Here is a 72,089-nt window from a genome sequence, read left to right as displayed (position 1 = left end):
ACAGACGATAAAAATAAAAATGATTTCACAATAGACACAGACGACACAGAAATAATAATGGACAATGATGTCACAATAGACAAAGATGACACAGACGACACAGACATTATAAGTGACGATGATGTAACAACAGGCACAGACAACAAAGACGACAAAGACGACACAGGCTTTATAAATGACAATGATGTCACAATAGACTCAGACACGGAAATTGTAAATGAGTATGATGTCACAATAGACAAAGACCACACAGGATACACAGATATTATAAAAGAAAATGATCTCACAATAGACATAGACGAAACAGAAAACACTGATATTATAAATGAAAATGATGCCAAAATAGACACAGAGGACACAGAAGACACAGACATTATAAATGATAATGATGTCACAATAGACACAGACGACACAGACATAATAAATTACAATGATGTCACAATAGACACAGATGACACAGACATTATAAATGAAAATGATGTCACAATAGACACAGACGAAACAGACGACACAGTTGACAGAGACGACACAGACATTATAAATGACTATGATGTCACAACAGACACAGATGACAGACATAATAAATGAGAATGATGTGACAATATACAGAGATGACACAGATGACACAGACATTATAAAAGATATTGATGTCAGAATAGACACAGACGACAGAGACGACACAGAAGTCAGACAACACAGACGACACAGACATAAAATATGAAAATGATATCAAAATAGACATAGACGAAAAATAAACTTTATAAATTACAAGTATATCACAATAGACACAGATGACACGGACATTATAAATTACATGTCACAATAGACACATATGACAAAGACGACAAAGACATTATAAATTACAATTATTCACAATAGACATAGATGACACAGACATTATAAATGACAATAATGTCACAATAGACACAGATGACAGAGACATTATAAAAGACAATGGTGTCACAATAGATATGACGATACAGAAGACAAAGACATTATAAATGACAGTGATATCACAATAGACACAGAAGACAGACGACACAGATGAAAGAGACATTAAAATGACAATGAAATGACAATAGACACAGACGACACAGACATTATAAATGACAATGTTGTCACAATTGACAGAGAAGATACAGACGTTATTAATGACAATGATTTCACAACAGACAAAGACGACACAGACGACACAGATATTATTAATGAAAATGATGCCACAATAGAGAGGAACGACACAGAAGACACAGACATTATAAATGAAGATAATGTCACCATAGACACAGAAAACAAAGACATGATAAATTAAAATGATATCAGAATAGACACAGATGACACAGACGAAAGACATTATAAATGACAAAGATGTCACAATAGACACAGACAACCAAGAAGACAAAGACATTATAAATGAAAATGATGTCACAATAGACACAGATGACAAAGACGACACAGACATTATAAATGACAATGATGTCACAATAGAAACAGAAGACACAAACATTATAAATCACAGTGATGTCACAATAGACACAGATGACTCAGATGACACATATGAAACAGATATTATTAATGACATTGGTGTCACAATAGACAGAGACGACACAGAGGACAGTCATTATAAATGCAAATGATGGGAAAATAGACACAGACGAGAGAGATGACACAGACATTATAAATGACAATGATGTAACAATTTACACAGACGGCCAGAAGACACAGACTATACAGACATTATAAATGAAAATGATGTAAAAATAGAGACAGACGACTCAGACGTCACGGACATTATAAATGACAAAGGTGTCACAATAGACACAGACGACACAAACGACAAAGACATTATCAACGATAATTATGTCAAAATAGACACAGACGACACAGACATTATAAATGACAATGATGTCACAACAGACACAGATATCAATGACATTATAAATGACTATTTTGTCACGAAAGACAGAGACGAAACAGAAGAAACATACATTATATTTGACAGTCATGTCACCATAGCAACAGATATTATAAATGACAATGCTGTCACAACAGACACAGACTACACAGACAACTCAGACATTATAAATTATGATGTCACAACAGACATAGACCACAATGACATTATAAATGCCAATGAATTCACAATAGACACAGACGACACAGACAATATAAATGACAATGATGTCACAATAGACACAGAAGACACAGACATTATAAATGACAATGATGTCAAAATAGACACAGACGAAACAGACATTATAAATGACAATGATGTCTCAATAGACAGACGACACAGATGACACAGAAGACAAAAACATAAATAACAATGATGTCACAATAGACACAGATGACACAGACGAAACAGACATTAGAAATGACAATTATGTCACAGACGACACAGACATTAGTAACTACAATGATATCACAAGAGACACAGACGACACTGTCGACAGACATTATAAATTACAAAGATGTCAAAATAGACACAGAGGACACAGACGACACAGACATTATATATGACAATGATGTCAAAATAGACAGAGACGATACAGACATTATAAGTTACAACGATGTCAAAATAGACACAGAAGACACAAACACAGACATCATAAATTACTATGATGTCACAATAGACACAGACGACACAGATGACCCTGAGATTATAAATGCCAACGATGTCACAATAGACACAGACGACATAGAATACACCGACGACACAGACGACACAGACACTATAAATGACAATGATGTCACAATAGACTCAGAAGACACAGACATTATAAATTACAATAATGTCACAATAGACACAGATGACACAGACGACAAAGACATTATCAATTATAATGATGTCAAAATAGACACAGACGACCCTGTCTTTAATAAATGACAATGATGTCAAAATAGACACAGAATTCACAGATGACAGAGACATTATAAATGACAATGGTGTCACAATAGACAAAGATGACACAGCAATTATAAATTACAATGATGTCACAACAGACACATGTAGGACAGGACGTGCTGGAGCTTGTCAGTCAGAGACCCTGGGAGGAGTGAGGTAAGGCTTTTGTTTAGAGAGGAATGGAGATTGCTGGCTCCATGACTGCGGATGAGCACGGGCGTCTGTGGTTGCGAGGCAGTGGCCTTGATGAGAGGAGCTGCTGCAGTTGCTGAAAGCGAGTAGATGCTTAAAAAAGGCTCATTTGTATTAACCAATCTGTGATTGCTCAGTGTGTGGTAAGAACCAATTAGTTTGAAACACATTTCTTGTAACCACTATAAATTTGTGTGCTTTAAATGCAATAAATCGGACGCTTTTGCTTGTATCAAGTGATATCCCGTCTCTTAATCGCGGCAGACACAGACGACACAAAAGACACAGACAGTACAAATGACAATGATATAAAAATAGACATATACGAAACCGACATTATAAATGACAATGATGTCACAACAGAGACGACACAGACGACACAGACTTTATAAATGACAATGATGTCACAATACACACAGAAGGCACAGACATTATAAATGACTATGATGTCACCATAGAGACAGATATTATAAATGAAAATGTTGTCTCAATAGACACAGACTACACAGATGACTTAGAGATTATAAATGACAACGATGTCACAACAGACACAGACGACACAGACATTATAAAAGATAATGATGACACAATAGACAGAAACGAAACAGACCACACGGATATTATAAATGACAACGATGTCACAATAGACACAGGTGACACAGACTACACAGACATTATAAATGACTATGTTGTCACCATAGACACATACATTGTAAATACAATAATGTCACAATTTACACAGACTAAGGAGATGAGTCAGACATTATAAATGACAATGATATCACAATAGACACAGATCACAGACATTATAAACTATAATGATGTCACAATAGAAACAGATGACACAGGTGAGAGAGATTTTATAAATGACAATGATGTCACAATACATACAGACGACCCAGACACTATAAATGACATTGATGTCACAATAGACACAGACAACAGAGACGACAGTCATTATAAATGAAAACGATGTCACAATTAAAACTGACGACACAGATATTATAAGTGACAATGATGTCATAATAGACATAGATGACACATATGACACACACACATTAAAATTGAAAATAATGTCAAAACAGACACAGCCGATACAGACGACACAGTCATTATATATGATTATGATGTCAAAATAGACAAAGAGGACACAGATGAACCAGACGACACAGACATTTTAAATGAAAATTATGTCACTATAGACACAGGAGAGACATACGACACAGACATCATAAATGACAATGATGTCACAATAGACATAGACGACACAGACGACACAAACTACACAGAAGATACAGTCATTATAAATGACAATGATGTAAACATAAACACAGACAACACAGACTGCAAAGACATTATAAATGACACTGATGTCACAATAGACGCAGACGACACAGAATGAAATATAAAAGACAATGATGTCAAAATACACACAGAAGACACAGACAGTATAACTGACAATTATGTCCAAATAGACAAAGACAACAGAGACGACACAGAGGATAAAGAAGACACAGACATTTGAAATAAAAATGATGTCACAATAGGCACAGACGAGACAGACAACACAGAAGACAAAGACGACAGACATTATAAATGAAAATGATGTCACAACAGACAAAGGTGAAACAGACTACACAGTCGACACAGACATTATAAAAGTCAATGATGTCACAATAGACACAGAAGTCAAAGACATTATAAATGACAATGATGTCACAATAGAAACAGATGACGGAGACGACAAAGACGACACAGATGACACAGACATTATAAATGTCGTTGATGTCACAACAGATAGAGACAACACAGACATTAGAAATGACAATGATATCACAATAGACACAGATGAATAAGACGACACAGATGACATAGACACAGATATTATAAATTAAATCCATGTCAAAATAGACAGAGATGACACAGACGACACCGCCATTATACGTGACAACGATGTCACAATAGACGCAGAAGACACAGAAGACACAGACATTATGAATGACCATGATGTCACAATAGACACAGACGACACATCCATTATAATTGAAAATGATGCCACAATAGATACAGCCGAAACAGACATTATAAATGACAAAGACGTCACAATAGACACAGACGACACAGACAAACCTGAGATTATAAATGACAATGATGTCACAATATACACAGAAGACAAAGATATTATAAAGTACAATTATGTTTAAATAGACAAAGGTGACAGACGACACAGACGACACAGATCAGAGAGAAGACACAGAAGACAAAGACATTAGAAATGACAATGGTGTCACAATAGACACAGATGATATAGATATTATAAATGACAATGATTTCACAATAGACACAGACAACACAGATGACACAAACATTATAAATGACAAAGATGTCACAATAAACACAGACGACACAGAAGACACAGACACTATAAATCACAAAAATTTCACAATAGACACAGACCACACAGAGGACACAGACGACACAGACATTCTAAATGACAATTATGTCACAAAAGACTCAGACAACACAGACATTAAAATGACAAAGATATCAAAATAGACATAGACGACACAGAAGACAAAGACATTATATATGACCATTATGTCACAATAGACACAGACGACACAGACATTAAAAATGACAACGATGTCACATTAGACACATGCGACACAGACGGCACAAGCAACACAGACATTATACATGAAAATGATGTCACAATAGACACAGATGAAACAGACTTTATAAATGACAATGATGTCACAACAGACGCAGACAACACAGAAGACACTGACATTGTAAATGAAAATTATGTCACAATAGACAGAGATGTCAGATGACACAAACATTATAAATGACAATGATGTCACAAAAGACACTGAGGACACAGACATTATAAATAACAACGATGGTAAAATAGACACAGATGACACATACGAAACAGACATTACAATTGACAATGATGTCACAACAGACACAGACGACACAGACATTATTAATGACAATGATGTCTCAATAGAAACAGACGACAGAGGAATCAGACGACACAAACATTTTAAATGACAATAATGTCACAATACACACAGACAACACATACGAAACAGATTTTATAAATGACAATGAGGTGACAATAGACGCAGACAACACAGAAGACACTGACATTGTAAATGAAAATTATGTCACAATAGACAGAGATGTCAGACAACACAGACATTATAAATGACAATTATGTCCACATAGACAAAGACGACACAGATGACAGACAGGACAGAGAAGACACAGACATTATAAATGACAATTATGTCACAATAGACACAGACAACACATTCGACACAGACATTATAAATGACAATTATGTCACAATAGACACAGACGACATAGACGACATACATTACACGTGACAATGATGTCACAACAGACACAGATGACACAGACATTATAAATTACCATGATGTCAAAATAGACTCAGTCGACACAGACTACACAGACATTATAGATGACAATGGTGGCACAATAGACAGAGACATTATAAATGACAATGGTGGCTCAATAGACAGAGACGACACAGGTGACTCAGACATTATAAATGACAATGATGTTACAATAGAAACGGACGACACAGATGACAAAGATGACACGGACGACACAGACATTTAAAATGACAATGATGTCACAATTGACAGAGATGACACCGATGACACTGACTTTATAAAAGGAAATGATGTCACTATAGACTCAGACAACACAGAAGACAGACATTATAAATGAAAATGATGTCACAAAAGACAAAGAAGACAAAGACATCATAAATGACAATGATGTCACAATAGACACAGATGACAGACATTATAAATGACAATGATGTCACAAAAGACACAGACAACACAAGACACAGACATATAAATGACAACAATTTCACAACAGACACAGACGACGGAGACAAGAAAGATGACACAGACGACACTGACGTTATAAATGACAATGATGTCACAATATACACTGAAGACACAGACAATACAGACATTATAAATTATAATTATGTCCTAATAGAAAAATACGAAACAGACGACACAAACGATAGAGAAGACACAGACGACACAGACATTATAAAAGACAATGATGTCAAAAAAGACACAGACAACACAGACATTAGAAATTACAATTATGTCACAATACACAAAGACATATACGTCACAGACATTAAAATTAATATGATGTCACAATAGACACAGATGACACTGACATTATAAATTACAGTGGTGTAAGAATAGATTCAGATGACACAGACATTATAAATGACAAAGATGCCACAATAGACACAGACGACACAGATGAGTAAGACATTTTCAATGATAATGATGTCAAAAAAGACGAAGACGACACAGAAATTATAAATGACAATGATGTCAAAATACACACAGGTGACAAAAACGACACAGACTTAATAAATTACAATGATGTCACAATAGACACAGACGACACGGACGTTATAAATTACAATGATGTCATAATAGACACGTGAGACAGGCATTTTAAATGACAATGATATAACTACAGACACAGATGACACAGACATTATAAATGAGAACGATATTAAAATAAACACAGAATACACAGACTACACAGACATTACAAATGACAATGATGTCACAATAGACACAGACAACAGACATAAACGACAATGATATCAAAACAGACACAGACGACACAGATGACACAGACACTATAATAGAAAATGATGTCAAAATAGACACAAACGACACAGACATTATAAACGACAATGATGTCACAATAGACACAGAAGACACATACATTAGAAATGAAGACAATGATGTCACAATAGACACAGACGACACAAAAGACACAGATATTAAAATGACAACGATGTCACAACAGACAAAGACGACCCAGACGTCACAGACATTAGAAATGACAATGATGTCGCAATAGACTCAGACAACACAGACGACACAGACATTAGTTACAAAGATATCACAATAGACATAGATGACACAAACATTATAAATGACACTTATGTCACAATAGACACAGACGAAACAGACATTATAAAGGAAAATTATGTCACAATAGACACAAACGAGACAGAAATTATTAATGACAATGATGTCAAAATAGACATAGACGATACAGATATTATAAATGACAAATTTGTCATAAAAGACAGACATTATAAATGAAAAAGATGTCAAAATAGACACAGACGACATACATTATAAATGACAAAAATGTTACAATAGACACAAACATTATAAATGAAAAAGATGTCACAATAGACACCGATGACACAGACATTATAAATGATAATGATGTCACAAAACACAGACGACAAAGAAATTATAAAAGAGAATGATGTCACAATATACACAGAAGAAACAGACATTATAAATCAAAATGATGTCAGAAAAGACACAGACGACACAGACATTATATATGAAAATGAGTTAACAATCTACACAGAAGACACAGACATTATATATTACAATGACATCACAATATACACAGACGACAGAGACATTAAAAATGACAATGATGTCACAATAGACAGAGACGACACAAATGACACAGACATTTATAAATGACATAGATATCACAATAGGCACAGACGACACAGACAACACCGAAATAATAAATGACAAAGATGTCACAATAGAGACCACACAGACAACACTGACATTATAAATGACAATGATGTCACAATAGACACAGACATTATAAAAGACAATGATGTCACAATTGACACAGATGACAGAGACGAGAGAGACGACACAGACATTGTAAATGACAATAATGTAACAATTAACACAGACGACACAGAGACACAGAGAACAAAGACATTATAAACTACAATGATGTCGGAATAGACACAGACGACACAGACATACATGAAAATGATTTCACAATAGGCACAGACGACGCAAACATAAAGGACAACGATGTCACAATAGACACAGATGACGCAGACATTATAAAGCACAATGATGTCACAATAGACGTGGACGTCACAGACATTATAAAGGACAATTATTTCACAATAGACACAGAAGACAGACATTATAAAGGACTGCGACGTCACAATAAACACAGAAGACACAGACACTTTAAATGACAATAATGTCACAATAGACACAGGCGACACAGACGAAACAGACGTTATAAATGACAGTGATGTCACAATATAAACAAACGACACAGACATTATAAACGACAAAGATGTCACAATAGACAAAGACGACTAAGACGACACAGATGACATATATGACAAAGACATTATAAATGAAAACTATGTCAAAATTTACAGAGACGACACAGTCATTATAAACGACAATGATGTCAGAATTGACACAGAAGACACAGACAAAACAGACATTACAAATTATAATGATGTCACAATAGACACAGACGACACAGAAAATGGAGACATTATAAATACAATGATGTCACAACAGACAGACGACAAAGATGACAGACGACACAGACATTATAAATTACAACGATGTAAATATAGACACAGATGACACAGAAGACAAAGACGACACAGATGGCACAGACAATATAAATGACAATGATATCACAATAGACACAGACGACACAGACGACAGACATTATTAATGAAAACTACGTCAAAATAGTCATAGACTACAGATGAAACAGATGACACAGACATTGTAAATTAAAATGATGTCACAATAGACACGACACAGACATTATAAATGAAAATTACGTCACAATAGACAGACGACACTGACGACAGACATTATAAATGACAAAGATGTCACAACAGACACAGACGACACAGACATTATAAATGACAATGATGTCACAATAGACAAAGTGACACAGACTTCACAAATGACACAGACATTATATATGTCACAGATATCACAATAGACACAGAAGACATAGACATTATAAATGACAAAGATGTCAAAATAAACAGAGACCACACAGACGACTCAGACTTTATAAATGACAAAGATATCACAATAGACACAGAAGACATAGGTGACAGATATTATAAATGACGATGATGTCAAAATAAACACAGACGACACAGACATTATAAATTAGAATATCACAATATACAAAGACAACACAGACGACACATATTATTAATTACAATGATGTCAAAATAGATACTGATGACACAGATGAAAAAGACATTATAAATGACAATGATGTCACAATAGACACAGACAACATATACGACAGAAATTATAAGTGACAAATATCTCAAAATAGACATAGACGACACACACAACAAAGACGACACAGATGGCACAGATACTATAAATGACAACGATGTCACAATATACACTGAAGACACAGACAACACAGACATTATAAATGACAATTATGTCCAAAAACCAAATACGACAGAGACGACAGAGACTATACAAATGAAAGAGAAGAGAAAGAAGACACAGACATTAGGAATGACAATGAAGTCGCCATCAACACAGACGACACAGACTAGTGAGAATACACAGATGACACAGAAATTATAAATGACAATGATGTAACAATATACATAGACAATACAGATGACACAGACATTATAAAACACAATGATGTCAAAATAGACAGAGACGACCCAGACATTATAGTCGACAACGATGTCACAATAGACACAGATGACACAAAGGACAAAGACATTATCAATGATAATGATGTCACAATAGACACAGATGACACAGAAGAAACACACATTATAAATGACAATGACGTCACAATAGACACAAAAGACACAGACATTATAAATGACAAAAATTTCAAAACAGACAGAGACGACAGAGACATTATAAATGACAATGATGTCACAATAGACACACACAACACAGACTACAGAGACGACAGAGACATTATAAATGACAATGATGTCACAATAGACACAGATGACTAAGACGGCACAGACGACATTAACGACACAGACATTATAAAGGAAAAATATGTTAAAAGAGACAGAGACAACACAGACAATACCGTCATTATAAATGACAATTATGTCCAAATAGAAAAAGAGGACACAGACGAAACAGACGTCACAAACATTAGAAATGACAATGATGTCACAACAGACACAGACGACACAGACTACAGAGACGACACAGACATCACAGACATTTTAAATGACCATGATGTGACAACAGAGACATACGAGACAGACGACACAGACTACACAGCCACTATAAATGAAAATGATTCCACTATAGACACAGACGACATAGGCACTATAAATGACAATGACGTCACAATAGACATAGACGACACAGATATTACATATGAAAATGATGTATAAATAGACACAGACAACACTGACATTATAAATGACAATGATGTCACAATAGACAGAAACTACACAGAAGAAACAGACAACACAGACATTTTAAATAACAAAGACGTCACAATACACACAGAAGACAAAGACGACACAGACATTATTAATGACAATTATGTCCAAATTGACAAAGACCACACAGAGGACACAGATGACACAGATGACAGAGAAGACACAGATGACACAGCCATTATGAATGACAATGATGTCACAATAGACAGAGACGACACAGATATTAGAAATGAAAATGATGTCACAATAGACACTGACGACAAATACGACAAAGATGAAATAGATGACACAGACATTATAAATGAAAACGATGTCAAAATAGGCACAGACGACACAGACATTATAAATGAGAGTGATGTCACCATAGACAGAGAAGACACAGACATTATAATTGACAATGATGTCACAATAGATACAGATGACACAAACGACAGATATTATATATGAAAATGATGTCACAATAAACACAAATGACACAGAAGACAGACATTACAAATGACAAAAATGTCAAAATAGACACAGACGACAGACATTATAAATGAGCATGATATCACAAAAGAAACAGACAACACAGACGACACAGACATAATTAATTACGATGATGTCAAAATAGATACTGACGACACAGATGAAAAAGACATTATAAATGACAATGATGTCACAGTAGACACAGACAACACAGACATTATAAATGACAACCATGTCAAAATAGACATAGATGACACACACAACAAAGACAACACAGATGGCACAGATATTATAAATGACAATGATGTCACAACAGACACAGACGACTGAGATGACACTGACATTATAAATGAAAATAATGTCACAATAGCACAGACGACACAGACGAACCTAACGACACAGACATTATAAATGACAATGATGTCCAATTATACAAATACGACACAGATGACAGAGACTACACAAATGAAAGAGAAGACAAAGAAGACATAGATATTAGGAATGATAACGATGTCACCATAAACACAGACGACATAGACTAGTGAGAATACACAGACGACACTGGCAACACAGAAATTATAAATGACAATGATGTCACAATATAGATAGACGACACAGATGACACAGAAATTATAAAATAAAATGATGTAAAAATAGACAGAGATGACACAGACATTATAATCAACAATGATGTCAAAATAGACACAGACGACAGACATTATAAACGACAATGATATCACAACAGATTCAGATGACACAGACACTATAAACGACAATGATGCCGCAATAGACAGAGACGACACAAAGGACAAAGACATTATCAATGATAATGATGTCAAAAAAGACACAGACGACACAGACTTAATAAATGACAATGATGTCAAAATAGACACAGAAGTCACAGACAACACAGACATTATAAATGACAATGATGTCACAATAGACACAGAGGAAACTGACATTATACATAACAATGATATCACAATAGACACATGAAACAAAATTTGTAAATGACAATTATGTCACAACAGACACAGACGACACAGACATGATAAATGACAATGATATTACAATAGGCAGAGACAACACAGATGACACAGACATTATAAACGAAAATGATGTCAAAATCAACATAGACAACACAGACTTTATACATGAAAATGATGACACAAAATAGACACATATACATGAAAATACACACAGAAGAGGCAGACATTATAAAGGACAATGATGTCACAACAGACAGAGAAAACAGGGACATTATAATGTACAATGACAAAGACGACACAGACATAATAAATGACAATGATGTCACAATATACACAGACGACACAGACATTATATATGACAATGATTTCAAAATAGACACAGACAATAGAGACATTATAAATGACAACAATGTCACAATAGACAGAGACGACACAGACATTATAAACAACAAAGATGTCACAATAGACAGAGATGAGACAAACATTACAAATTACAAACCTGTCACTATAGACACAGACAACACAAACATTATAAAAGACAATGATGTCACAATAGACACAGACGACACAGACATTATAAATGACAATTTTTTCAAAAGAGATACAGACAACACAGTCTACACAGACATTATAAATGACAATGATGTCACAATAGACACAGAGAACACAGACATAATAAATGACAATGATGTCACAAAAAACACAGACGACAGAGACATTATGAAGGACAATGATGTTACAACAGACACAGTCAACACAGACATTACAAATGACAATGATGTCACAATAGACACAGATGACACGAATGACACAGACCACACAGACATCATAAATGACAATTATGTCACAATATACACAGACGAGACAGACATTAAAAAAGACAATGATTTCAAAATAGACACAGACAACACAGACAACAAGGACATGATAAATGGTAATGATATCACAATTGACAAAGACGACACAGACATTATAAATTACAATGATTTCAAAATATACAGAGACGACACAGACAACACGGATATTATAAATGACAATGATGTCACAATAGACACAGAAGACACAGACATTATAAATGACCCTGTTCCCTCTAGGAGGGCTGAAGGCTCGGCAGCTCAGTCTAAGTGCATTTACACCAATGCACGCAGCATGGGGAACAAGAAGGAAGAGCTGGAAGCTGTCGTAGGGCAAGGAGCCTATGATATCATTGCCATCACGGAAACGTGGTGGGACGACTCATATAACTGGAGTACAGCTATGGTGGGGTATAAGCTTTTCAGATGGGACAGGAAGGGTAGGAGAGGAGGCGGGGTAGCCCTCTTTGTAAGGGAAGACTTGGACTCCATCGAGATGGATAGTGGTGATCAGGAGGTTGAGTGCCTGTGGGTCAAAATCAGAGGAGCCCACCAGAAGATAGATTTTGTGATGGGAGTCTGTTACAGACCACCCAGCCAAGGAGAAGCAGCTGATGAGCTCTTCTATAAACAGCTGGGGTTAATCTCTAGATCAATGCCTCTCATTCTTGTGGGAGACTTCAATCTGCCTGATATCTGCTGGGTGTACAATAGAGCAGAAAGGAAGCAGTCTAGGAGGTTCCTGGAGTGCATGGAAGACAACTTCCTTGCACAGCTGGTGAATGAACCAACAAGGGAGGGTGCCCTCCTGGACCTGCTGTTGGTGAACAGAGAAGGCCTTGTGGGGGATGTGGCAGTAGGTGGACGCCTAGGACTAAGTGACCATGAGATGATAGGTTTTTCTGTTCTAGGTGAAGTGAAGAGGGTGGTTAGCAAGAAGGTAGCATTAAATTTCCAGAGGGCAGACTTTGATCTCTTCAGAAGGCTGGTTGGCGAAGTCTCATGGGAGACAGTACTCAAGGGCAAGGGAGCCCAGGAGGGCTGGGAGCTCTTCAAAAGGGTGGTCCTAGCAGCTCAGGAGAAAGCCATCCCCATGTTCCAGAAAAAAAGCCGGCAGGGGAGAAAGCCAGCTTGGTTGAATAGAGAGATCTTGAATGATATCAAGAAGAAGAGAAATGTTTATGGGCTCTGGAAGAGGGGAAAGGCCTCTTGGGTGGACTACAGGAGGGAAGTGAGATTGTGTAGGGAAAAAATCAGGAGGGCTAAGGCTCAGCTAGAAATCAGATTGGCAAAGTCTGTGAAAGATAACAAAAAAATCCTTCTATAAATATATAAATAATAAATAATCGCTACATCATCGTCATTTGTAATGCCTCTGTCATCTCTGCCTATTGTGACATCATTGTCTTTTAAAATACTTGTGGCTATTGTGACATCATAGTCATTTACAACGCCTGTGGCTTTTGTGACATCATCATCATTTACAATGCCTGTGTCACCTCTACTTATTGTGACATAATCGTAATTTACAATGCCAGCGTCATTTGTGCCTATTGTGATATCATCGTAAATTACAAAGACTGTGCCTATTGCTACATCATCGTCATTTTCAATGCCTATTCCTATTGTGACATCATCGTCATTTACAATGCCTGTGTAGTCTGTGCCGATTGTGCCATCATCGTAATTTTCAATGCCTGTGTCGTCTCTGATTATTGTGACATTATCGTCTTTAAAATACTTGTGCCTTTTGTGACATCCTCGTCATTTACAATGCCTGTGTTGTCTCTGCCTATTGTGACGTCATCGTCATTTACAATAACTGTCGCCTGTCCCTATTTTGACATCATAGTCATTTACAAAGCCTATGCCCTCTTTGCATTTTGTGACATGATCGTCATTTATAATGCATATGCCTATTGAGATATCATCTTCCTTTACAATACCTGTGCCTATTTTGATATCATCTTCGATTACAATGCCTGTGTTTTCTTTGCCTATTGTGACATCATCGTCATTTACAATGTCTGTGCCTATTATGACATCACCGTCATTTACAATGCCTCTGCCTATTGTGACATCATCGTTATTTACAATGACTATGCCTCTTGTGTCATCATCGTCATTTACAATGCCTGTGTCGTCTTTGCATATTGAGACATCATTGTCTTTTGCAATGCCTGTGTTTTCTTTGCCTATTCTGACATCATCGTCATTTACAATGCCTGTGCTTATTGTGCCATCACCGTCATTTAAAATGCCTGTGCCTATTGTGAGATCATCATCATTTTCAATGCCTGTGTCGTCTCTGCCTATTTAGAAATCTTCGACATTTACAATGCCTGTGCTTATGTGACATCATCATCATTTACAATTCCTGTGGCTATTGCGACATCATTGTCATTTACAATGCCTGTGCCTCCTCTCCCTATTGTGATATCAACGTCATTAGCAATGCCTGTGTCATCTGTGCCTATTGTGACATCATCATAATTTACAATGCCTGTGCCTATTGTGACAGCATAGTCATTTAAATGCCTGTGTCTTCTGTACCTATTGTGACATCATCGTCATTTAAAATGCCTTTGTGGTCTTTTCCCATTGTAACATCATCGTCATTTACACTGCCTGTCTTGTCTGTGCGTATTCTTACATCGTAGTCATTTACTATTATTGTGCCTATTGTGACATCATCGTCATTTAAAGTACCTGTGCCTATTATGATATCATCGTCATTTATAATGCCTGTGCTTACTCTTACATCATAGTCATTAACAACGCCTGTGGCTATTGTGACATCATCGTCTTTTAGAATAACTATGTCACCTGTCCCTATTGTGACATCATCGTCATTTACAATGGCTGTGCCTATTGTGACATCATCATTATTTACAAATCACATGCCCTTTGTGACATCACCATCATTAACAAAGCCTTTGTCATATGTGCCTTTAGTGAACATCATTGACATTTCCAATGCCTGTGGCTAACGTGACATCATCGTCATTTCCAATGCCTGTGTCACCTCTCCCTATTGTGACATCAACGCCATTAACAATGTCTATGTCATCTGTGCCAATTTGACGTCATCGTAATTTACAATGCCTCTGCCTATTGTGACATCATCGTCATTTACAAAGCCTTTGACTTCTGTGCCTTTAGTGACTTCATTGTCATTTACGATGCCTTTGCCTATTGTGACATCATAGTCATTTACAATGACTTTGTCGCCTGTTCCTAACGTGACATCCTCCTTGTTTACAATGCCTGTTTGGTCTGTGCCAATTGTGACATTGTCTTTTAGAATGCCTGTGTCTTCTGTGGCTATTTTGACATCATCGTCATTTACAATATCTATTCCTAATGTGATAACATCTTCATTTACAATGCCTGCGTTGTCTGTGCCTATTGTGACATCATCATCATTTACAATGCCTGTGCCTATTGTGACATCATCGTTATTTACAATGCCTGTGTTGTCTGTGCCTATTGCGACATCATCGTCTTTTAAAATGCCTGTACCTATTGTGACATCATCATCATTTACAATGCCTGTGTTGTCTGTGCCTATTATGACATCATCATCATTTACAACACCTGTGCCTGTTGTGACATCATTTTCTTTTACAATGCCTGTGCCTATTGTTACATCATCGTCATTTACAATTCCTGTGCCATCTGTGCCTATTGTGACAACATCATGATTTACAAAGCCTGTGTCATCTGTACCTATTGTGACACCATCATCATTTACAATGCCTGTGTCGCCAGGTCCTATTGTGAAATCATCGACATTTACAATGCCTGTGCCAGTTGTGACATCATCTTCATTTACAATGCCTGTGTCGTCTCCGCATATTATGACATGATCGTCATTTACAACGCCTGTGTCTTCTCTTACTATTGTGACATCATCACCATTTACAATGCCTGTGCCTATTGTGACATCATCCTCATTTACAGTGCCTGTGCCTTTTCTGACATCATCGTCATTTCCAATGCATGTTCCTATTGTGACGTCATCGTCATTTACAATTCCTGTGCCTAATGTCATATCGTCTTCATTTACAAAGCCTGTGTTTCCTCTGCCTATTGTGAAATCATCCTCATTTACAATGCCTAGGCCTATTGTGACATCATCGTCTTTTACAATGCCTGTGTCACCTGTGCCTACTTTGACATCATCATCAAATACAATAACTGTGTCGCCTGTCCCTATAGTGACATCATTGTCATTAAAAATACCTGTGTCTTCTGTGCCTAGTGTGACATCATCATCATTTACATCACCTGTGCCTATTGTGACATCAGCATCATTAACAATGCCTTTGTCATCGTTGCCTATTGTGATATCATCGTCATTTACAATGACTGACTCGTCTGTGCGAATTTTGACATCATCATCATTTAAAATGCCTGTGGCTATTGTGACATCAGCTTCGTTTACAATGCCTGTGCCTACATTGACTTCATTGTCATTTACAATGCCTGTGTCTATTGTGACATTACCGTCATTTACAATGCCTGTGCCTACAGTGACTTCATCATCATATAAAATGCCTGTGCCTATTGTGACATCATCGTCATATACAATGCCTGTGCCTGTTGTGACAGCATCGTCATTTAAATGCCTGTGTTGTCTGTGCCTATTGTGACATCATTGTCATTTATAATGCGTGTACCTATCGTGACGGCATCGTCATTTAAAATGCCTTTGTCATCTTCGCTATTGTAACATCATCGTCATTTAAAATGCCATCTTGTCTGTTCCTATTCGGACATCGTAGTCATTTACTATGATTGTGCCTAATGTGACATTGTCATCATGTACAATACCTGTGCCTACAATGACATCATCATCATTTACAATGCCTCTGCCTGTTGTGACATCATCGTCATATAGAACTCCTTTGCTTTTTGTGACATCATCGTCATTTTCAATGCCTGTGCCTGTTGTGATATCATCGTCATTTACAATGCCTGTGCCTATTGTGACATCATAGTTATTTACAAATCCTGTACCTACTGTGACATCAACGTCGTTTAACATACCAGTTCCTATCATGATATCATCGTCATTTACAATGCCTGTGCCTACTGTGACGTCATCGTCATTTACAAAGCCTGTGTCGCCTATGCCTATTGTTACATCGTAATCATTTATATTATCTCCCTCATCTGTCTATTGTGATATCATAATCATTTACACTGCCTGTGCCTATTGTGACATCATCGTCAGTTACAATTCCTGTGTTGTCTTTGCCTATTGTTACATCATCTTCACATACAATGCCTGAGTCGTCTGTGCCTATTGTGACATCGTCTTTTACAATGCCTCTGCATATTGTGACATCATCGTCATTTACAATGCCTGTGCTATCTATGACTATTGTGATATTATTGCCATTTACAGCGTCTGTGTTGTCTGTGCCTATTGTGACATCAACGTCATTTACAATTTCTGTGCCTATTGTGACATCATCATCATTCACAATGCCTGTTTCGTCGGTGTATATTGTGACATCATCTTCATTTACAATGCCTGTGCCGTCTCTGCCTATTGTGACATCATCATTATTTACAATGCCTGTGCCTATTGTGACATCATCATCATTTACAATGCCTGTGCCTATTGTGACATCATCGTCATTTACAGTGTCTGTGTCTTCTCTGCCTACTGTGACATCATCATCATTTACAATGTCTGTGCCTATTGTGACATCATTATCATTTACAACCCCTGTGTCACCTGTGCCTATTTTGACATCATCATCATTTACAATGCCGGTGCCTTTTTTGATGTCATTGTCATTTACAATTCCTGTGCCGTCTGTGCCTATTTTTACATCATCGACATTTACTTTGCCTGTGGCTATTGTCACATCCTTGTCATTTACAGTGCCTGTGTCTTCTCTGCCTATTGTGACATCATCATCATTTACAATTCCTGTGTCTACTGTGACATCATCGTATTTTACAATACCTGTGTTGTCTGCGGTTATTTTGACATCATCATCACTTACAATACCTATGTAGTCTGTGCCTATTGTGAAGTTAGCTTGCATACCTAGCAGCCCTAGGTGTGGCGGTTTCTACTTTTTTCTGGAACCATGGAGGGAACACAGGGATTTACCCCACGGAAGCTGCTAAAATCAAATGCTGGCTCTCCGTCTTCTCCAGAAGCGCACTCACTTCAAGCTGCGTAAGCACGACTAACAGGACATTTTAGTATAGGGCACTGAATTGTGGCTTAACAGATGATATTAATGTGCTTTAGGAAAAGTGAGTATCTCCCACAGGGAAGATGGTACCATGGAATGCTGCTGCTTCTGAATGTCTTCCCCATCCATAAGGACAACTAACAGAATTTTTTAGTATATAAATTCAGTACCCTATACTAAAACATTCTCTTAGTCATGCTCATGCAGCTTGCAGTGAAAGCGCTTCCAGAGAAGACTCTAACGAAAGCCAGCATTAGATCATACCAGCTTCCCTGTGGTACTTGTGCTGAACAACCTGAAATTTTGAAGTGATGCTTTAATAGCCATTCTAATGTTACAGTACACAAGCCTAGACTGAAATTTCTACAATCTTGCTTCGCAGTTAAAGCGCTGTTAGAGAAGACATTCAGAATCAGGAACATTCCATGATAGCATCTTCCCTGCGGGAGTTATTACATTTTCCTAAAGTGCCTTAATAGGCACAGTTACGTCACAATTCAGTACCCTATACTAAAACATTCTATTAGTCGTGCTTTGCAGCTTGCAGTGAAAGCGCTTCCAGAGAAGACTCTAATGAGAGCCAGAATTTGATCGTACCAGCTTCCCTGTGGTACTTGTGCTGAATGACCTGAAATTTTGAATGACGCTTCAATAGACATTCTGATGTTACAGTACACAAGCCTAGACTGAAAGCTCCACAAGTCTTGCTTTGCAGTGAAAGCGCTCTAAGAGAAGACATTCAGAAGCAGCAGCATTCCATGCTAGCATCTTCCCTGCAGGAGATTCTCACTTTTCCTTAAGCGCATTAATAAGCACAGTTAAATCACAATTCAGTACCCTATACTAAAACTTTCTGTTAGTTGTGTTTATGCAGCTTGCAGTGAAAGCGCTTCCAGAGAAGACTCCAACCAGATCTAGCATTTGATCTTAGCAGCTTCCCTGGGGTACTTCCCTGTGTCCCCTCCACGGTTCCAGAGACTAGCAGAAACCGCCAGATGCCCCTAGACTTCAATATCTAGTCATGTTAAAACTTTAAGGTCAGAATCAGGCCACTCTACCTCGGCTGACTCTTATCACCTCCTCTACGCACCTGGCAGAGCAGCTCCAACCAGACACAAATACACACAGAACATCAACACACAAGACTGATGTCGTGAACCGGGGACAAAAGAAGAGTAGCGGCAACAAGGAGGATTCCTGGACCACGCATGCCAATGGGCAAGGGAATGGACAGGGCCCTGAGGAAGAACCTACGGCAGCCCTGGAAAAATGAAGAACCGTGTATGGTTCCAAAGAGATGCGGCCGCAACTGGCAAGAACAACGGGCAAGAAGCCCTTTTAAAGTTCTAAAGATGCAGTGGATGTATGGAACAAGTCCCAGAACAGAGATCCAAGAAAACGGAAGACTAACTATCCCGGATGGTGAGGCAGGCTGCAAGGCCGCACCAAAAGACAACTGACCGGGTGCTTCCATACTTTAGAAATGCAAAGAAAGAAAAGCAGTGCCCCATCGACACTGCCTTGATGAGTACGAGCATTTGGGACCCTAGACATGGTGCCCAATGCATGACCGCCATGCCTTGAGCACAAAAGACAACATCAAGACCTGCAGAAAATTTCAGACGTGGCACGGCGACTACACAAACTAGACAACAACAGATACAGTCTGGAACTGCCCTGCCCATGCAGGGTTTGGGCTGAGAAGTAGGCCCCTCTGCCTTCACCTGCCCAAAGGGGACTCTCCCTGCACAGTCTAGGCTACCTTCAAAACCCCTCCTGCTATCCCCAACCCACCTCCTGCTTCCCAACTCTGGTCCCTCAACTTAGCTTTCAGAGGGCCACAACTGAATCTGTCCTTGGCCAAAGAAGCTCAAATCACATCAACTAACGGAAATAATCCTGCAGTCACTGGGTTCCTCTTCAGCATCTGCAAGGAAAACAAACAGAAATACACAGTGCCAAAACAAGACCGATCCCGGCTTTAGGAGCATGATTCAAGAAAAGCAGTGCCTGATTGACAGTGTACGAGCATTCATTGATGGGTACGAGCATTCAAGACCCTAGATATGGTGTTCGAGGCATGTCTGGCATGCTGTAAAGGATCCCTCATTACAACGGGATGTGGCCAAGACTGGGAGGATGTACGTGAAAGAATCACCATTTAAATGCCTAAGGGCACAAGATGCATGGAAGAAGTCTCGGGTCAACAGGGATCCTTGAAAATATATGACTAGCGATTGTGGCTGCCAACACAGGCTGCAAGGCCACAGGAAAAGATGGCTGACTAGAAACTTTGAAAATGTGAAGCCAATCCACACTTAGGTTATGATGCAAGAAGAATGGTGCCTAATTGGTATTGTACCCATGAGTACAGGCATTCAAGACCCTCGAGATGCTGCTCAAGTCATATGCTGCATTCCTTTAAAGCAAAGGGGACATCAAGGCTTAAGAAACATGAAAGAGAAACAGAATATAAAGCACACGGCACAGACAAGCTGCAACGGCCCTGCCTGGAACATGCTAGCTTTGGGCTGAGAAGTAACACCCTCCAGCTCTCCCTGCCCAAAGGGGACACTTCCCGCACAGCCCTCTCCCCTAGGCTACTTTTAAAACCCCTCCCTGCCATCCCCAGCCTTCTCCCCTCTATCACACCCCACCCCTCAACTTAACTGGCAGACCACCAGGAGGCTTCCTCAGCAGAAAAAAACCTCCAAGAGCATCGGCTCCCTGGGATGATCCTACAGCTGCCAGGTTCCCCTTTGCCATCTGCAAGAAAACCAAAGGCAAAACTAAAATAGTGCCAACAGCCAGCATTGCACTGATCAATGTCAGCACCTTACATGACAACTTGCTCTGCCTAACTGCCATGTTCTTCCACTCACTTGCTCCACAGCAGTTCTAATGTCAGATGCTGCAGCTGTTATCACCCAGGGTAATTAAATTAAGAGAATTACTCTCACACCTGTGAGAAGTCTGCCCCATGCTCCTTCTCCCTACTACCCAGCTCATCTCAAATGCTCTTCCCATTCCCAAGGTGACCCACACTGTGCCTGCCAAACCAAAATTAAATACTATGTTGCCAAATAAGACTTTGCTCTTCTAGACATACTCAACTTCCTCCTCACCATCAGCCCCACAATGATGAGAATAAGCCTGACTACCCCACCGGCACCCCAAAATTCTGTGCTACCTGCTTACTTCTCCTCTCCTCACCACCACTTAAGTTGTAGGACCAGTAGTGGGTGATACCCAGGACAAAAGGAAGATGAGCCATGGAGATCCAAATTCTAGGAAGCTACCAGACTTTAGTCACAGGAGTGAACAAATAGAACTTGAAAAAACATTCTTATCGAAAATCAGTAAAGGTTATTAACACAGAAGACCTAAAAAACACAGGACACTCACCACACAGCAATGGAGACTGGAATTACAGAGGCAGTCAGGCAATGAAAAACTCACAACAGTGGGATTTGACTGCTCTAAGACCTAAACTGGAAACTCAATGACCATAAAAAACCACAATGGATAACATGGACAAGGTAACAACTGCTGTGAGCAATAATAGAGCAAACCTCACTGGTAAGTTCAGGAAAAATCCAAAACTCTACTAAATAAGGGAGGCTTGCATGCCCACAGACCAGATGAAGAAGAGTTGCTCAGCTGCTAACTGTTACAAGCCAAAATAACACCCAATCTCTTCCCCAAGAAATGCAAGGGAAACAAGGGGCAGAATCCTGCACTGTAGATAGGCAGTGAGTCTGTACCTTTAAGTAGCAAGGTCTCTAATATTCAAAGAATCACCAGGTTGGAGAAGACCCACTGGATCATCGAGTCCAAGCATTTCTATCAATCACTAAACCATGCCTCTCAGCACCTCATGCACCCATCCTTTAAACACCTCCAGGGAAGGTGACTCAACCCCCTCCTTGGGCAGCCTTTACCAGTCCTCAATAACCCTTTCAGTGAAACATTTTTTCCTAATGTTCAGCCTGAAACTCCCCTAGCGGAGCTTGAGGCCATTCCCTCTTGTCCTGTCCCCTGTCACTTGGGAGAAGAGGCCAGGACCCTCCCCCTCCATAACTTCCTTTTAGATAGTTGTAGAGAGCAATGAGGTCTCCCCTCAGCCTCCCTTTCTCCAGGCTAAACACGCCCAGCTCTCTCAGCCACTCCTCATAAGGCTTGTTCACCAGCCCCCTCACCAGCTCTTCTTTGGACATTCAGATGGATGGAGGCAGGACAGACACAAAGTTAGTTGAGGAACACAATAAGTAGAAGGTATAGGGAGCAGAGATCTCAGAGCCCTAGAGATTACATTTTTTACGGTAACTGATACTTTTCTACTTGTGTGTCAACCTCATCGTTACCTCATTGGCTACAGAGAGACTAGAACAACTGACACCTGAATGGCACTTGCATCTGACCACCAAACTGACCCAAGAAAGACTGATGAACCCATCTCCTTTTCCCCAAACCATTAAAGCCCTTTTCCACTCCTGAAGTGTCAGAGAAGGAACCCTGCTCCTTCCTAACAGTACCTGCCCTATATTTTAACCCCCTTGAGCCTTCTGTGTTGCTGTTCCTTGGGAGCTGTGCTCCTGAGACCTTCCCAAGGTTCCCTTGGCCCCTTCTATCTTCCACCAGCCCACAGACTCAACTTCCTACCCTAGGCTGGCAAACTTAATTCCAGATTATTATCACCCACGAGGTGCCTGTTACAAACTGCAGAGCCCCTAGGGCCAACACATCATCCCACACAGAATGAGGAACAACAACAAATCATCCCATAACCAGAAACTCTAGGCAAAGCACCCAGAAAAAAACAAAGAAGGAAATCAAACTGTTAATACATTGTGCCCCCTCCAACACCCAATCAAAAACTACTGACAAAAAAACCCCATAGTTACAGCTATATGTGCTGTTTAGCCTGGACTCTTCCAAAACTCATACCTCCAACAGATGCCTGTGCTTCTTTAGAGGACAAAAAAAAAAAACCAAACAAAACACAAAAAACCCAAACCAGAACCTAAATGACCTAAATGAAACAGGGCCTGGGGAGCAGCTGTATTTTATTAACTCTGTCTTACATTCTCAGCAAGAACACTACTACATGCCTGAAAACATCCTCACAAGAAATAAGGGTATGTGCACTTTCACTGTAACATTGCTTGTTATGACAGTGATGGGACTAGGTAACGAGCATTTTAGAGCTGGACTTTTTGGTTCCTTTCACTTATCATGCTGCTACGATTTTTGTTCCCTTGTATCCCTATACCCCTACTCTTTTTTTTTGTGCTCTTTTCTCTCTTTTTTTTTTTCCTTTTCCATCTTTGTTCTAATCTGCATTCCTCATTCTTTTCCCCCAGAATTTCACTGGCTTGATCCTTGCAGTTTGTTCTTCCTCTGTACCTGCAAATGCCTTGCTTTTCTTTCTCTCTTTTTTTTTTCTCTTTCCATCTCTTTCTTTATTTCTCTATCTCTTTGTACTGCTCACTGTTGCTGTTCCAGCTTTTAAATTCACTCTGTATCTTGACACTCCTCTTTGCTCCTCTTGCTGTTTCTGAATCTTTGGGCTAGTCCCTGCCCTTTTTTATAATCCTCTGTCAGTCTGTAGGGCTCGAACTTCCTCTCAAACAAGTCAAGCTCTTTTTTATGTACACACATGGCGTGATAAGACCCCTAGGCTGAAATGTTCCTCTAAGCTTCTACTGCTGAAAAGATCCGTGTGTTGATATCTTCCAGATGTCTGAAGTAGTAGAGCTTTAGGACATTTTCTTCCCCTCTCCCCCTCCCCACCCCAGCGCTCTGTAACTTAGAGGCATGGGACTCTAGCTGACTTGATTTTTGTACGTGCCCGGGATTCACAGGCCCCTGCAACTGGAGCCTGACTAAGGATGTTGCAGCAGTCATCGTATTGAGTTAGTTCTGTGAGAGGAAGGGCCACAGCTCAGTTGATAAAAGCACAGGCTGTCTCTGTCGTTGATGTAAATATAGGAGTGTCACAGCCTTTCCTCTTATGTCTGGGGTCTGCTATTACGGTTAGCTTCTCTGGGACAGCTTTATTATTTTTCTCAGCCTGGAAATTTTGGCCTGATGACTACATAAAAGATGTGGCTATATGCATGGTAAGGCTGTTGGGAGAAGGGCAAGGAGAGGATCAATAACAAAGAGTTGAAAATGCCCTTTAGAATTTGCTACTTCATTGGCTGCTGAGAAATAGTAGTGTCTGTGATTTTGCTACTCTATGAGACCAGGTTGGAAAAGACCCACTGCATCATCAAATCCAACCATTGCTATCAAATACTAAATCATGCCCCTAACTAAACCTCATCCACCCATCCTTTAAACATCTCCAGGGAAGGTGACTCAACCACCTCCCTGGGCAGCCTGTTCCAGTGCCCAATGACCCTTTCCTGGAAATATTTTTTCCTAATGTTCAGCCCGAACCTCCCCTGGTGGAGCTTGAGGCCATTCCCTCTCGTCCTGTCCCCTGTCACTTAAGAGAAGAGGCCAGCTCTCTCCCCTCCCCAACTTCCTTTCAGGTAGTTGTAGAGAGCAATGAGGTCTCCCCTCAGCCTCCTCTTCTCCAGGCTAAACAACCACAACTCTCTCAGCTGTTCCTTGTAAGGCCTGTTCTCCAGCCCCTTCACCAGCTTCATTGCTCTTCTCTGGACTCGCTCCAGAGCCTCAACATCCTTCTTGTGGTGAGGGGCCCAGAACTGAACACAAGATTCGAGGAGCAGTCTCACCAGTGTTGAGTACGGAGGGAGAAGAACCTCCCTGGACCTGCTGGTTATGCTGTTTCTGATCCAAGCCAAGATGCCATTGGCCTTCTTGGCCACCTGGGCCACTGCTGGCTCATTTTCAGTCAGCTGTCAACCAACACCCCCAGGTCCTTCTCCTCCAGTCAGCATTCTAGAGAGACTTCTCCTAGTCTGTAGCACTGCATAGGGTTGTTGTGCCCCAAGTGCAGGACCTGGCATTTGGCCTTGTTAAACCTCATGCCATTGGACTCAGCCCAGTGGTCCAGCCTGTTCAGATCCAGCTTCCACCCAGCTTAGTGTCATCCTCAAACTTGCTCAGGGTGCACTTGATGCCTTCATCCAGGTCATTGATAAAGACATTGAACAGGGCTGGACCCAGCACTGAGCCTTTGGGAACCTCACTTGTCACTGGCCTCCAGCTGGAGTTAACTCCATTTCCCACCACTCTCTGGGCCCTCCAGCCAACCAGTTTTCCACCCAGGAGAGTGTGTGCCTCTCCAGGCCAGAGGTGATAGTTTCTCAAGCAGAATGCTGTGAGAAACTGTGTCAAAGGCTTTACTGAAGTCCAGGAAGATCCATCCAGAGCCTTTCCCTCATCCAGCAGCTGAGTGACTTTGTCACAGAAGGCAATCCTGTTTATTTGGCAAGACCTGCCTTTCATAAACCCGTGTTATATGGAACTTATTGATCTGCTTCTTAAAATCATGTCTCAGAGAGTAAAATATTCACTGTACTCTGGACAAGTTTTTAACAAGGATTATTGATACTTAATGGATAAATAATGTATATGCAGTTAACTTATATCATTTAAATCAAGCCTAGCCATGCTACTTACATAAAAAACTTTCATTAACCCCCAACACATCCCCTTTCAGCCTCCCCGGGGCAGCAGAGAGCTCGGCTCTCACTCCACTGCGCGTGCGGCACCCGGGCTGCAGTACCGCGCTTCGGCCACCCGGGGGCAGCAGAGAAACGGGTTAATCAATTCAGGCTTCGCCTCCGTCCGCCGATTTTTCCATCTCTGCCCTTCAAATTCCCGCATCCAAACAAAGACGAGAAGCTCCTTCAAATTAGGGGCAAACATTTTTACTTGTGCACCTGAGCAGAAACCACAAGGAAAGTTAGGACTTGCAAGGCTGTAAACAGCATCACTGCACTGAGATTTACAAATAACCAAGGAGAATCCAATTTATTTTAGTTCTCTATTATTTGTACATGTTTAACAGCCGTTACATTACTAAACAATTAATCATGTTATTAGTACATGATTAACAGTTATTTAAACCAAACTCTTGTCTCACCAAATATAAACGCCGTGTGCTAAGATGTTCTCAATCATTCCTGTGAAAGTTTGCCATAGAAAAGAAGCCGAGGCACCCTCTTAGTATTAAAATACACTATTTCTAGCAATGTGTACAGAAAGGGGCATCAAGAGGAACAATTCTTTCAGAATTTATCACTCAAAATGCTTCTACAGACAGTGCTGAAGTGAACACACACACTCTGGGCTTGTTTTAAGGCTCACAGGACTTGTGTTGGGGCCTCCGGGCCAAGTTTTGGGGTCTCTGTACTTGCTTTTTTGCATCTCTGTTCCCATTTTGGGGACCACTGTACTTCTTCTAGGGTGTCTTTGTGCATTTGGAGGGGCTGTGATCCCGTTTTTGGGAGTCTCTCTGCCCACTGTTTGAGCCTGAGCCCATTTGTGGGACTTGGTTTTTTGGATCTCTGAGCCCATTTTGAGGGGCCTTAGGTTTGGGTCTCCAGACTTGGTTTTGGCATTTCTGTGCCCATTTTTGTTGTCTCTGGGCTTGGTTTGTGGGTGTCTGTGCTCTTTCTTTGTGTCTCTACTTCTATTTTTGTGCTCCCTGTGCAGGTGCCCCCCCGCGCGCTGTGTTAATCGTAGGCCTGGCTGAGTAAAGAGCTCTGGCTGGAAACCAGGAAAAAAAGAGGAGAATATACAAACTCTGGCAGAAGGGGCAGGTAACTCCTGAGGACTACAAAGACAGAGTGGGATCGTGTAGAGAAAAGAATCTGAAGGACTAAAGACCAATTAGAACTCAGATTAGACCGTTCCCTGAAAGATTATCAATATGTTTTAAGAAGGATTTTTTATAATGAAGGAAGGAACCAAGGAGAATCTCCCTCCTTCACTGGATGCAGGGGGAACAATAGTGACCAAGGATGAGGATGGATAAGGTGCTTAAGGCCACCTTTGCCTCAGCCTTTAGTAGTAAGGCAAGATGTACCCTGGATACTCCACCTGATGAGGCTGCAGGTAGGAAGGAAGAACAGAACAAGGTTCCAAGAGGAAAGGGCTAGAGACCTGCTAGGCAAATTCAATATTCATAAGTCTGTGGGGCGAGAGGGGATTCGCCCAAGGGTATTGAGAGCTGGTGGAGGTGCTTGCCAAACCTCTTTGCATCATCTACCAGCAATCTGGAGCAATTCTTACCCCAATATTACTAATATGTTGCCTGAACTTCCCCCTGCATGCAGCTGCTTGGCTGTGAATCTAATGATGAGATTTCTTAAGTCTAGCAACGGAGACGGAGCTGAAGCTGTCTCCGCAAAGAGAGAGAAAGAAATGGGCTTTAGCCCAAACTTGGAGTAAACCTTCACTAGTTGACATCTGCAGTAGTAAATAAAATGGCTCCAGTAGTCGACTGGTACAGTCACACGTACCACTGCTGAATCCACATGGCTTCACAGAGTGGGTCCTTGCATCCAAGTCACTAGGACTTGTTCCAGAATCAACTGAGCTCCAGAATTGCACCTGATAGATCTTTGGGCCAAGAATCAAAGTACCAGTACTGAGGACTGGTCTAACCTGACAGCTATTTGCAATTTGCCAAGTGGAAAAAGTACAGATCCCTCAGTACATGGACTTAATACCATACTAACACAATAGATTATTTATTTCAGAGTGCAGACTGAATCTGGATGCCACATACAAATAATTCAATAATACACTCCCATTTTAGGGCTACGAGCAGCAAAAGATTGTTCAAGTAGTACATCAGTTAACAGCTGAAGGGGGGAAAAGAGAGAAGAAAAAGAGCAGCCAATGAGATCTTTCCTGCTGGGAAAACAGACTGAGAAGGAATTGAAAACTGCAAGCTGTGACTTGGTATGATTACCTTCACTGCTCCAGGCCTACAGCTCCTGCCCAAAATTGACTGAAGAAAACACTTCTCTGTGTGTATTTGAGAGACTATGTTATTGCCCCATTAGTTACTTAGCTATTGCAGAAGAAGTCTTCCTCTGCTGTCAGAGGATGCTTTGCTTACAGCAAGACAAGGCTTTCTATTTTCTCTTCTGCTAAGCTATCGAGTCGCTTCTTTCAGTTAACTCTGCTATATTCCCAAGGGACAAAAATCACATTACCTGAAAAGCATCCAGAAGTTAGTCTAAGTCCGAACAGCTGCACTAAAGCTTCATACAAGCGGTCGATCTGTCAAAGCTAACAAATAAGGGGGCATCCTACCCATATTGAGAGCATATGGAAATTATCTTTCTTGAGATACAAAAGCCATTGAAATCTCCATTGACTTTAAGTTCTCAAAGTGAAGAAACAGCAATTTATTTTACTCCGTGAAAAAAAGGATTAAAAGGTAAGAAAATAAGTGTATCTATTAGCTGAACTGACAAGGCAGAAAGACAAGGTAAACTTTGCTAAAGCTGTATTTGAAGAAATATGGATGAGCAGTTTTTGAAAAAATGTCCACATGCAGAGTAGAAACGTTTTAGTAGCTAATGGAGGAAGATGGCAAGTGCAAGTATAATCTTTCGGAAAAAAAACCTACCAGTGTTCTCTTAAATATGGTAATATCTTTATCCTGGGATAATTGACTCCTTGACCTTTGGCATTTGAGCTCATTGATCTCAAGGTATAGTAATTATTTCATGAACCTAAAACATAACCCTCCGCACTTTGAACTGCACCAGTGAGCAATCACCACAGTCCAGGCTGCCCCCAGTCTCAATGTCACTGATGAGCTCCTACCTCATCCATCTTACTACGTCCACACCTCTGAATTGCTAAGTAGTAGTGAGAAGGTGCTCTGTAATTTATAGAACCTGTAGAATTTTATAAACAAAACCAAAAGTTACAAATTAAGTTTTTGTAGTATATGGTTCCTGTTTAAGTTTCTTCAACCCTCCTGGGCCCCAAAACTGAACAAAGTGTTTGAGGTGCAGCCTCACCAGTGCTGAGTAGAGGGGCATAATCACTTCCCTGGTCCTGCTGGCCAAGCAGTTTCTGATAGAGGCCAGGAAGCCATCGGCCTTCTTGGGCACACTTGGGCTTAGAGTCAGTTTTGGGCTTCTGGCTACAAGACAGGCTTTGAGGAGCTGGAGTGTATCAAGAACAGGGCAATGAGGCTGGTGAAGGGGCTGGAGAACCAGCCTTATGAGAGGCGGCCAAGGGAACTTCTTTAGCCCAGAGAAAAGAAGGCTGAGGGGAGACCTCATTGTGCTCTGCAGTTCCCTGAGAGGAGGTTGGAGCAAGGCAGATGTACCTAGCGATAGGACAGGAGGAAATGGCCTTGAGTTGCACCAGGGGAGTTTCAGATTAGGTATTGGGAAAACCCCTTTCATGGAAAGGGTTATCAGGCCCCAGAAGAAGCCACTCAGAGAAAATGAGGTGCTGGGGGATACAGTTTAGTGGTGGGTGGATACAGTTGGACTCTGATCTCAAAGGTTTTTTCCAACCAAATGATTCTATGATATGAATTCAATTATTTTATTTTCATTATGTCAGTAACTATGAGAAAAAACACAGTAATGAATTTTGAGGCTTGTCAGTCAGTTAAGACTTCCCCTTGAAAAGCTTTCAAAAGAAGCTTTTTATTTGCTTTTCGTAAGTGCTTAAGTGGTTTTTTCTGTGTATGTTGAAGTAAGTTAGAGTATAAAGTAAAAAGTAAAAAAAAAAAGACACTGAAAGTACAGACACAAGACAGAAAATATTTATTTGATGGTGACATAATTGGTTTTTTAAACAAGCAATACCATGACTGAAATTGCAAGGTCATATTCCTCCCTGCATTTAGTCACACTAGAGTTAAGGCCACGGTATTTGCGAGTATTTTGTTTATAAAACATGCTATACAGCTAGAAGTGCACAACCATAACGTTTGTCTTTCCATTGGAGTTACTAACATATTTCAAGCTGTGAACCTCGACCCCCGAGCGAGCATTGCTTCAGAAAACAGGTCATCAGGTCAGAAACAATCAGATGGACCTTTAATTCTCTGTGGAATAATATGAATTATGTTCCTTAGAGAAGTACCGTCGCAGAAAGCACTGCAGAAAGGACTAATTCACAAAAATAGTTTTAATGGGTTCATGTTTCAGTGCTAGGGTTTTTGTGGATGTATTCTCCCCTCTTTTTTCTTTAAATCACGTGGGCTATACCTTGTTCCATTCAAAAGTCATTATAAGACGAAGATCTATTGAACTGTACAGAACCATTAAATCCATAAAACAAGTTTTACAAATCTAAATACACAATAAAAAAATAGACATTTCCCAGTGGCTCCTACTACTTTTATGCATTCAAATATTTTCAGCTTCCATAGTGACTGCTTAGAGTATTCAGGTATGCCTAACGCTCGTGTGTGCTGCCTTTTCAGCATCATAAACATTTCATAAACAACATCAATAGCAGTAGGTGGTTTTTCCCCTCAAGATTAATTTTTTGATTCATTTTCAAGATGGCACTTAGTGAGAAAGACAAAAGCAAGTCACGGTTGGGGCTTTGCTTACCCAAGCCAGAGGCGGGTGGCATTCCAGGGACAGGGAAGCACTGTCAGAATAACTGCCTTGTACAGCATTCATCACTCAGATAATTATTCCTTTGAGCTGTACTGCACTTCCAGGACTAGGGGATGCCCTACACTAAGTTTCCAAAAGAGAACGTCCGGCCTAAGCCCTTTAATGCCTGCAATTTAAGCCAAACTGACAAATGCTCAAAGAGTAAAAAGCTGTACTGATAAAAGGGATATTGAGAAATGTTATGAAATGCACAGAGCATATATTGGGTCAGACAGAGGGCTCCTTCCCCTCCCACCTGTTTGTATGGATTCCAGAACATTTGCCTTAAAATTCAATGAAGGAAAAAAAGACGCACTTGATATTAATACAGCCACGGAATTCCAGACTTCACAATTTGTCATCATTACAAAGAAAATATTCTTCCTATGGACCAGCAAGTAGGAATTTTTGGATTGGCATTTCCTCAGTGACTAAAGACGCAAGACATGGGCAGATGATCAATACCTGGTCTTAATTATCATTCTTGCTTCTGCAGACAGCCACATTCTGATCTTATGATAATCTCCAGCCTCACATCAATAAAGGAGTCAGGCACAGTAGCAAGGCCTCCCCACTGTCGGGGGGAGCAAAACAGAGCCTGGTTAACAGAGGGAGTTCCCTAGCTCCATGGGAATGCGCTTGCATTATCCCTTCCCTCCAGTTACACAATTGTTTTGGTTACTCCCTGTGTGAAATTTTACGTGAGGATGCACTGCAGAAGCCAGAACCAAACTGAGGGAGTTTTCCAGGCAATACACAGCAACTCCAGCTAAGAGAGACATGGTATGGACCGGGCTGGCAGTGCCCTCTGCGCTAACTCGCATAAACCTCACTGCATCCCACTGTGAAAACCAGTTCACCCTGCACAGTGGCTCCATTAAGTACCTTTACGGAACAGAGATTGCCAATTGTATTTAACTGTGCCAAGCCACGTGATGGGTTTGGAACAACTTCTAGAAATGGCAGAGACCAAGTTAGGGCTGAGCTATATTTACAGTAAAATCGTAGCAGTTTTGTTCGGCACTGCAGTCTGAAATGTCGTGTAATAAAATACATAAAATATGAAAAAAGAGAAACCCTCGCAATTGTTATCCCAAGAGTACTATCAGAAAAGCAGCGCAGCAAAGTATTTTGATCAAAGCGTAAACCAAATTATCTGTTTTCCTAAAGTGAAAACACACAACAGGAAATTCCATGATGGCACAGCCACACACAGCTTGGCAAGGAAGAGCATCGTTCAGTTGCTATTTTACTCACTTGACCAAAAAGCAGTGTTTCTGGACCACACTCATTTACCCTGTCTGAACAACCTTAACTCTCCTGCAAGAGCTCACTATTCACTGCTTTTTAAACAGGGCTTTCTACATAAAACTACTTGGAACAGTCACCACATAAATGAAAACATTTTCTAAAAACATGATAACAGTACAATTCTCGTGTAAGTAGGCACTATATCTAAAACCTCTTACGTTCTCTCTACTCAAAACATTTTCAATTCTGAGCAGGAGTTAAGCAACAACAGAAAAGCACAAAAGAGGGCAGAAATTCAACACCACCACCACCACCCCCCCCCCTCCCCAGTACTCTCATTCAGTATGTCAACAGAACTCAGCAGTTCTATCTGCCGGCAAAAAAAATCCATACGTAGCTTTAGCTAGTGCATAGGAATAGCTCTTTCTTCCTGCTCTTGAGAAAACATCATCTAAACAGTAGATAAAGCAGCGTCAACCAAATCATCCTAATTTACATGACTGCAGTTTTCCTCAAAAAACTCCCACAGGTGCATGCAGTAGGATAACCCCAAACACCACACTTAGCCATACCCTCTAATTCCATTCTTAGTTACCATTTCCAATCACTTGCCTGGCACAGTTGTCACAGCCTTACTGTGAATGGTTTACTAACTCTCCCCTAGAAAGTGCTTTAAATACTGCTCTCGTATTTACCTCCTTTGAGTCCTCTGGTACTGATGTAGATTTAGGAAAAAAAAAAAAAATCCTGGCAATACAGGCAAGCTAATAGTTTTCTTGGGCATTTCATCAAAAAGCTCTGGGCAAATATAATTTTCAACTCCTTATGACACAAACCCCAAATTAAACAAACCACCTCTGGGAAAATCAGTAGCAGCTATCGCTAAAACTACACTGGAAATCTTATTTAGGCTAAGCCTAAATCCTTAGGGCCCCAATAGATTAAAAAAAAAAAAAAACTAAAAAAACCATCCCTACTTCTACTAATAAAACAAGAACAAAGAAGGATGACATTGACTGCAAATGTTTGTGGTAACATCTCTCTGAAGCTGCCACATTGCAAACCAATTTTACTCTAAGACTAAAAAGCAAATCCACAAGCAAAACCATTACCTGAAACTCACAGAAGAAACGATGACAGGAGGCTCAAATGCCCCATGAAGAAGACCACACGACTGCTCAAAACCCAGCAAAGAAAGGAAGAAAGGCAGGCTTCTGTAGCCCCTTCCTTCACTGAATGCTCGAGCTGCAGGTGAGAGCCAGCTCTGAATCAAGAGGCCTTTTAAGGGGCAAACGCTTCACCTGTACCTAGTTGCTGACCACAGGTGTGGCACAGACTTAACCAACCCAACTATGACCTTCAGAGGTTTCTGAACAAGACCCACCCTTTTAACAGCAAAACTATAGCATCCCACTTAGGATGGGTAAGAAGAAATTACTCCTAAGTATAAAATGTTGGGGCTTTACTGAAATTTCAATGTATGACAGCCAGGCTTGATTGAAATGATATAAAAATATAGATGTTATTAAGACCCTAAATGTCAATTATCACTGTTAAAAACCTGTACAGATTAGAAGATTCCTTCCATGTTCTAGCTGCTGAGATACAGTGCTTTGAAGCGTATTGGTTACAGTTACATACAATATGCTTTACATAAGCATAGTCCCATCTACCATTTAGATAGAACTGAACTTTTATTAAACGTCTTCAATCTGTCTCACGCAGTAGCAAATTCAGAGACACTCCCACTTCTCAGCAGCAGGACGAGCAGCAAACTCTAAAGGGCGTGTTCCACTGTTTCTTGTCGATCCTCTTCTTGCCATTTCCCCAGCAGTCTTCCCGTCGCATTCAGCCACATCTTATGCACAGTCATGAGGCTAAAAGTCAAGTCCAATAAAGCTGTCATAGAGAGACTAAAAAAATGAGCAGCCATAAGAGGAAAGGCCCTCCCCCCGGCCTCGCGCGGCACCCCGGGCAGGGACAGGAGGGTTTCGGGGGGACGGGAGGGACACGGGGCACTGTCCCACTCCCAGTCCCAGCCTGCATCCCATTGGCCACAGCCAGCGGGAGGGCAGCGTGCTGCCGTGTCTGTGGTGTGTGTAAGCATGTACGAGGCATAAACATAACAAGCACATGGCGTGTGTGACATGTTGCTTGTGTGTGCAAGGCGTGTGTGTGTCATGTGGATGGTGTGCTTGTGGCACGAGCCTGGCATGTGCACAGCGTGTGCATGGGCACAGTGGTGTATGCATGGCATGTGCATGGTGTGTGCATGGCTGGTGCATCATCTTATTGGCGTGTGCTAGCGGGTGCAAGGCATGTGGATGGTGTGTAAACAGCATGCACATAACATGAACACCGTGTGGCATGTTGCTTCTGTGTCCAAGGCACGTGGGTAGCACGTTGCTTCTGTGTGCAAGGCTTGTGCATGGCGTATGCATGGTGTGTACGTGGCATTTACGTAACATAGACATGGTGTGTGACATGTCTAGGACAAAGTGATCATGAGATGATACGGTTTTCTGTTCTAGGTGAAGTGAAGAGGCTGGTTAGCAGGACAGTAGCATTAAATTTCCAGAGGGCAGGTTTTGGACTGTTCAGAAGGCTGGTTGGCGAAGTCTCATGGAAGACAGTCCTTAAGGGCAAGTGAGCCCATGAGGGCTGGGAGCTCTTCAAAAAGGAAATCCTAGCAGCTCAGGAGAAAGCCATCCCCATGTTCCAGAAAAAAAGCCGGCAGGGGAGAAAGCCAGCTTGGTTGAACAGAGAGATCTTGAGTGATATCAAGAAGAAGTGAAATGTTTATGGGCTCTGGAAGAAGGGGATCGGCCTCTTGGGTGGACTGCAGGAGGGAAGTGAGATTGTGTATAGAAAAAATCAGAAGGGCTAAGGCTCAGCTAGAAATCAGATTGGCAAAGTCTGTGAAAGATAACAAAAAATCCTTCTATAAATATATAAATAATAAAAGGAGGACTAGGGAGACCATACAGTCCCTATTGGACACAGAAGGAACAACAGTGACAGGGGATGAGGAAAAGGCTGAGGTACTTAATGCCTTCTTTGCCCCAGTCTTTAATTGTAAGGAGGGTCGTTCTGTCTGTGTACAAACCCAGGAGCTAGAGGAGCAAAATGAGGCTCCCATGATCCAAGAGGAGGCGGTCAGAGTCTTGCTAGCCCGACTAGACACCCACAAGTCTATGGGGCCGGATGGGATTCATCCAAGGGTATTGAAGGAGTTGGCAGATGTGCTGGCCAAACCACTTTCCCTCATCTTCCAACAGTCCTGGCTGACTGGGGAAGTTCCACTGGACTGGAGGCTGATGTGCCCATCTACAAGAAGGGTCACAGGGAGGATCCAGGAAACTACAGGCCTGTCATTCTGACCTCAGGGCCAGGGAAAGTCATGGAGCAGGTGATCTTGAGTGCGATCATGAAGCTCATGCAAGAGAACCGGGTGATCAGGCCCAGTCAACACGGGTTCACAAAAGGCAGGTCTTGCCAGACTAACCTGATTGCCTTCTTTGACAAAGTGACTCAGCTGCTGGATGAGGGAAAGGCTGTGGATGGATCTTCCTGGACTTCAGTAAAGCCTTTGACACAGTTTCTCACAGCATTCTGCTTCGGAAACTGTCACCTCTGGCCTGGAGAGGCGCACCCTCTCCTGGGTGGAAAACTGGTTGGCTGGAGGGCCCAGAGAGTGGTGGGAAATGGAGTCAACTCCAGCTGGAGGCCAGTGACAAGTGGGGTTCCCCAGGGCTCAGTGCTGGGTCCAGCCCTGTTCAATGTCTTTATCAATGACCTGGATGAAGGCATCGAGTGCACCCTTAGCAAGTTTGCGGACAACACTAAGCTGGGTGGAAGTGTTGATCTGCTGGAGGGTCGGGAGGCTCTGCAAAGGGATCTGAAGAGGCTGGATGGCTGGGCAGAGTCCAATGGCATGAGGTTTAACAAGGCCAAATGCCGGGTCCTGCACTTGGGGCACAACAACCCTATGCAGTGCTACAGACTAGGAGAAGTCTGTCTAGAAAGCTGCCTCGAGGAGAGGGACCTGGGGGTGTTGGTTGACAGCTGACTGAATATGAGCCATCTGTGGCCAAGAAGGCCAATGGCATCTTGGCTTGTATCAGAAATGGCGTGACCAGCAGGTCCAGGGAGGTTCTTCTCCCTCTGTACTCGGCACTGGTGAGACCACTCCTCAAATACTGCGTTCAGTTCTTGGCCCCTAACCACAAGAAGAATGTGGAGGCTCTGGAGCGAGTCCAGAGAAGAGCAACGAAGCTGGTGAGGGGGCTGGAGAGCAGGTCTTACGAGGAGCAGCTAAGAGAGCTGGGGGTGTTTAGCCTGGAGAAGAGGACACTGAGGGGAGACCTCATCGCTCTCTATAACTACCTGAAAGGAGGTTATGGAGAGAGGATGGTGCTGGCCTCTTCTCTCAAGTGACAGGGGACAGGACAAGAGGGAATGGCCTCAAGTTCCACCAGGGGAGCTTTAGGCTGGACATTAGGAAAAAATTCTTCACAGAAAGGGTCATTGGGCCCTGGAACAGGCTGCCCAGGGAGGTGGTTGAGTCACCTTCCCTGGAGGTGTTTAAGGCATGGGTGGATGAGGTGCTAAGGGGTATGGTTTAGTGTTTGCTAGGAATGGTTGGACTCGATGATCCGGTGGGTCTCTTCCAACCTGGTTATTCTATGACTCTATGTTGCTTACATGTGCAAGGCACATGCGTGATGTGTGCATGGGGTGAGCATAGCGTGAGCCTAGAATGTGTATGACGTGTGTATGGCTGGTGTGTCATCCTGATGACGTGTGCTAGTGTGTTTGATGCATATGTATAGCATGTACACAGAATGTACATAACATGCACATGGCATATGTGGCATGTTACTTGTGTGTGCAAGGTATGTGCGTAGCATGTGCAAGAAATGTGCATGGCTGGTGTGTCACTTTCATGGTGTGTGCGTGCCATGTCCATGGCTGGATGTCATCTTGATGGCATGTGCTAGTGTGTTGGATGCATGTGTATGGCATGTACATGGCATGTGTGGCATGTTGCTTTGTTGGGAAATGGTTAAGTGAACAAGGCCCTTGAAGGAGCTGTATAAACAATCTCACTGTTAAATGATGAGCTGAGAGCAGGTGGCTGTACAAGCAATTCTTTTTGATAACATTAAGCCTTACTCTAAGATGAGTCAGCACATAGTTTAGAAAACTTTAATCAAAACAGGGCGTTGTGTCCTTGAACATAGAAACTGTAGCAGGATGTTAGAAGCAAAATAGCACGTAGTAGTTAATGAATATTAACATGGGGGCACTATGAATATAGCCAATGAATATGTATTTGCATGCTGTTACTAACCAATGAAATTGTAAAACGATGATGTAATTGAGTATAAGGAAAGTATATAACCTAACTTCTTTTAAATAAAGTCAACCTTGCTTTATCGATCATATTGATTTGACCACTTGGTTGCTCCCGTGCCGGCATTTTGGCACCCGAACAAGGGACAAGAAAAGGCATTTTGGTAAGACCGGAAAAAACGGTGGGAGCTCGGAAAAGCACCGGTAGCAGTGACGGGGGGGCAAAAATCAACACCTGGCTGGAACAGAAGTATGCAATCCATGCCTGAACTGACCTCATAGAAGGGGTTTGCCGTCCAAGGAGGGCTACTGCAAGTGTAAGGCTGCACCTTTTTTTTGTGTTGTTAGAGTTACCGGTAACCATGGAAAAGCAAGTAGCCCTCGATTTATTGCAACGCTTTTTAGAAAAGCGAAAAGTACCAGACATTAGTCCAAAAAAGGATTTGCTAGGACTGACAGCATATGGGATGAGTCTCGGGTGTTTTCAGGATCCTGGATTGTTGTTTAATGATATAGCCTGGCGAGAGTTTGGAGATAAGTTATGGCATAAGGTTATCGATGAAGATAAGACTGCGAAAAAGTTAATGAAACAGTGGCGAGCAGTCACTAACTCTTTAAAACAGTATCATGCAGAAAAAAAGTTGCAGCGATAGCCACTAACCAGCTGGAAGGTATCCAATCCGAGCCGGGGCGGTTTGTTCTGGGTAGCGACTACATTTCAGAGCCACCAATTTGCTCTACTGTTATATTGGGACCCTCGACTCCTGCCAAAGGAGAGGTTCAAGTGCCTGTGCCGTCAGCTCCTCCAGAGTTAGATAATGATCTTTTATCTGATAGTGAAGAGAGGGAGTTAGAGGAAGAAGCGGCGAAATACCATGAAGAGAACCAAGCCGCCTGGCTCCCCCACCCCTCCAGCTCCTGCGGAGCGATTCACCGTGGGGGGGGCCTATGCCCTGGGCTGAGCAGGGGCCGCCTACTGCTGCTGCGAAACGCAAGCAGTTTCAGCATTGCAGAAGGGACTGTTAACAGATACGATAAGAAATGGCTTGATTGAACAATGTTGGTAGCAGTTCAAGAATCAAGACAGTTTGAATAATGCAATTTTACAACAGATGCGGCTTTTTGATTTATCAAACACTTATAAAGATACTGGTTGTTGGAAAGTTGAAACAAGCATGACCCATATATGGTGTTTATAGATAGATCGAAGGATGTGCTTGACAAGCAAGTAAGACAACCGAGCAGTTACAGGAACCTTAATTTTGCAATCAGTGACAAAAAATCCTAATGACGAATATGGAAAGATATGATGCAGTCTGAAAAATCCTACAACAGCTGGAATCATCTACCTATCAAGCACAGCTGGTATCATCTACCTATCAAGCACAGCTGGTAGCTGCTGCCCTGACTGTAATCTGGGACAGAAATACATTCTGTTAGAGATGCAGCAAGGAGAGACATTTTAAAAGAGACTGCCACATGCAACACCAGGAGAGAGGGCCTAAAATCTGCCCTCGGTGTGGAAAGGGCAAACATTTTACCAGTTGGTGTAAATCAAAATGGGATAAGAACGGGACAGTATTGTCAGAAAATCAGGAGCAAAGCACAGTTCAGAGGCATATACCAACACAGACGCCTCCACGGCAAGCAGCAGCTCTCACCTCAGAGCAAGAACCAGAGGCACCACCGAGATAGACGTGATCACCACCATCGCAGTAGTGCTGCAATCATCCGCACTTCACACAATACCATGGAACGTAAAAGGACCATTGGAGGGTGGCTTTACTAACTTGTAATTAGAATGATTATCAATAATTTGGCTGGGAATAGGCATATGGGAAGACAGAGGCTGTTGTTCAACTGACCAGTCCGCGATTCTATCAATACAGAAACTACAAAAAAAAAAACAAAAAAACCCAAACCAACAAACAAACTACCATAAGTGAAATATTTGTTAGACAATCGATATAAACCTTATTAGATAATACATCTACTTATTTTAAGTGATAACCAACATTGTATGAATGTATTCGGCTAGCTGAGAAATGAGTGGTCGTGTGTGTGTGTGTTTGAAGTACTTCAAACGTTTGTAAGACTTACAAATTGGTTTTGATTAATCTTGAAAATATATCTCTGGGACCTTTCAATCTCAAATGTCCACTAAGCTGGCAAACAGGTAGATTTACCTGGGGATCTTTGGAATGAAAGGCTTCAGAAGGAAAAGTTTTAAAATACCTAGCAAAACGTGCAGCTGTATGTGTGTGAGTGCGCCCCCCCCACCCCCTTCTCCTTCTTTCTAAGCTTTTTTTTAATTTCAGCTTTGAAAAAGACCAGGGGAGTTAACAATGTTATCTCTCTAGGGGAATGCCAATTTGTGAGAACACTGTGCATTCCAGTGTCACTCATCAGCAGCTGCTGGGTCCTAGTGCAGACAACCTTTAGGGATAATTGAGGCAATGATAGAGAAAAATTCAAAAGATTCATTACGAATTATTGAGTGGATATTTTGCCACACTAACCCCAAAAACCATAGTCACTAAATTTAAAATGATTACAATGATAATCACCGAGGGCTGTATAAGCTACTAACATGGGGACGAGGTTATAACATTATGGGTGACTTGGGCCAAACAGACTGGCAACTCCGCTTTTTGCCTAGCTCTTGCTACAGCTACGGATCCCTTTTGTACCTGTTTGTTTGGCTTTCCAGGTTATGACAGCAAAGTCTTTAACTGTTTCAGTGTTGGCACCTGTAATAACACCACCAGCGTTTGTGAGTGTAGTGCTAACCTGATCAATGGATTGAATCGAACCTTACCATGGGATCCACAAGAAATTGATATAGCCGGATCCATGGTTGTTGGAAATGTTACACAAAATTATACACAAACATGTTTTCTATTTGGCTTTTATTCCTTCTTGAAAAATCAATCGGCCACTTGGTTAACCCCTAAGGATACTTTGTATAATATTGGCTCGTATTGTGGTTATAAAAATGAAAATGAACCATTAAATGCCTATGGATGGGTACCTAATCAAATTCGTATTTGGGCAAACAATACTGCTAAGGCATTACCTCCAAATGTCTTTTTGATTTGTGGTGACAGAGCATGGCAGGGTATCCCTAAAAATGCATAAGGAGGTCCTTGCTATCTTGGAAAATTAACCATGTTGGTGTTAAATTGATCCACAATTCAAGGTTTAAGTCATGCTAAATGACCAATTCAACAATTGCCTTCAGACTGCAATGACAATGTACAGTTATGGGGATTAGTTTTGAGAATCGCTGCATCGTTGATTCCAGGCATAGGAACTGCACATGCTTTAAGGACACTAGAACGCCTTGCTTGCTGGACAGTTAAGCAGTCTAATGTAACCACTGAAATCATTGCTCAGTTATCTCAAGATATGGATAGTCTGCGACATGCTGTATTGCAAAATCAAGCTGCTATAGATTTTTTATTGCTAACACAAGGCCATGGTTGTGAAGATTTTGAGGGAATGTGTTGCTTTAACCTTTCTGACCATAGTGAGTCTGTTAATAAGAAGTTACAGTGGTTACAGACTCACACACAGAATGTGACATTGTCTTCTAGTCCATTCGACAAGTGTTTAACATCAACGTTTGGCAATCTTTCTCCATGGCTAGTGTCATGTTTAAAAGAGGCTTTACGCTGGCTTGGGATCATATTGCTAATCATAATCATAGTTCGCTTGGTATATGGGTGTATAATGAAACAAATGTCTAAGTTGTCGGATAGGGTATTGCTTGTACAAGAAGAAAAAAGGGGAATTGTTGAGAAATGGTTAAACGAGCAAGGACATATTCCTTCGGAGGAATTGTACAAACAGGCTCCTAGCTGAACAATAGTTGGGAGCAGTTGGCTGTACAAGCAATTCCCTGGTAGAACATTAAGTTTAGCTATAGATAAGGTAGCGTGTTTATGGATGCAGAAACCGTAACAGAATGCTGCGTTCTTGAGCATAGTGGTTGCACAAGATGTTAAGAGTAAAATAGCATGTGAAAGGTAGTGATATATTAGCTTAAAGGGGGATGGATATTCAATATGCATGTAACCATGGAACATATAATTGTGTGTTTGATCAATCAATGAAATTATAATACAATGATGTAATCAAGTAGAAGAAAAGTACATAACCTGATTCTTTCTCAATAAAGACGGCCTTGCTTTCTCAATCACATTGATTTGATCGCTTGGTCCCTCACGCCGCGGCATGACAACATCGTCATTTACACATCCTGTGTTGTCTGTGCCTATTGTGATATCATTGCCATTTACAATGTCTGTGTTGTCTGTGCCCATTGTGACATCAATGCCATTTACAATGCATGTGCCTATTGTGACATCATCGCTATTTACATTGCCTGTGCCTATTGTGACATCATCAGTCACAATACCTGTGCCTATTGTGACATCATCGTCATTTACAATGTCTTTGTCATCTGTGCCTATTGTGACGTCATCGTCTTTTACAATGCCTGTGTTGTCTGTGCCTATTTTGAAATCGTCATTTACAATGCCAGTGTTGTCTGTGCCTATTGTGACATCATCGTCATTTACAATGCATGTGCCTATTGTGACATCATCGTTATTTACAATGCCTGTGCCTATTGTGACATCATCGTCAGTCACAATACCTGTGCCTATTGTGACATCATCATCATTTACAATGCCCATGCATATTGTGACATAATTGTCATTTAAAATACCTGTGGCTGTTGTGACATGATCATCATTTACAATGTCTGTGCCTATTGTGACATCATCGTCATTTACAGTGTCTTTGTCGTCTGTGCCTATTGTGACGTCATCGTCTTTTACAATGCCTGTGTCTTCTGTGCCTATTTTGAAATCGTCATTTACAATGGCAGTGTTGTCTGTGCCTATTGTGACATCATCGTCATTTACAATGCCTGTGCCTATTGTGACATCATCATCATTTACAATGCCTGTGCCTATTGTGACATCATCGTCATTTAAAATACCTGTGGCTATTGTGACATGATCATCATTTACAATGTCTGTGCCTATTGTGACATCATCGTCATTTACAATGCCTCGGCCTATTGTGAAATCATCATCATTTACAATCCCTGTGTCGTCTGTGCCTATTTTGATGTCATCATCCGTTACAATGCCTGCGCCTATTGTGACGTCATAGTCATTTATATTGCCTCTGCTGTCTTTGCCTATTGTGACATCATCGTCATCTACAATACCTGTGCCTATTGAGACATGATCGTCATTTATAATGCCTGTGCCTACAGTGACATCATCTTCATTTACAAGGCCTGTGTCTATTCTGACATCATTGTCATTTTCAATGCCTATGTCTATTTTGACATCATCATCATTTACAATGCCTGTGTCTTCTGTGCATATTTGACATCATCGTAATTAACAATGCCTGTGCCTATTGTGACATCATCGTCATTTAAAATGCCTGTGTCACCTATGCCTATTGTGACATCATTGTCATTTAAAATACCTGTGTCTTCTGTGACTAAAGTGACATCATCATCATGTGCAATGCCTGCACCTATTGTGACTTCATTGTCATTTACAATGAGAGTGGCTACTGTGACATCATCGTCATTTACAATGCATGTGCCTATTGTGACATCATCGTTATTTACAATGCCTGTGCCTATTGTGACATCATCGTCAGTCACAATACCTGTGCCTATTGTGACATCATCATCATTTACAATGCCCATGCATATTGTGACATAATTGTCATTTAAAATACCTGTGGCTGTTGTGACATGATCATCATTTACAATGTCTGTGCCTATTGTGACATCATCGTCATTTACAGTGTCTTTGTCGTCTGTGCCTATTGTGACGTCATCGTCTTTTACAATGCCTGTGTCTTCTGTGCCTATTTTGAAATCGTCATTTACAATGGCAGTGTTGTCTGTGCCTATTGTGACATCATCGTCATTTACAATGCCTGTGCCTATTGTGACATCATCATCATTTACAATGCCTGTGCCTATTGTGACATCATCGTCATTTAAAATACCTGTGGCTATTGTGACATGATCATCATTTACAATGTCTGTGCCTATTGTGACATCATCGTCATTTACAATGCCTCGGCCTATTGTGAAATCATCATCATTTACAATCCCTGTGTCGTCTGTGCCTATTTTGATGTCATCATCCGTTACAATGCCTGCGCCTATTGTGACGTCATAGTCATTTATATTGCCTCTGCTGTCTTTGCCTATTGTGACATCATCGTCATCTACAATACCTGTGCCTATTGAGACATGATCGTCATTTATAATGCCTGTGCCTACAGTGACATCATCTTCATTTACAAGGCCTGTGTCTATTCTGACATCATTGTCATTTTCAATGCCTATGTCTATTTTGACATCATCATCATTTACAATGCCTGTGTCTTCTGTGCATATTTGACATCATCGTAATTAACAATGCCTGTGCCTATTGTGACATCATCGTCATTTAAAATGCCTGTGTCACCTATGCCTATTGTGACATCATTGTCATTTAAAATACCTGTGTCTTCTGTGACTAAAGTGACATCATCATCATGTGCAATGCCTGCACCTATTGTGACTTCATTGTCATTTACAATGAGAGTGGCTACTGTGACATCATCGTCATTTACAATGCCTGTGGCTATTGTGACATCATCATCATTTACAATGCCTGGGCCTATTGTGACATCATCGTCATTTACAATGCCTGGGCCTATTGTTACATCATCGTGGTTAACAATGCCTTTGTCTTCTGTGCCTATTATGAAATCATCATCATTTAAAATACCTGTGCCTTCTGTGCTTATTTTGACGTCATATTTGGTTACAATGCCTGCGCATATTGTGACATCATAGTCATTTACAGTGACTGTGTTGTCTGTGCCAATTTTGATATCATTGCAATTTACAATGTTTGTGCCATCTGTGCCTACTGTGACATCATCGTCATTGACAATGCCTGTGCCTATTGTGACATCAATGTCATTTAAAATGCCTGTTCCTATTGTGACATCATCGTCATTTACAATGATTATGCCTATTGTGACATCATCGTTATTTACAATGCCTCTGCCTATTGTGACATCATCGTTATTTACAATGACTATGCCTCTTGTGTCATCATCGTCATTTACAATGCCTGTGTCGTCTTTGCATATTGAGACATCATCGTCTTTTGCAATGCCTGTGTTTTCTTTGCCTATTCTGACATCATCGTCATTTACAATGCCTGTCGTCTGTGCCTATTGTGACATCATCTTCATTTACAATGCCTCTGCCTATTGTGACATAACCGTCATTTACAATGCCTGTGTCGTCTGTGCCTATTTGACATCATCGTAATTTACAATACCTGTGTCTATTGTTACATCATCTTCATTTATAATGATTTTGTAGGCTGTGACTATTGTGATATCAACGTCATTTACAATGCCTGTGGCTATTGTGACATGCTCGTGATTTACAATGCCTGTGTCGCCTGTCCCTATTGTCACATCATCGTCAATTACAATGCCTGTGTCACCAGTACCTACTGTGAAATCATCGTCATTTACAATGCCTGTCCCTATTGTGAGATCATCATCATTTACAATGCCTGTGTCGTCTCTGCATATTGTGACATGATTGTCATTTAGAATGCCTGTGTCTTCTGTTACTATTGTGACATCATCACCATTTACAATGCCTGTGGCTATTGTGCCATCATCAACATTTAAAATGCCTGTGCCTATTGTGACATCAACTTCATTTACACTGCCGGTGCCATCTGTGCATATTGTGACATAATCGTCAATTAAAATACCTGTGTTGCCGGTCCTATTTTGACATCATCGTCATTTACAATGCCTGTTCCTATTGTGACATCATTGTCATTAACTATGCCTGTGTCGCCTATTCCTATATTGACACCATTCCCGTTTAAATACCTGTGTCGTCTTTGCCTATTGTGACATTATCGTTATTTACAATGCCTGTGTCGCCAATGCCTATTGTGAAATCTTCGACATCTACAATGCCTGTGCTTATGTGACATCATCATCATTTACAATTCCTGTGGCTATTGCGACATCATTGTCATTTACAATGCTTGTGCATTTTGTGACATCATCGTCATTTACAATGCCTGTGTCTCCTCTCCCTATTGTAATATCAACGTCATTAACAATGCCTGTGTCACCAGTGCCTATTGTGACATCATCATAATTTACAATGACTGTGCCTATTGTGACAGCATAGTCATTTAAATGCCTCTGTCACCTGTACCTATTGTGACATCATCGTCATTTAAAATGCCTTTGTGGTCTTTTCCAATTGTAACATCATCGTCATTTACACTGCCTGTCTTTTCTGTGCGTATTCTTACATCGTAGTCATTTACTATTATTGTGCCTATTGTGACATCATCGTCATTTAAAATTCCTTTGCCCATTGCGGCATCATCATCTTTTACAATGCCTGTGCCTTTTGTGACATCATCATCATTTAAAGTACCTGTGCCTATTATGATATCATTGTCATTTACAATGCCTGTGGCTATTGTTACATCATCGTCACTTACAATGCCTGTGTCGTCTGTGCCTATTGTGACATCATCATCATTTAAAAAGCCTGTGCCGTCTGTGCCTATTGTGACATCATCATCATTTAAAATGCCTCTGCCCATTGTGACATCATCGTTATTTACAATGCCTGTGTTCTTGTTGCCTATTTTAACATCATCGTCATTTACAATGCCTGTGTTGTCTGTGCCTATTCTGACATCATTGTCTTTTACAATGGCTGTGCCTATTGTTACATCATCGTCGTTAAAAATGTCTGGGCCACTTGTGACATCATCGTCATTTACAATGCCTGTGCCTATTTTGACATCATCTTCATTTACAGTGCCTGTGCCTATTGCGACATAAACGTCATTTACAATGGCTGTGCCTATTGTAACAACTTTGACATTTACAATGCCTGTTCCTAATGTCATATCATCTTCATTTCCAATGCCTGTATTGTCTTTTCCTATTGTGACATCATCGTCATTTACAATGCCTGTGTCGCCTATGTCTATTTGACATCATCATCTTTTACAATGCCTGTGCCTATTGTGATATCAACGTCATTTACAATGCCTTTGACGTCTGTGCCCGTAGTGATATCATCGTCATTTACAATGACTGTGTAGCCTATGCCTATTGTGACATTATCGTCTTTTAAAATGCCTATGCCTATTTTCATATCATCATCATTTAGAATGCCAATGTTGCCTTTCCTATTCTGACATCATCGTCATTTACAATGCCTGTGCCTATTGTGACGTCATCGTCATTTACAATGCCTGTGCTTACTCTTACATCATAGTCATTAACAATGCCTGTGGCTATTGTGACATCATCGTCATTTAGAATAACTGTGTCACCTGTCCCTATTGTGACATCATCATTATTTACAAAGCACATGCCCTTTGTGACATCATCGTCATTAACAAAGCCTTTGTCATCTGTGCCTTTAGTGACATCATTGACATTTACAATGCCTGTGGCTAATGTGACATCATCGTCATTTACAATGCCTATGCCTTCTGTGCCTATTGTGACATCGTAGTCCTTTACAATGCCTATGTCCTCTGTGCCTACTGTGATATCATTGTCATTTCCAATGCTTGTGTCACCTCTACCTATTGCGACATCAACGTCATTAACAATGTCTGTGTCATCTGTGCCTATTGTGACATCATCGTAGTTTACAATGCCTGTGGCTATTGTGACAGCATCGTCATTTACAATGCCTGTGCCTGTTGTGACATCACTGTCATTTACACTGCCTGTGCCTATTGTGACATCATCACAATTTACAAAGCCTTTGTCTTCTGTGCCTTTAGTGACTTTATTTTCATTTACGATGCCTGTGCCTATTGTGACATCATCGTCATTTACAATGCCTATGCCCTCTGTGCCTATTGTGACATCATCGTAATTTACAATGCCTGTGCCTGTTGTGACAGCATCATCATTTTAATGCCTGTGCTGTTTGTGCCTATTGTGACATCATTGTCATTTACAATGCGTGTACCTATTGTGACATCATCGTATTTTAAAATGCCTTGTCATCTCCGCTATTGTAACATCATCGTCATTTAAATGCCTGTCTTGTCTGTGCGTACTCTGACATCGTAGTCATTTACTATGATTTTGCCTAATGTGACATCATCGTCATTTACAATGCCTGTGACTGTTGGGACATCATCGTCATTTACAATGCCTGTGCATAATGTGATATCATCGTCACTTACAATACCTGAGCCTTCTGTGCCTATTGTGACATCATAGTCATTTACAATGACTTTGTCACCTGTCCCTAATGTGACATCATCCTTGTTTACAATGCCTGTTTGGTCTGTGCCTATTGTGACATCGTCTTTTACAATGCCTGTGTCTTCTGTGGCTCTTTTGACATCATCGTCATTTACAATATCTATTCCTAATGTAATAACATCTTCATTTACAATGCCTGTGTTGTCTGTGCCTATTGTGACGTCATTGAAGGTTACACTGCCTGTGCCTATAGTGACATCATCATCATTTACAATGCCTATGCCGTCTTTGCCTGTTTTGACATCACCGTCATTTACAGTGCCTGTGCCTTTTGTGACATCATCTTAATTTACAATGCCTGTACCTATTGTCACATCATCGTCATTTCCATCGCCTGTGCCTCTTGTGTCTTTGTCGTCATTTAGAATGCCTGTGCCTATTGTTACAACATCATCATTTAACAATACCTGTGGCTATTGTGGTATCATCATCATTTACAATGCCTGTGTCGCTGTGCCTACTGTGACATCATCGTCAATTACAATAACTCTGTCGCCTGTCCCTATTTTGGCATCATCATCAATAACAATGCCTGTGCCTATTGTGACATCATCGTCATTTACAATGCCTGTGCTATAATATGAGAGCATAGTCATTTACAATGCCTGTAGCTATTGTGATATCATCGTCATTTACATTGCCATTTTCTTCTGTGTCTACTGTGACATCAGCGTCATTTACAATGCCTGTGCCGTCTGTGCCTTTTGTGACATCATCATTATTTAGAATGCCTGTGTTGCCTGTGCCTATCCTGACTTCATCGTCATTTACAATGCCTATGCCTGTTGCGACATCATCGTCATTTACAATGCTTGTGCCTATTGTGACATCATCGTCCTTTACAATGCCTCTGCCTTTTGTGACATCATTGTTTTTTACAATACCTGCGTCGTCTGTGCCTATTTTGACTTCATCGTCATTTACAATACCTTTGTCTATTGTGATATCATCGTCATTTACAATGCCTGTGCAGTCTGTGCCTTTTCTGACATCATTATTTAGAATGCCTGTGTCGCCTGTGCCTACTGTGACATCATCTTCGATTAAAATAACTCCGTTGCTTGTCCCTATATTGACATCATCGTCATTTACAATGCCTGTGTCTTCTGTGCCTATTTGACATCATCGTAATTAACTATGCCTGTGCCTATTGTGACATCATCGTCAATTAAAATGTCTGTGTCACATATGCCTATTGTGACATCATTGTAATTTAAAACACCTTGTTCATCTGTTACTATTATGACATCATTGTCATTTACAATGCCTTTTCCTATTGTAACATCATTGTTGTTTACGATTCCTGTGCCTCTTGTGACATCATCGTCATTTACAATGCCTATGCCTACTCTGACAGCATCGTCATTTACAATGCCTCTGCTTTTTGTGACATCATCGTTTTTTACAATGCCTGTCGTCTGTGCCTATTTTGACTTCATCGTCATTTACAATGCCTGTGTCTTTTTTGACTATTGTGACAGCATCGTCATTAATAATGCATGTTCCTCTTGTGTCATCATCATCATTTACAATGACTGTGTCATCTGTGCGTATTGTGACATCATTGTCACTTGCAATACCTTATTTTTCTGCGGGTATTATGACATCATTGTCATTTACAATGCCTGTGCCTATTCTGACATCATAGTCATTTACAATGTCTGTGCCTATTGTGATATCATTGTCGTTTACAATGCCTGTGCCTTTTGTGACATCATCGTCATTTAAAATGCCTGTATAGTCTGTGCCTATTGTGACATCATTGTAATTTACAATACTTTTCTCGTCTGTGCTTAATGTCCATAATTGTCTTTTACAATGCCTGTGCCTATTGTGACCTCATCGTCATTTACAATGCCTGTGTCGCATGTACCTTTTTTGACATCATCGTAATTTACAACGCCTGTGCCTATTGTGACATCATCGTCATTTACAATGCCTGTGCCTATTGTGACATCATCGTCATTTACAATGCCTGTGTCTTCTGTGACTTTTGTGACATTATCTTAATTTACAAAGCCTTTGCCTGTTGTGACATCATCGTCATTTACTATGCCTGTGCTTACTGTGACACCATCGTCATTTACAATTCCTGTGGCTATTGTGACAACATCATCATTTACAATGCCTGTACCTATTGTGACATCATCATCATTTACAATGCCTGTTCCTCTTGCGTCATCATCGTCTTTTACAATACCTGTTCCTATTGTGACTTGCTCCCAATTTACAATGCCTGTGCCTACTGTGACATCATTGACAGTTACAAAGTCTCTGTTTATTGTGACATCATCGTCATTTACAATGCCTGTTCCTTTTGTGACATCATCAACATTTACAATGCCTGTGTCAATTCTGACATCACCATCATTAATAATGTCGGTGTAGTCTGTGCGTATTGTGACATCATCGTCATTTAAAATGCCTGTGTCTTCTGTGCCTATTGTGACATCATGATCATTTAACTTGCCTGCAGCTATTGTGACATCATCGTCATTTACAATGCCTGTGTCTTCTGTGCCTATTGTGAAATCATCATCATTAAAATGCCATTGTCTCCTGTCCCTATTTTGACATCATCGTCATTTACAATGCCTGTGCCTATCGTGAAATCATTGTCATTTAAAATGCCTGTGTCACCTCTCCTTATTGTGACATCATCGTCATTTACAATGCCAGTGTCGTCTGTGTCTGTTGTGACATCATCATCATTTACAATGCCTGTGTTGCCAGTGCCTATTGGGACATCTTCGTCATTTACAATGCCTGTGCCTCTTATGTCATCATTGTCATTTACAATGCCTGTGTGGCCTGTCCCTATTGTGACAACATCGTCATTAAAAATGCCTGTGTTGTCTGTGCCTATTGTGACATCACCATCATTTACAATGCCTGTGTCATCTGTGCCTTTTGTAACATCACCGTAATTTTCAATTCTTGTGTCAACATCTACATTTATAATGCCTGTGCCTATTCTGACATTATCATTTACAATGCCTGCGCCTGTTGTGACGTCATCATCATTTACAATGCCTGTCTCTATTGTAACATCTTCGTCTTATACAATGCCTCTGCCTATTGTGACATCATTGTCATTTGCAATTCCAGGGCCTATTGTGATATCATCGTTATTTAAAATGCCTGTGCCTATTGTGACATCGTAGTCATTTACAATGCCTGTGCAATTTTTGTCAACATCTACATTTACAATGCCTGTGCCTATTGTCACATCATCGTCATTTAAAATGCCTGTGCCTATTGTGACATCATCGTCATTTACAATGCCTGTGCCCGTTTTGACATCATCTTCATTTACAATGCCTTTGCCAATTGTGTCAACATCTACATTTACAATGCCTGTGCCTATTGTTTCATTATCGACATTTATAATGCCTGTGCCTATTGTGACATCATCCTCTTTTACAATGCCTGTGTCAATTGTGTCAACACCTACATTTACAATGTCTGGGCCTATTGTGTCATCAGCGTATTTCTTAGCTCCTGTGCCTCTTGTGACATCATCATCATATAAAATGCCTATGCCTATAGTGACATCATAGTCATTCACTATGCCTGTGTCATAGGTGACTTCATCGTCATTTAAAATACCAGTGCCTATTGTGACATCATCAAAATTTACAGTGCCTGTTCCTATTATGACATCATCATCATTTACAATTCCTGTGTCTGTTGAGACGTCAACATCTTTCACAATGCCTGTGCCTATTACATCATCGTCATATACAATGCCTGTGCCTACTGTGACATCACCGTCATTTACAATGCCAGGCGTCTGTGCCTGTTGTGACATCACCTTAATTTACAATGCCAGTTCTTATTGTGACATCATCGTCATTTAAAATCCCTGTGCCTAATGTGACATCATTGTCATCTACGATGCCTGTGTCGTAGGTGCCTATTGTGACATCATCCTCTTTTACAATGCTTGTTCCTATCGTGACTTCATCGTCATTTACAGTGCCTGTGCCTATTGTGTCATTATCTACATTTACAATGCCTGTGCGTATAGTGACGTCATAGAATCATAGAATCATAGAATAACCAGGTTAGAAGAGACCCACCGGATAATCGAATCCAACCATTCCTAGCAAACACTAAACCATGCCCCTTAGCACCTCATCCACCCATACCTGAAACACCTCCAGGGATGGTGAATCAACCACCTCCCTGGGCAGCCTGTTCCAGTGCTTAATGACCCTTTCTGTGAAGAATTTCTTCCTAATGTCTAGCCTAAACCTACCCTGGTGGAGCTTGAGGCCATTCCCTCTTGTCCTGTCCCCTGTCACTTGGGAGAAGAGGCCAGCACCATCCTCTCTACAACCTCCTTTTAGGTAGTTGTAGAGAGCAATGAGGTCTCCCCTCAGCCTCCTCTTCTCCAGGCTAAATAATCCCAGCTCTCTCAGCTGCTCCTCATAAGACCTGCTCTCCAGCCCCCTCACCAGCTTTGTTGCTCTTCTCTGGACTCACTCCAGAGTCTCAACATCCTTCTTGTGGTGAGGGGCCCAGAACTGAACACAGGATTCGAGGAGCGGTCTCACCAGTGCTGAGTCCAGAGGGAGAAGATCCTCCCTGGACCTGCTGGTCACGCTGTTTCTGATACAAGCCAAGATGCCATTGGCCTTCTTGGCCACCTGGGCCACTGCTGGCTCATGTTCAGTTGCTGTCAACCAATGCCCACAGGTCCCTCTCCTCCAGGCAGCTTTCTAGACAGACTTCTCCTAGTCTCTAGCACTGCATAGGGTTGTTGTGCCCCAAGTGCAGGACCCGGCATTTGGCCTTGTTAAACCTCATGCCATTGGACTCTGCCCAGTGGTCCAGCCTCTTCAGATCCCTTTGCAGAGCCTCCCGACCCTCCAGCAGATCAGCACTTCCACCCAGCTTAGTGTCATCTGCAAACTTGCTAAGGGTGCACTCGATGCCTTCATCCAGGTCATTGATAAAGACATTGAACAGGGCTGGACCCAGCACTGAGCCCTGGGGAACCCCACTTGTCACTGGCCTCCAACTGGATTTCACACCATTTACCACCACTCTCTGGGCCCGGCCATCCAACCAGTTTTCCACCCAGGAGAGCGTGCCCCTGTAAAGGCCAGAGGCTGACAGTTTCTCAAGCAGAATGCTGTGAGAAACTGTGTCAAAGGCTTTACTGAAGTCCAGGAAGACCACATCCACAGCCTTTCCCTCATCCAGCAGCCGAATCACTTTGTCATAGAAGGCGATCAGGTTAGTCTGGCAAGACCTGCCTTTTGTGAACCCATGTTGACTGGGCCTGATCAACTGGTTCTCTTGCATGTGCTTCATGATAGCACTCAAGATCACCTGTTCCATGACTGTCCCTGGCACTGAGGTCAGACTGATGGGCCTGTAGTTTCAAGAATCCTTCCTGCAGCTCTTCCTGGAGATTGGAAAGATCATCGTCATTTACAATGCCGGTGCCTATTGTGACATCATCGTGATTTACAATGCCTGTGACGTCAGTGCCTATTGTGACATCATCGTCATTTGCAATGCCTGTGCACATTGCGACATCATCGTAGTTTACAATGCCTGTACATATAGTGTCAACATCTACATTTACAATGCCTGTGCCTATTGTGATATCATCATATAAAATGCCTGTGCCAATTGTGACATCATCATCATTTAACTGTGTCGCCTTTGCCAATTGTGACATCATCGTAATTTACAATGCCTTTGACGTCTCTTCCTATTGTGACATCATCGTCATTTGCAATGCCAGTGCCTATTGTAACATCATCGTCACTTACAATGCCTGTGCCATTTGTGTCAACATCTACATTTATAATGCCTGTGCCTATTGTGATATCATCGTCATTTACAATGCCTGTGCCTGTTGTGACATCATCGTCATTTACAATGCCTGTCTCTATTGTAACATCTTCATCATATACAATGCCTCTGCCTATTGTGACATCATTGTCATTTGCAATTCCAGGGCCTATTTTGACATTATTGTCATATACAATGCCTGTGCCTGTTGTGACATCATCTTCATTTACAATTCCTGTGACTATTGTGATATCATCATCATTTAAAATGCCTGTGCCTATTGTGATATCATCTTCATTTACAATACCTGTGCCTATTGTGACATCGTCGTCATTTACAATGACTGTGGTGTAGGCGCATATTGTGACATCATCGTCTACTACAATGCCTTGCCAATTGTGTCAACATGTACATTTACAATGCCTGTGCCTATTGTGACATCGTAGTCATTTACAATGCCTGTGCAATTTTTGTCAACATCTACATTTACAATGCCTGTGCCTATTGTCACATCATCGTCATTTAAAATGCCTGTGCCTATTGTGACATCATCCTCTTTTACAATGCCTGTGTCAATTGTGTCAACATCTACATTTACAATGCCTGTGACATCTGTGCCTATTGTGACATCATCGTCATTTACAATGCCTGTGCCCGTTTTGACATCATCTTCATTTACAATGCCTTTGCCAATTGTGTCAACATCTACATTTACAATGCCTGTGCCTATTGTTTCATTATCGACATTTATAATGCCTGTGCCTATTGTGACATCATCCTCTTTTACAATGCCTGTGTCAATTGTGTCAACACCTACATTTACAATGTCTGGGCCTATTGTGTCATCAGCGTATTTCTTAGCTCCTGTGCCTCTTGTGACATCATCATCATATAAAATGCCTATGCCTATAGTGACATCATAGTCATTCACTATGCCTGTGTCATAGGTGACTTCATCGTCATTTAAAATACCAGTGCCTATTGTGACATCATCGAAATTTACAGTGCCTGTTCCTATTATGACATCATCATCATTTACAATTCCTGTGTCTGTTGAGACGTCAACATCTTTCACAATGCCTGTGCCTATTACGACATCATCGTCATATACAATGCCTGTGCCTACTGTGACATCACCGTCATTTACAATGCCAGGCGTCTGTGCCTGTTGTGACATCACCTTAATTTACAATGCCAGTTCTTATTGTGACATCATCGTCATTTAAAATCCCTGTGCCTAATATGACATCTTTGTCATCTACGATGCCTGTGTCGTAGGTGCCTATTGTGACATCATCCTCTTTTACAATGCTTGTTCCTATCGTGACTTCATCGTCATTTACTGTGTCTGTGCCTATTGTGTCATCATCGTTATTTACAATGTCTGTGTCTTTGGTGCCTATTGTGACATCATCGTCATTTACAATGCCTGTGCCGTCCATTCCCTTTGTGACAACATCAACATTTGCAATGCCTGTTCCTATTGTGACATCACCGTCATTTACAATGCTTGTGTTGTCTGTGCCCATTGTGACATCTTCATCATTTTTGATGCCTGTGTCGTCTGTTCCCTTTGTGACATCATCTTCATTTACAACGCCTCTGCCTATTGTGACATCATCGTCATTTACAATGCCTGTGACGTCTGTGCCTTTTTTGACATCATTGTCATTTATATTGCCTGGGTCTTCTGTGCCGCTTGTGAGATAATCGTCATTCACAATGCCTGTGTCTTCTGTTCCCACTGTGACGTCATCGTTACGTGAAATGCCTGTGTCATCTGTGCCCGTTCTGACATCATCGTCATGAACAATGCCTGTGTCTTCTGTTCCCATTGTGACATTATCGTCATGTACAATGCTTGTGTCATCTGTGCCCATTCTGACATCGTAATTTATATTTATGCCTGCGCCCATTGTGATATCATCGTTATTTACAGTGCCTGTCTTCCGTGCCTATAGGTACATAATTGTCATTTACTATGATGCCTGTGCCCCTTGTGACATCATCGTCATTTACAATGCCTGCGTCATCTGCGCATATTGTGACTTCTTCATTTACAATGCCTTTGATTTTTCTTCCTATTGCGAAATCATAGTCATTTACAATGCCTGTGCCAATGGTGACATCATCATCATTAACAATGCCTGTGCCTGTCGTGACATCATCGTCATTTACAATGCCTGTGCCTATTTTGACATCATCGTCATGTACAATGCCTGTGTCATCTGTGTCCGTGGAGACATCATCGTCATTTACAATTATTTCTGTTCCTATTGTGACATCATCGTCATTTAAAATGCCTGTGTCTTCCGTGCCTATTTTGACATCATTGTCATTTACCAAGATGCCTGTAGCCATTGTGACATCATTGTCATTTACAATACCTACGTCTGTTGTGACATCATCGTCATTTACAATGTCTGCATCTATCGTGACATCATCATTATTTACAGTGCCTGTGCTTATTGTGACATCATTGTCATTTACAATTCCTGTGTCGTCTGTGCCTAATTTGACATCATCATCATTTACAATTCCTGTGTCATCTGTGCCTATTGTGATATCTACGTAATTTAAAATGCCTGTCCTCTGTGCATGTTATGACATCATCGACATTTGCAATGCCTTTGTCTTCTGTGCCTATGTTGACATCATCGTCATGTACGATGCCAGTGTCATCCGTGACCATTGTGACATCATTGTCATGTACAATGCTTGTGTCATCTGTGCCCATTGTGACGTAATTTTTAGATATGCCTGCGCCCATTGTGATATCATCATCATTTACAGTGCTTGTGTCATCTGTGCCTATATTGACACAATCGTCATTTACTGTGATGCCTGTGCTCCTTGTGACATTATCGTCATTTAAAATGCCTGTGCCTTTTGTGACATCATAGTCATTTTCAATGCCTGTGTTATTGTGACATCATTGTCATTTACAATGCCTGTGCCTGTTGTGACATCATTGTCAATTACAATACCTGCGTCGCCTGTCCCTATTGTGACAACATCATCATTTCCAATGCCTGTGTCTTCTGTTACTATTGTGATATCGTCATTTCCAATGCCTGTGCCTATTGTGATATCATCGCCAATTACATTGCCTGTGCTTACTGTGTCATTATTGTCATTTACAATTCCTGTGGCTATTGTGACATCATCGTTATTACAATGCCTGTGACGATTGTGACATCATCGTCAATTACTACACTTGTCGGTATTGTAACATCATCATCATTTAAAATGCCTGTGCCTATTGAGACATCATCTTCATATACAATGAATGTGCATATTGTGACATAATCGTCATTTACAATGCCTGTGCCGTCTCTACCTATTGTGATATCATCGTCATTTTCAATGCCTTTGTCATCTGTGCCTATAGTGAAATCATCGCCCTTTACAATACCTGCGCCTATTGTGACATCATCGTCATTTAGAATGCCGGTGTTTTCTGTGCCTTTTGTTACATCATCTTCACTTACAATGCCTGTGTCGCCTGTGCCGATTATTACATCATCGTCATTTAAATTTCCTGTGCCTATTGTGATATCATCGTCATTTACAAAGCCTGTGCCTATTGTGACATCATCCTCATTGACTATGCCTTTGCCTATTGTTACATCATCGTAATTTAGAATGCCTGTACGTATCTTCACATCATCTTCATTTACAATTCCTGTGCCTATTATGACATCATTGTCATTTACAATACCTGAGTCCACTTTCTCTATTCTTACACCATAATCAGTTACAATGCCGATGCCTATTGTGACATCATCGTCATTTACAATGACTGTGCCTGTGGTGACATCATCGTTATTTACAATTCCTGTGCCTATTGTGACATCATCGTCTTTTATAATGCCTGTGTCGCCAGTGACTGTTTTGACCACATCGTCATTTACAATGCCTGTGCCTATTGTGACATCATCATCATTTACAATGCCTCTACCTATTGTGATATTATCGTCATTTAAAATTCCTGTACCTATTGTGACATTACCGTCATTTACAATGCCTGGTCATATTATGACATGATCGTTACTATAAAAAGACTGTTCCTATTGCGTCATCATCGTCATTTAGAATGCGTGTCAACTCTGCCTATTGTGACATCATCGTCATTTACAATGCCTTTTTCTTCTGTGACTATTTTGACATCATCGTCAATTAAAATGCCTGTGTGGTCTGCTCCTATTGTGACATAATCATCATTTACAATGCCTGTGTCTTCTGTGCCTACTGTGACATCATCGTATTTTAAAATGCATGTGCCTATTGTGACATCATCATCTTTTTCAATGCCTGTGTTGCCTGCACATATTTTGACATAATCATCTTTTACAATGCCTGTTGCTATTGTGACATCATCACCATTTCTATTACCTGTGTCATCCGTGCCTATTGTGACATCATCGTCATTTACAATGCCTGTGTCTTCTGTGACTATTGTGACATCATCATCATATACAATGCCTGTGCCTATTGTGGCATCATCGTCATTTACAATGCCTTTGTCGTCTGTTCCTGTTTTGACAACACTGTCATTTACATTGCCTGTGCCTATTGTGATATCATCATCTTTTACAATGCCTGTGTCTATAGTGACATCATCTTTATTTACAATTCCTGTGCCTAGTGTGACATCATCGTCATTTACAATGCCTTTGCCTATTGCTACATCACAGTAATTTACAATGCTTCTGCCTATTGTTACATCATCGTCATTTACAAAGACGGTGCTTATTGTGTCATCATCATCATTTAGAATGCCTGTCATCTGTGCCTATTTTGACATCATCGTCACTTACAATGCCTTTGTCGTCTGTGACTATTGAGACATCATCGACAGTTAGAATGCATGGGTCGTCTGTGCCTTTTGTGACATCATTGCAATTTACAGTACCTGTGCCTATTGTAACGTCATCGTCATTTACAATGCCTATGTCGTCTGTGCCTATTGTGAAATCATCGTTATTTACAATGCTTGTGTCGTCTGTGCCAATTGTGTAATCATCTTCGCTTAAAATGCTTGCTCCTATTCTGACGTCATTGTCATGTACAATGCCTTTTCCTGTTGTGACATGATCGTCATCTACACTGCCTGTGCCTACAGTGAAATAATCGTCATTTACAATGCCTTAGGCTATTGTGACATCATCTTTATTTTCAATGCCTATGTCTATTGTGACAAACTTATCATATACAATGGCTGTGCCTATTGTGATATCAACATCATTAACAATGCCTGTGTCGTCATTGACTACTGTGACATCATCATCATTTACAATGCCTGTTTTGTCTGTGCCTATTGTGACATGATCGCCATTTACAATGCCTGTGTCACCTATGACTAGTGTGACATCTTTGTCATTTGCAATGCCTGAGCCTATTGTGACATCATCGTCATTTACAATGCCTGTGTTACCTGTGCCTATTCTGACATCATCGTCATTTACAATGCCTGTGCCTATTGTGACATCATCATCATTTACAATACCAGTTCCTATTGTGACGACATCGTCATTTACAATTCTGGCGCCTATTTTGACATCATCGTCATTTACAATGCTTGTGCTATACTATGACATTATAGTCATTTACAATCTGTGTGGTTATTGTGATATCATCGTCCTTTACATTGCCTGTTTCTTCTGTGCCTATTGTGACATCATCATCATTTACAATAAATTTGTTGCCTGTCCCTATTTTATCATCGTCATTTACAATGCCTGTGCCTACAGTGACATCATCGTCAATTACAATGCCTGTGCCTATTGTGATATCATCATCTTTTACAATGCCTGTGTCTTCTGTGACTATTGTGACATCATCGTCATTTACAATGCCTGTGTCGTCTTTGCCTATTGCGACATCATCGTCATTTACAATGCCTGAGCTTATTGTGACATCATCTTTATTTACTTTGCCTGTGCCTATTGTTACATCACATTCATTTACAATGCCTGTGACTATTTTGACATCATCGTCAATTAAATTGTCTGTGTGGTCTGCTACTATTGTGACATAATCATCATTTACAATGCCTGTGTGTTCTGTGCCTATTGTGACATCATCCTCTTTTTAAATGCCTGTGCCTATTGTGGCATCATCATCATTTTCAATGCCTGTGTTGCCTTTGCCCATTCTGAAATCACTGTCATTTGCAATGTCTGTGTCGTAGGTGGCTATTGTGACATTATCGTCACCGACAATGCCTGCGGCTGTTGTGACATCATCATCATTTCTAATACTTGTGTCATCTGTGCCTATTGTGACATCATCGTCATTTACAATGCCTGTGTCTTCTATGAATATTGTGATATCATCATCATTTACAATGCCGGTGCATATTGTGACATCATCGTCATTTACAATGCCTGTGCCTATTGTGACATTTTCGTCATTTACAATGTGAGTGGCTATTGTGACATCATCGTCATTTACCATGCGTCTGCCTATTGTGACATTATCTTTATTTACAATGCCTTTGCCAATTTTTACTTCATAGTGATTTACAATGTTTCTGCCTATTTTTACATCATCGTCAGTTACAATGCCTATACCTATTGTGACGCCATCGTCATTTTCAATGCCTGTGTAGTCTGTGCCGATTGTGACATCATCGTCATTTACAACGCCTGTGTAGTCTGTGCCGATTGTGACATCATCGTCTTTTACAATACCTGTGCCCTTTGTGACATCATTGTCATTTACCGTGCTTATTTTCACATCATCTTAATTTACAATGGCTGTGTCGCCTGTGCCTATTGTGACATCAACATTATTTACAATTCCTATGCCTATTGTGACAACATCGTCTTTTAAAATGCCTGTGTCGTCTGTGATATCATCGTCATTTACAATGCCGGTGCCTATTGTGACATCATCCTCATTTACAATGTTAGTGGCTATTGTGACATCATCCTCATTTACAATGTGAGTGGCTATTGTGACATCATCGCCATTTACAATGCCTGTGCCTATTGTGACATCATAGTTATTTACATTACCTGTCGCCTACACATATTATGACATCATCATCATTTATAAATACTATTCCTATTGTGTCATCATTGTCATTTAGAATGCATGTCGTCTATGCCTATTGTGACGTCATTGTCACTAATATGCCTTTGTCGTCTGTGACTGTTTTGACATCCTCGCCAATTAATATTCCTGTGTTGTCCGTTCCTATTTTGACATCATCGTCATTTACAATGCCTGTGCCAACTGTGACATTATTGTCATTCACAATGCCTTTGTCGTCTGTTCCCTTTGTGATATCATCATCATTTACAATGACTGTTTCTTCTGTGCCTATTTTGACATCATCATCATTTACAATACTTGTACCTATTGGACATCATCATCATTTACAATGCCTGTGCCTATTATGACATATTTGTCATATGCAATGCCTGTTCCTATTTTGACATCATCGTCATTTACAATGCCTGTGCATATTGTGACATCATAGTAATTTAAAATCCCTGCGCCAATTGTGCCATCATCATCATTTACGATGCCTGTGTCGTCTGTGCCTATTGTGACATCATCGTCATTTACAATGACTGTGCATATTGTGACATCATAGTCATTTACAATGCCTGAGCCTTTTCTGACATCATCGTCATTAAAAATTGCTTTGTAGTGTGTGCATATTCTGACTTCACCGTCACTTACAATGACTGTGTCGTCTGTGCCTATTGTGACAACAATCTGTTCCTATTGTGACGTCATTAATATTTACCATTCCAGTGCCTATTTAAATGTCATAATCGTCATTTAAAATACCTCTGTCTTCTGCTCCTTTTGTGAAATAGTCATCATTTACAATGCCTGTGGCTATTGTGACATCATTATCATTTACAATGCCTGTGTCGTCTGTGAATATTGTGACATTACCATCATTTACAGTGCCTGTCTTGTCTGAGTGTATTGTGACATCGTAATCATTTACAATGCCTGTGCCTATTGTGGCATCATCGTCATTTACAGTGCCTGTGTTGTCTGTGAATATTGTGACATCACCGTCTTTTACAATGCTGGTTCATATAGAGACATCATCGTCATTTACAATGCCGGTGCCTATTGTGACATCATAGTCATTTACAATGCTTCTGCCAATTATGACATGATCATCAGTTACCATGCCTGTGCCTATTGTGAAATCATCGCCATTTACAATGCCAGTGCATATTGTGTCATAACCTTCATTTTGAATGCGTGTCGTCTGTGCCTATTGTGACATCATCGTCACTTACAATGACTTTGTCATCTGTGACAATTTACAATGTCATTTACAAAGTCATTTGCAATGCCTGTGTCTATTGTCACATCACCGTCATTTATAATGCCTGTGTCATCTGTGCCTATTATGACATCATCGTCAGTTACAATTCCAGTGCATATTGTGACATCATCATCATTTACAATGCCTGTGCCTATTGTGACATCAACGACATTTACAATGCCTGTGCCCATTGTGACCTCATCTCCATTTACAGTGCCTGTGAATATAGTGACATCATTGTCATTTACAATGCCTGTGTCGTCTGTGCGTATTATGACATCATCCTCAGTTACAATTCCAGTGCATATTTTGACATCATCATCATTTACAATGCCTGTGCCTTTTTCGACATCATCGTCATTTACAAAACATGTGTCGCCTCTCCTTATTTTGATATCGCCTTAATCTACAATGCCTGTGTCTTCTGTGCCTATTGTGACATCATCGTCATTTACAATGCCTATGCCTTCTCTGCCTATTATGACATGATTGTCATTTACAATTCCTGTGCTTAGTGTGACATCATCCTCATTTACAATTCCTCTGGCTATTGTGACATCATCGCCATTTAAAATGCCTGTGTCTATTGTGAAATCATTGCCATTTAGGATGACTTTTCCAATTGTGACATCATCTTCACTTAGAATAACTGTGCCTATTGCGACATCGTCTTCAGTTCCAAGGCCTGTGCCAATTGTGACATCTATGTCATTCAAAAAGACTCTGCCCGTTGTGTCAACTTCGCCATTTACAATGCCTGTGTCATCTGCACAAATAGTGACATCATCGTCATATAAAATGCCTTTTTCTTCTGTGCCTACTCTGTCATCATCGTCATTTATAGTGCCTGTTTCTCTTGTGACATCATCTTCATGTACAATGCCTGTGACTATTGTAACATCATCAACAGTTACAATGCCTGGAGTATTGTGACATCACCTTCATTTACAATCCCTGTGCCTAATGTGAAATGATCGTCATTTACAATGCCTGTACCTAAGGTGACATCATCGTCATTTAAAATGCCTGTGCCTATTATGACATCATTGTCATTTCCAATGCCTGTGCCTCTTGTTTCATTATCATCATTTACAATGCATTTGTCACCTGTGCTTATTTTGACATCATCGTCATTTACAATGCCTGTCATCTGTGCCTATTGTGACATTCTCATTTACAATGCCTGTGTCTTCTGTGACTATTGTGACATCATCATCATCTACAATCCCTTTGACTATTGTGACATCATCGTCATTTAAAATGCCTGACTTTACTGTGACATCATCGTTATTTAGAATTCCTTTGGTTATTGTGAAATCATCATCATTTAAAATGCCTGTGCCGCCTGTGCCTATTTTGACATCAACGTCATTTACAATGACTGTGCTTATTTTGACATCATAGTCATTTACAAAGAGTGAGCCTATTGTATCATCATCGTGATTTAGAATGTGTGTCGTCTGTGCCTCATGTGACGTCATCGTCGTTTACAGTGCCTGCACCTATTGTGACAACATAGGCATTTACAATGCCTATGCCTTCTTTGCTTATTATGACATGATTGTCATTTACAATTCCTGTGCTTAGTGTGACATCATCCTCATTTACAATTCCTCTGGCTATTGTGACATCATCGCCCTTTAAAATGCCTGTGTCTATTGTGAAATCATTGCCATTTAGGATGACTTTTCCTATTGTGACATCATCGTCATTTACAATGCCTGTGCCCCCTGTGCCTATTGTGACATCATCGTCATTTAAAATTCTTTTGCATATTGTGACATAATCTTAATTTACAATGTTTGTGAATATCATGACAGCATCGTCATTTACAATACCTGTGTCGTCTGTGCCTATTGTGACAACATCAACATTTACAATGCCTGTGTTGTCTCTGCCTATTATGACATCACCATAAATTACAATGCTTGTGACATCTGTTCCTATTATGACATCATCCTCCGTTACACTGTATGTGCCACCTGTGCCTATTGTGACATCATTGTAATTTACAATGACTGTGCCTACTGTGACATCATCGTCATTTACAATTCCAGTGCCTATTGTGTCATGATCGTCATTTAGAATGCGTGTCGTCTGTGACTATTGTGACATCATTGTCAATTAAAATCCCTGTGTCGGCTGTTCCTATTGTGACATCATCTTCATTTACAATGCCTGTGTCTATAGTGACATCATCGTCATTTACAATGCCTGTGCTTATAGCGACATCATCATCATTTACAAAGCCTGTGTAGCCTACGCATATTGTGACATCACCGTCATTTACAATGCCAGTGCCTGTTGTGACATCATAGTCGTGTACAATGCCTTTGCCTACTGTGACATCACCGTCATTTACAATGCCATAGTCATTTGTGCCTATTGTGACATCATTGTAATTTACAATGCATTTGCCGATTGTGACATCATCGTCATTTACAAAGCTACTCTCGCCTATGCCTATTGTGACATCATCATCATTTAAGTTACCTGTCTCGTCTATGCCTATTGTGACATCATCGTCATTTACAATGCCTGTGTCATCTGTGACTATTGTCTCATCATCGTCTTTTACAAAGCTAGTCTCGCCTATGCCTATTGTGACATCATCGTCATTTAAGTTACCTGTCTCGTCTATGCCTATTGTAACATCATCGTCATTTAAGTTACCTGTGTCGTCTTTGCCTATTGTGATATCTTCATCATTTACAATGCCTGTGTTTTCAATGCCTATTGTGATATCATTGTCATTTACAATGCCTGTGTCATCTGTGGCTATTATGACATCATCGTCCTTTACAATTCCTGTGCCTATTGTGACATCTTCATCATTTACAATGCCTTTCTCTATTGTGGCTTCATAGTTATTTACAATAACTTTCTCTTCTGTGCCTATTGTGAAACAATCGTAAATTAAAATGACAGTTTTCTGTGCCTATAGTGACATCATCGCTATTTACAACTCCTGTGCAGATTGTGACATCATTTACAATGCCTGCACCGTCTGTGCCTAATGTGACATCATCGTCATTTACAATGCGTCTTCCCGTAGTCACATTATAGTAATTTACAATGCCTGTGCCTATTGTGACATGTTCGTGATTACAATATCTGTGCCGTCTGTGCCTATTGTGACATCATCGTCATGTAGAATGCCTGTGTTGTCTATACATTTTGTGACACCATCATAATTTACTTTGCCTGTGTCGCCTGTGCCTATTGTGACATCATCGTAATTTAGTTTGCCTGTGTCTTCTGCGCCTATTGTTACATCAACGTAATTTACAATGCCTTTTCCCATTGTGACATCATCGTCATTTACAATGCCTGTTTCTATTGCGACATCATCGTCATTTACGATGCCTCTTCCTATTGTGAAGTCATCGTCATTTACAATGCCTGGGCAATTGTGACATCACCGTCATTTACAATGCCTATGCCGTCTGTGCCTAATTATGACCTCATCTTCCTTTACAATGCCTGTTCCCATAGTGACATCATCGTCATTTACAGTGCATGTGATGTCTGGGCCTATTCTGACATAATTTGCTTTTACAATACTCTGCTGTCTGTGCCTATTGTGACATCATCGTCACTTAAAATGCTTTGTTGCCTGTGCCTATACTGATATCATCGTCATTTACAATATCTGTCTCTTCTGAGTCTATTGTGACATCATCATCATTTACAATGCCTGTGCCTATTTTGACATCATCGTCATTTACAATGCCTGTGTCGTCTGTGACTATTCTGACATCATCGTAATTTACAATGCTTGTGCCTATTGTGACATCATAGTCATTTCCAATGCCTGTGCCTATTGTGACATCATTGTCATTTACAATGACTGTTCCTATTGTGACATCACCGTCATTTAGAATGCCTGTGCCTTCTGTTACATCATCGTCATTTACAATGCCTTTGCCTATTGTGACATCATCGTCATTTAAAGTGCCTGTGTCGTCTGCAACTATTCTGACATCATCGTAATTTGCATTGCCTCTGCATATTATGACATCACCGTCATTTACAATCCATTTGCCTATTGTGACATCATCGTTATTTACAATGCCTGTGACATCTGTGCCTATTGTGACCTCGTCATCATTTGCAATGCCTGTGCCCATTGTGACATCATCGTCATTTACAATGCCTGCGCCATTTCTGTCAACATCTATTTTTACAATGCCTGTGACGTCTGTGCCTATTGTGACATCATCGTCATTTACAATGCCTGTGCCTATTGTGTCATCATCTTCATTTACAATGCCTGTGCTTATTCTGACATCGTCATTTACAATGTCTGTGTCGTCTGTGCCTATCACGACATCATCGTCATTTACAATGCCTCTGTCTTCTCTGCCTATTCTGACATTTTCATAATTTACAATGCCTTTGCTTTTTGTTACATCATCATCATTTACAAAGCCTGTGCCTATTGTTACATCATCGTAAATTATAATGCCTGTGCCTATTTTGATACCATCATTATTTACAATGCCTGTCGTCTGTGCCTATTGTGACGTCATCATCATATACAATACAATTGTCTTCTGTACCTATTCTGATATCATCATCATTTCCAATGCCTGTGCATTCAGTGTCTACTGTGCCGTCATCATCACTTACAATGTCTGTATCTCCTGTGCCTGTTGTGACATCATCATCTTTTAAAATGGTTAGGCCTACTGTGACATCATTGTCATTTACAATGCCTGTCCCTATTTTGACATCATCGTCATTTACAAATCCTGTGTCATCTGTGCATATGGTAACATCATCGGCATTTGCAATGCCACTGCCTGTTGTGACATCATCGTCATTTACAATGCCTGTGCCCATTGTGACATCATCGTAATTTACAATGCCTGTACCAATTGTGTCAACATCTACATTAACAATTCCTTTGCCTATTGTGACATCATTGTCAGTTACAACGTCTGTGCCTATTGTGACGTCACTGTCATATACAATGCCTATGCCAATTTTATCAACACCTACATTTAGAATGCCTGTCCCTATTGTGACATCATCGTCATTTACAATGCCTGTATCTCCTGTGCCTCTTGTGACATCATTATCATTTCCAATGCCATTGTCTTCTCTTCCTATTTTGACATCATGTTCATTTCCAAGGCCTGTGCCGTTTGTGCCTATTGTGACATCAGAGTCATATTCAATGCCTGTATCTCCTGTGTCTATTGAGACATCATCGTGATTTACAATGCCTCTATCTATTTTGACTTGATCGTCATTTGAAATGCCAGTGTCGTGTGTGCCTATTGTGGCATCATCATTTACAGTGCCTTTGTCATCAAGGCCTGTTTTGAAATCAACATCATTTAAGATGCCTTTGCCATCATTGCCTGTTGTGACATCAGAGTCATTTACAATGCTTGTGTCGTCTGTGTCTATTGTGACATCATCATCATTATACAATGCCTGTGCCAATTGTGTCAACATTGACATTTAAAATGCCTGTGCCTATTGTGACACCATTGTCATTTACAATGCCTGTACCCACTGTGATATCATCATAATTTACTGTGCCTGTACTAATTGTGTCAATATTTACATTGACAATCCATGTGCATATTGTGACATCATCGTATTTCCAATGCCTGTGCCTATTGAGCTATCATTATCTTTTAAAATTTCTATGCCTATAGTGACATCATCGTCCCTTACAATACCTGTGCCTATTGTGTCATCATCTACATTTACAATGCCTGTGCCTGTTGTTATATCATCGTAATTTACATTGCCTGTGCCTGTTGTGACATCATCGCCATTTACAATACTTCTGTCACCTGTGCCTGTTTTGACTTCATCGTCATGTTCAATGCTTGCATTGCCCGTCCCTTTGTCACATAATCGTCATTTACAATGACAAGGTTGCCTGTCCCTATTGTGACATCATAGTCATATACAATGCCTGTGTTGTCTGTTCCTATTGTGACATCATCTTCATATATGAAACCTCTTTTGTCTGTGCCTATTATGATATCATCGTCATTTAAAATGCCTGTGTTGTCTGTGCCTATTTTGACATCATCGTCATTTACAATGACTGTGTCGTCTGTCCCTATTGTAACATTATCGGCATTTACAATGCCTGTGCCGTCTGTGCTTTTGTGACATCATTGTCATTTACAATGCCTGTGGCTATTGTGACACAATCGCCAGTTATATTGCCCGTGTCTCCTGTGCCTATTTTGACATCATCATCATTTACAATGCCTGTGCCTACTGTGACATCATCGTCATTTACAATGCATGTTTCACTGTGCCTTTTGTGACATCATCGTCATTTACAATGGCTGTGTTGTCTGTGCCTATTGCGACATCATCGTAATTTACATTGCGTGTGTCGTCTGCGCCTTTTGTGGCATCGTCATAATTTACAATGCCTTTCCCTAATGTGACATCATCGTCATTTATAATACCTGTGCCTACTGTGACATCATAGTCATTTTCAATGCCTGTGTCATCTGTGCCTATTGTGACATCATTATCATTTAAAATGGCTATGCATATTTTGACATAATTGTCTTTTACTATTCCTGTCTCTATTTTGACATCATCGTCATTTACAATGCCTTTGCCTACTGTGACATCATTCTTACATACAATGCCTGTGTCTATATTGACATCATCTTCATTTACAATGGCTACGCCTATTATGACATCATCGTAATTTAAAGTTCCAGTGCTGCCTGTGCCTATTGCGACATCATCGTTATTTACAATGCCTGTGCCTATTTTGACACAGTCGTCACTTGCAATGCCTGTGTCGCCTGTGCATTTTTTGATATCATCATCAATTACAATGCCAGTGTCTCCTGTCGCTACTGTGACTACATCGTCTTGTACAATGCCTTCTTCGTCTGTGCCTAATGTGACATCATCATCATTTACAGTACCTGTGCTTATTGTGACATCATCTTCATTTCCAATGCCTGTGTCGTCTGTGCCTATTGTGACATCATCATCATTTACAATGCCTGTGCCTAATGTGACATCATTGTCATAGGCAATGCTTCTCGTCTGTGCCTATTGTGACATCATGGTCTTTTATAATTCCTTTGGCTATTTTGTCATCATCGTCATTTACAATACCTGTGTCACGTGTGCCTATTTTGTCGTCATCGTCATGTTTAATGCCTGTGTTGCCCGTCCCTTTTGTCACATAATCGTCATTTACAATGACTGTGTTGCCTGTCCCTATTGTGACATCATAGTCATATAGAACGCCTGTGTCGTCTGTGCCTCTTGTGACATCATCGTCATTTAAAATGGCTATTAATATTTTGACAACATCGTCTTTTATAATGCCTATGGCTATTGTGATATCATAGTGATTTACAATGCCTGTGTCATCTGTGGCTATTGTGACATCATCGTCAGTTACACTGCCTGTACTTTTTGTGACATCATCGTTTTTTACAATGCCTCTTCCTATTTTATCATCATCGTCATTTACAATGCCTGTGCCTATTGTGACTTCATCTTCATTTACAATGCCTGCGGCTCTTCTGACATCATCGTCATTTACTGCCACTATACCTATAGTGACATCAATGTCATTTACAATGCCTCGGGCATCTGTGCCTGTTGCGACATCATCGTCATTTACAATTTCTCTGTGGCCTGTCCATATTGTGACATCATCATCATTAACAATGCCTGTGATTTCAGTCCCTATTGTGACATCATCGTCATTCACAATTCCTGTTTCGTCTGTTTCTATGGTGACATCATCCTTACTTACAATGCCTGCTTCGTCTGTGCCAAATGTAACATCATTGTCTTTTACAATGCCTTTGACTTTTATGAAAATAAAAATGCCTGTGTCGTCTGTGCGTATTGTGACATCATCGTCACGTAAAATGCCTTTGCCTATATTGACACGATCGTCATTTAAAATGCCTGTGTCGCCTGTGCCTATTGTGATAGCGTCATTTACAATGCCGGTGTCGCCTTTCCCTATTATGACATCATCGTCATTTACAAAGCCTGTGTCGTCTGTGCCTGTTGTGACATCATCGTCACCTACAATACCTGTGTCCCCTGTGCCTATTGTGATAACATCGTCATTTATAATGCCTGTGCCTATTGTGACATCATCGCCATTTACATTTCCTGTGTCTATTGTGACATTATCGTAATTTACAATGCCTGTGCCTCTTGTGTCATCATTGTTATTTACAATGCTCTGTGTCGTCTGTGCCTATTGTGACATCATCATAATTTAAAATTCCTTTGTCCTCTGTTCCTATTTTGACATCATTGTAATTTACAATGCCTGTGACAATTCTGACATAATCTTCATTTACAATACCTGTGGCTATTGCGAAATCTTCGTCATTTATATTGCCTGTGCCTATTGTGACATCATCATGATTTAGA

At 40.5% G+C, this 72,089-nt stretch overlaps 1 protein-coding gene across 1 annotated transcript; it reads right to left on the bottom strand.

The window, feature by feature from the left end:
- Positions 1–16,828: 16,828 nt before the first annotated feature.
- LOC138734066 (perilipin-4-like) lies at positions 16,829–60,161 on the bottom strand. The gene is made up of 13 exons (XM_069881626.1): positions 59,768–60,161; positions 59,028–59,369; positions 57,981–58,288; positions 57,054–57,327; positions 55,991–56,458; positions 54,902–55,129; positions 52,631–53,317; positions 51,762–52,082; positions 50,446–50,673; positions 49,485–49,748; positions 47,934–48,092; positions 47,463–47,696; positions 16,829–17,172 (listed from the first exon to the last, which is right to left on the bottom strand). The coding sequence occupies exons 1-13, from the start codon at positions 60,159–60,161 to the stop codon at positions 16,829–16,831; spliced, it is 4,251 nt and encodes a 1,416-aa protein (XP_069737727.1).
- Positions 60,162–72,089: the final 11,928 nt, after the last annotated feature.

The sequence above is a fragment of the Phaenicophaeus curvirostris genome, unplaced genomic scaffold (assembly GCF_032191515.1).
Source record: "Phaenicophaeus curvirostris isolate KB17595 unplaced genomic scaffold, BPBGC_Pcur_1.0 scaffold_55, whole genome shotgun sequence".
Lineage (NCBI taxonomy): Eukaryota > Metazoa > Chordata > Aves > Cuculiformes > Cuculidae > Phaenicophaeus > Phaenicophaeus curvirostris.
Note: the sequence above shows the minus strand (reverse complement) of the source record. Positions and strands in the feature narration are given on the sequence as shown.

Coding starts and splice junctions, on each gene's coding strand:
- LOC138734066 (XM_069881626.1), bottom strand. CDS start 60,161: ATGACAGGCATTCTAAATGATGATGATGACACAATAAGCACCGTCTTT. Junction 50,674..51,761: donor GCAAGTCACAATAGGAACAG/GTATTGTAAAAG, acceptor GATGTCAAATAG/GCACAGAAGACACAGGCATT. Junction 48,093..49,484: donor AATAGGCACAGAAGGCTCAG/GTATTGTAAGTG, acceptor ATGTCGCAATAG/GCACAGGCACTGTAAATGAA.